The following is a 70,954-nucleotide window of genomic DNA, read 5'->3' on the forward strand; positions in this document are numbered from 1 at the left end:
GACATAGACTTGGCAGGTTAAAAAATCCCGGCCTACTTGGACAAAATAAAAGTTACTACGGCAAAAATCCGATTACTTTCGACGAACTGTTTCACTTCTGGCAAAAACAAATTTACATCACAACACTTCCACTCATGACGCACATTGTAAGAATTCAAAAATATGATCGTGCTGTCTGACACTAGTAATGTTAATTTTACTTTTACCACTTCATTCAGGAAGGAAAGATCAGATTTTCGCGTTATTACTACTCATACGCCTTTTTTGTATCGTGTATAGGTTTTGTTAAACTTCACAGACAAGCACAAGTTTCTTGAACACAATGCATGAACGATCTCGGTTTCATGGTGGACACGGGTTATTACTAGAACATCTAGCACAGAAACGAAGAAAAGAAAAATCCCGTGAGTCTAACTAAGAGCATCGTCTGTCGAATTAGTTTATTCCTTGAATTTTTTCCCTTGTTTTCATCATCACGATATCATTACATCACACTATTTTTATTCAAATTTGTGACGTTTCCGCAACTCGGTCAATTGCAACAAACAAACAAAACGTTATGATATGTGGGATGAATTTTGGGATTTGGCAACGATCTAGAATAAAAATACTTGTTCCACGGGCTTGCCTGGTCCGTATTTTAAAAGCACACTGCGCAAAGCTAATATATTTGAATTACGTGGCTGTGACGACTCGAGAAGTCGAAACCCAGGAATAAGAATTGATCGGGAGATTACAGAAATGTCGGTCACTTCACTTACCGATAACGGCCAGTAAGATCAGTACTCGCTCAGATAGCATTTTGCCAACGTCCTAACTGTGTGTGAATGACTGTTCGCTAAAGTTTTAACGATAGCTAGCGAATGCTCCCTCCAAAAAAAACTTCCGCTTATGAACGTAATTACAGGCCCTTTTAATGGGAGGCCTTATTACAAATACTTCAAATGGGTCTAAGTGCTATTATTATGGGCCATATTACGTAAGCACTGGCTCTTTTGTGTCTCCCACGCGCTATTTTACGCGCCAAAAAAGCCAAAATGGTAGATAAATCCTGATCAATTCTAACAGAATGTTTAATAAGACAGTTTGGATCTCCCTTCGCCGTTATTGGCTGAAACCTTTGTTTTATTACATTATTAGATTATAAGTTTAAAATAGCTCGTTTTGTGTTTAGCGAGAGTTAAACCTTATCATAAAGTATGGAGGTTATGCCTATGTGTTATACCTCTTTGCACGATGCCTGCTTGCGTGTTTCCTGTTTGCGTGATGCCAGTTTGCGTTATGAATTTTTGTGTTATGCCTCTTTGCGTTATGCCTGCTTTCGTGATGCTTGTTTGCGTTATGCCTATTTGCGTGATACCTCTTTGCGTTTTGCCCGTTTGCATTATGCCTATTTGCGGTTTGCCCGTTTGCGTTATGCCTATTTGCGGTTTGCCTGCTTGCGTTATGCCTATTTGCGGTTTGCCCGTTTGCGTTATGCCTATTTGCGGTTTGCCCGTTTGCGTTATGCCTATTTGCGTTTTGCCTGCTTGCGTTATGCCTATTTGCATTTTGCCTGTTTGCGTTATGCCTATTTGCAGGATCGGCTTGTTTCCATTCTACGTTGGATTGATACATCCATAAATGATTATATAGCTTAGTGATAAATCGTAACTTCTTTTGTGTTCCCACTAGAACGAAATTTTCGATTTCAAAAACTGCTACAAGTTAATGGCTTCTAAGAGCGTAAAAATGTGAAATCTAAACTTTGAAACATGCTATCTTCATTTTGAGAAGGAAATTTAAAAATTCGCTCTAGCCAGAACACAATAGAGTACACCAAGTTTATGTTCCTCGCGAATCAACTCTTGAAATTCTATATCGACGGAGAAAACTTGGACAAAATTGAAGGTTTTGAGGCTTCCGAAGACCTTCCGAGTCAATGTTTACAACAACATGTGATATATTCAAAGCTGTGAATCTATTTATGATAGTTTCCTATGTTCCAGCGCACGTGGCACAAAGCTGAAAACAATAACTAGTAATTACTTGTACAAAAGAGTTTAAAAAAAAACCATTCTCATGAATATTTCGTTTGTTGTCGGCTTCAGTCGTCCGGCAGCTCGTGCATACTCTTTAAATAGATACATACTAATGATTGCAAGGGTCCTGCGCGACCTTAAGGTCGCGGGGGATACCAACATCATGAATAAATTCATGAAGGGAAATTTTGCTTGACCTGCATTTTTTAAAACGCTTATTTCTCGGCTGTTATGGGTGCGATTAAGCTCAAAATTTACAGAGACATAACGAAATGATGAAAGATTGTGAATGTCATCTTTTATTTGGTAGATTGCATTTTACGGCGATGTTATAGCCTCGTTAGTGCCAAATTGGGAAAAAACATGATTTTGTGGCAGAGGTTGCGGAACGAGTAGAAGACAGCACACTGCGATTTTGACAAAAACTAATCAGTCAATACCTCTAGAGTGTCATAACAGAAGCGGATTTTTTAATTTAAAGTTTGCCAGCAAGTTATGGCGGTTTAAGTGCGCAAATTTGAAATTAATGTCTTCTACCTCTTTCTAAAAGCGCTCTTTTAAAATTCCGCTTCTGTTATGACACACTACAGTATTCATAGTTTACCTATCTGCAGTAGCAAGTCATGAAGTTCTGTATCCGCGCTGTATTCTCTGCCACAAAATTGTCGGAAAAGTCCAAACTTTGAGATTTCCGAAGGTGTCCCGACCTAAATACGATCATTTTGCCAAGGAGAGATGTAATTATGGTAATTATATTCCACGCTTTTATGGTGAGAGCAATGCGTTTTCAAAAGGACACGATTGTTTATGCCGAATATTTTTGTGATTACTCTGAGTACACTAGTTGCAGAAATAGTAAAATTTAAATAAAAATAAGTTCAAAGACTTCCTACAATCTATATGAACGTATATCGCTAAGTGTTGTGTTTTTTTTTTTAAATATCAAAGAAACAGGGATTTTTTACAAATCACGCGCACGCGCCCATATTTTTCTCCAGTCATAAATATCTCGTAAAGTTGTCGATGTGAGTCGTTGTACTTCGTGCATACGCTTTAAATAAATGCATAATGATGAGCCTAAGGTGTCCCCCGCGACCTTAAGGTCGCGGGGGATAACAACAGCATGAATAAATTCATGAAGGGAAATTTTGCTTGACCTGCATCTTTTAAAACGCTTATTTCTCGGCTGTTATGGGTGCGATTAAGCTCACATTTTACAGAGACATAAAGAAATGTTGAAAGATTATGAATATCATCTTTTATTTGGTAGATTGCATTTAACGGCGATGTTATAGCCTCATTACTGCCAAATTGGGAAAAACTTGATTTTGTGGCAGAGTTTGTGGAACGAGTAGGAGACAGCACACTGTGATCTTGTCAAAACCTAATCAGTCAATACCTCTAGAGTGTCATAACAGAAGCGGATTTTTTAATTTAAAGTTTGCCACCAAATTATGGCGGTTTAAGTGCGCAAATGTGAATTTAATACCTTCTACCTTTTTCTAAAAGCGCTCTTTTAAAATTCCGCTTCTGTTATGACACACTTCAGTATTCATAGTTTACCTATCTGCAGTGGCAAGTCATGAAGTTCTGTATCCGCGCTGTATTCTCTGCCACAAAATTGTCGGAAAAGTCCAAACTTTGAGATTTCCGAAGGTGTCCCGACCTAAATACGATCATTTTGCCAAGGAGAGATGTAATTATGGTAATTATATTCCACGCTTTTATGGTGAGAACAATGCGTTTTTAAAAAGGACACGATTGTTTATGTCGAATATTTTTGTGATTACTCTGAGTTGCAGAAATATTCAAATTTAAATGAAAATAAGCTCAAAGACTTCCTACAATTTATATGAACGTATATCGCTAAGTGTTGTTTTAAATTGGTTAAAATATCAAAGAAACAGGGATTTTTTTACAAATCACGCGCACGCGCCCATATTTTTGTCCAGTCATAAATATCTCGTAAAGTTGTCGATGTCAGTCGTTGTACTTCGTGCATACGCTTTAAATAAATGCATAATGATGAGCCGAAGGTGTCCCCCGCGACCTTAATGGCTATATTTCATTACTCTGTCCCTCTTGTTATCGTTTACAAACTAAAGGGCGGCCCTGAATAACCTCCCGGGGGGTACTCCCAAAAGTTTTGTTCGGGGGTGTGCCGCTGAGTCTCTGAGACCCTTGACCTGTTCCAGAGAAAATAAGGCGAATTTGCGACCCTATTCCGAAAAACATTGGAAATATAGGTACCCTGTTCTAGACATTATGCACAATGGAAAAAAATATAAATATAAAAACACTGGAGAATATCACAAAGTGCTCACTTGACTTCGTCTGTGGCTTGAAGATAAAGCGACGAGGGGAGCAGAGTTTCGTACCTATACTTGATCATGCTTTATAAGGATTCTGGAAAAAAAAAATTGACCCTGCTCCAGAGAGAAAGGCTGAATTCTATACCCTGTTCCGGAGCGGTTCAGAGTTATTCACCCCCCCCCCCCCCGGGTGAATAACTCTGAATAACCGCCGCAACCGAAACAATAATAATTTTAGGTGGCTCCGTAGTTTTTCCAGGCGGCAGACGCACGCGTCCATGAGAAACTTCGCGTCATAACTTTTTCGGCTCTTAAAACTTTTGGGAAACTTTCACCTATTATTTAGTAATGATATGATAAATTCGATTTAAATGAAGAAAACTAGTATTAATGTTACTGCCATTTAACTAGACCTCCCTTTTTGAACAAAATAGCATCCAGTAAAAAGTTTGTTGATATATTTTTGCAAAATAAACACGGCTACAAGTTTTGTTCCTTTACGTAGCTTTGTCTTTAAATGACTTTGTGGAAAGGCAAGCCAACAGAAACACGCTAAGCAAAACCTAAAGAATACGGTAATTTTATAATAATAATAAAAATCATTCTTCAAAGGCGCAGACTTTGAGAATGAAACTTGTATTAATATATCTGTAAAACTGGCTGGCTAATCCTTTTAACTCACTCGTTATTTCAAGTAGCCAGGCCCCCCTCTTTACTACTATTAATATATAATTTTGTACATAACATATCTCTATGCGACAAAAGGTGGAAGTAAAGCCAATAAAGTAGCAAAAACATCCCCTATTACAATCAACATAAACACCCCATCCTACTCTTCTGAACAATTCGTTTGTATTCTGCATATAGGTTACCTAATACCTATTATTCAAATATATGCAAAGTGAATATAAAATATTTATGGATAAGAGTCTGTCCGTTCGTGTTTTCTTTACAAATACACGCACTTGCTGCGGCCAGTGCGTTCGTGTATTTGTAAACAAAACACTCACAACAGTTTCTAGCCCATAAATATTTAATATTCACTTTGCACTTTCTATGATAAGATGTCTAGTCACAAAGCCACAAAAAATCACTAAGTTTCAAATATGGACATGGACACCCCACCCCACCCTTCCCCTCCCCTTTCCTTTCAGCAAGATTGACAAATACTTGTCAACTTTAAAATGTTGGTGTGTAACTAGTATAATGGAGTGCGTTTTCCTCGGTAAATAAAGCAAACTACTTCGTTCCTGTGACTAGGTTTCCTCAAAAATAGCCCAGATATTAATTACTTTATCGACCTTTATTGAGTTATTTTTTCAAAATAGCTCTTTAGTCGGCGCGATGGACCTGTAATCAGTCAGTGAAGTATGTTTGTTTGTCACACCAATCAGATTTCAGGTAATATCAGAACCAATCAAATTGCAGTTTATAAAGGCGAAGTAATCGGACGAAATTATGTGTCGCAGCGTGTCGCAGTTCGTTTTCGTTGAAAGATTTCAGCTCGAAGATTAATTGGTGAGTTGTGAATTATCATGGATTTGAGACGTATTCGTAGTTTGCGAATCAAATTGTGAGCTTCGAATTCGATACAAAGTTTCCAACTTCGGCCCGAATTTATTAAATCCTTCTGTAGTTATGTTATCAAAAAGGGCTTTGCTACGCTAAACTGTTGGAAACAAATGTCATAAAAATAAAAAAACTTTTATGTTCAGCGAGCCGTAAACATGTTGTCTCGAACAAATTAGTCTTCCCTGTCGCGTCGGCTTCGATTAAAATCAATTTTACATATGGGTAAACCATCCAGTTTCATACGGTTTACAAACGCAGAAGACTTGAAATTGAAGACAGTGAATATTATGCGTCACAGAAATCGTTAAATATAATGTTTTCATACAAAAAAGATAAAATTTTACCAAATTTCTACATGCATGAAATTTATTTATCGGCTAAACTCTTGCGTGATCGCTGATGCGAAACGTTGTCTTGCACTTCAAGCTACTTTCCTTGACAAGTTCTGAAATCTTCGAGTTCAGAAATCGCCATGACTTTCGAGCAACATGTCTTGTTTCTCCTCAACTACCAAACTTGGAAAGTTCAGTCGGGCCGAAGTCGGGAAATTTGTATCGATGTTTGCAATTTGATTCGCAAACTCGAACCGTAATTGGCAACTTCATAACAAAGTTTCCAATTTCCCAACAAACTTCGCAAAGCGGGCGGCCAAAGTTATTACTTCGTTTATTATAGTACTTTTCGTTCAATGTCTTTTTGGAGACGTGGCTTTTTCGAGAAAAACAAGGGTATCGTGTTACGTTCGTTTAAAAAAAACAAAGGTATCATGTTACAAAAGAGAGAAAAACAACGGTATCATGTTACAGTGTTTGGAAAAAAGCCAAAAGTATTCCGTAACAAACAAAAGTAACCCGTTACGGTTGCTACAAAGCTAGCAACAAAATAACCGCTTTAAACAGAATAAGAACGTGCCATTTTGTGACGTTTTGACAATTGAATTAGTTTCGTTTTTTAATTAAATGATGAAAATTTCCGTATTAAATAAAACAGTTCTGATGTATCAAAATGCATGTAAAAATTCTTTTGTTTGCAAGCAAACTTTGTGCAAAAAAGTGACTCCGTGGGGCGCCATACACAAATAGCTCAACCCATGGCATAAACCATCCCAACAGGACAATCACCCAGTTTCACCCCAAGCCACCCCATAAATTGAAAAAATAACTCCTGCACGCTTAGCGTGCCTATGTTCAGATTAGATACTATTTATGACATTTATCGGCGATAGTTGGGGCAACGTTTGGCTGAAAATGTGCGATTACAAAACTTTTTTTTGTTTAGAAATGCTCAAGGAAATGAGTTTGAATAACCCATTTCTGGTTTTCCAAGGTGAGATTTCGTTGTAAACAGAATCTCGATAGTTTTATATACAGTTATGAATTGCAATTGCTATAATGTACATCGGAAAGCCGAGAATAGAGACTCTCCTTAGCACAGACCTACTGTACTTGATATATCTTCCTTCAAAAAGGACTTTGAATCGATGTTTTTGTTTCAAGAGCAATTATTATTTTTTATTTTATTTTGGAGTCGTCCATTTTTCATTCCTGAGGGCTTTTGGACTTTTTTTCTTGTACCTTTTATCAACAGGCATCAGTGAAACTTAAATTTTAGCCCCTGCGATTATTTTCCAGTCCCTGTGTCCATCCTCGGTAATTAATTCCTTGCAAGTATGTTAAGTGACTGCTTGGCTTAGTACAGCCCGTTCCTAGTACGTTCCCGTTCCTAGTTTTCCACGTTCAAGAAATTTTCTCTCCCCATGAAAAAAACAGTGCAGAGATCCAGTTTTATCTGGGGTGCACGAAACGCACTTTGAGCTAAAATCAGTTGATTATTTTTCCATAGTGCTATCTAATTAGGACAAGATTTTGCTGAAAGATTTTTCTACCATGGCTTCGAAATTCAGTAAATTGACACTGTGTATGAACAGTACCAAGCTTCGATGCCTGGGTGTATTTTTAGATGAGCACCCGACTACGTTTCTCTTAAGGAGGCTCGATGTAGTTTTTTTAGCCGAAGGGTGGTTGTTTTGAAAATTAAAATTATCTAGGAAGCCAATGTTCGATTTTTGCCAAAATACACCATAATGATCAAATATGACCAAATTTTAATTTTTTACTCGTCACTTTGTCACGAAGGTTACCATAGCAACCATTGACGTTTTCTTTTGTTCTCAAACAAGCTTGGTTTTCTCGAAATCTAGACTGACACTTGGTATTCATTTTTTGATATGTTCAAGTACAGTAGATTTACCACCTGTGCTCAAAATTTTAGGAAAATCTGTAAGAGCATTTTAGAGTAAATCAAGAATGAAGTTTTTGGTATTTCCTTATAATTTCTTACAATCGGCAGTCGATATATTTTAACAAATTAAAGCAAAAAGTCTTTCGCTTTTAGTTAATGGTCTTTGATGGTGTAAGTATTTATATTTCAGTGAGAGAAACTGTGCTCAAATAATACGAAACAATTTTAAGGCGCCTATTTTATATTAAAACGGTGTTTTTCTGAAAATTTCATTCTTGATTTACTTGAAAACGCTCTTACAGATTTTTCTAAAATTTCGTCAACAGTTAGTCAATCTACTAAACTTTAACATATCAAAATATAAACACCAAGTGTCAGTCTAGATTTCGAGAAAATCAAGCTTGTTTGAGAACAAAAGAAAACGTCAATCGTTGCTATGGTAACCGTTGTGACTAAGTGACGGGTAAAAAATTAAAATTTGGTCACATTTGATCAGTATGGTGTATTTTGGCAAAAATCGAACATTGGCTTCCTAGGTAATTTTAATTTTCAAAACAACCACCCTTAGTCTAAAAAAACTACATCGAGCCTCCTTAAGCTACACCTAAAGGTCGAACCTCTTTAATACAGACTCCAAAGGGACAGGGAACAATGTCCGTATGATGGAGGTGTCCTGATTACAGAGGTAGAGTTTATATGAAAATTTGTCACTGTCAGACCAGGTGAACTGTCCAGGGAGGTGATAGGGAGGTGTCCGTATTATAGAGGTGTTCGTGATACTATAGCTTTTGAATGACGTTTTATCTACTACATTTTTATACACTATTTTAAAAAGACTACAGTTTACATTACTTAGTAAACCAAACAATTTCAGTTTGTAAAAATCCTATGTATGGTTTTCGGTTTCAATAAAATAAATCTAAACTTTAGCTTAAAAACAAAAAATAATCCAGTTGTTATCGGTCGTTGGTATATACCAAACCAGTTTATAGTGCTTATCGCGCGCTCTGATTGGCTACTCAAAATCCGGATATCCTTTGCTATTCACCTTCGAGTAAAAAAAATGGCTTCCCTTTTCGATTAGGTGTCAAAAACAGAAATTTTGCATAAACTGGGTCACCTCTATGCGTTGTAGGACACCGGTAGAGCAGTGTTTATAAAAAGCTTTTCTAATAGTATCACTCATTGTCATAATTTCATCGGGCATTGTGGCGTATTCTGCGAGCAAAAATGGAGAATTCAGCGGGCTAAAATATATTTTAGCCCGCTGCCGTGGACCAATCAGAAACAAGAGAACAACGAAGCCAGCCAATCATTCGAAAATTATTCAACTGTTCGCGCCGTTTTCTTGCTGGCTGGCATCACTTCAAGCTCCTTTTAACTTGAGTCGATGTGCTTTCATCTGCAACTAAAAACTGTTCAGCTTTATAACGACAAAATGACTCAAAAAACTTAACTGGAAAGCTAATTCTTAGTCTTACAGAAACTGTTACAGAAACTCGAAGAAGAATCCAGGCGGCAAAGTGAATGGAAGTTTGTCTTCGTGGAGCGAAAGTCGCTCAGTTCAGGCATTAATACGCCAAACAACCATACAGTTAAGTTTAACATTTCTAAATGACGACTACTTCTTTGCTGTTGATAGAATTCTGTAATTTCCTTTTAAAGCGTTGGTTGGCTTTCTGTCGAGTTTTGTAAACTATTAAACCAGGTTTTTATTCATAAAAAATTCATAAACCTCAAAATATGATTCCTACCTCAATCCTAAATCCAAAAGTCTCTTACAAAAGTAACAAATCCTGGCATTTAATATTTTTTTCCTGCCAATGATTCAGTTCAGTATTCGGCTTGACTAATGATGGTCTAATCACGCCAGAAAGTATTCTGGTACCGATGACCAAAGTCGTAGTTTCTCAAATCTCTACCTTGCAAAACCAACAGCAGTACCATTAACTGCAGCAACATCAGAGAATTTGAAAATTTCTAACGGCACGTTTTACCACTGCAATTTAACCTTCAGGGCAATTATCCCAGGCAATGGAACGGTAAAACATGTGAATTATGACGAATATGAAACTCCCCGATTGGTGAGTAAAAAAAAAAAACAAACAAAATTGCGACCTTCACTTTGAAATCCACAAAAATTCATGCAACAGACGACTGAAACACTTTGTAATTTCTTTTGGCGATTGCCGGATGTTGTCATTTGACCTTTCCCGCGCTTTTCTCGGTCGCGCGTACGATGTATTCTCTAAAATAAAAACATAATTTTTGGGACGGCTATTTTACTTTTTCACTACACTAAAATGGGCTTATCCACCACTATTTACCTCCACTTCGTTGAATAAATACACCTTATTCGATGGTTTAACATATAATACGCGTGGATATTTTGTGAGTTGCGTAGTATTTTTCCGAGCCCTGTAGGGGAAAGAGAAAATACGAGCAACGAGCAAAATGTCCGCTCGTATTATATGTTAAACCATCAAATAAGGGATTTATTATTCCACTAATTTTTCCAAAAAATAATAATGTAATAACGCGGCATATTTTGCGCGTTCTTTTGCCCTAATATGGTAATTGTTAATTATGTCTGAAACTACAACTAGTTTATCTTCTACCGCAGGGTTTTACGATAAACAATTTGATAGCAATGGTCCCACGCCACATCTGCAGGTTTCGCCTTTATCCACACAGCCAATTACAGGGAAGTGGCTGCCACGCACAGCTGCTTCCTCCTGGTTAGGAGAAGAGAAATCAAAAATAAATGACTGTCCTTGTACCACCATTAACTTCAACAAGCGAACCACTGGAACGTTGCTTAAATCCCATCCTCGTTGCAAAATAATAATATAAGAGTTGTGGCTGGGGCTGTAGAAATCTGACAGTAATGCGTGTGAAGATGCCACTACCATTACTTGCCTGTGCGCATGCGAATAGGTCCTGGCCAAACTTCAAGGATTGGACCACTGCTTTCAAACAGTCTATATTTACATTTTACACTTACAAGACTGTTTTCTGGAAATTCAGCTAAAAAAGTCGGCCTTCGCGAAAATTTTTCAACTATAAATTGGCGAGGCCATCTGGGAGATGTTGCAGTTGTGCCGTTCAATCTGCCAGTGACATGTTGGTGACACCTTGTGAATAATTAGTAGAGGTTGGAGGTGGATCCGAAGCTGTGGCGAATGGCTCGGGATAATAAGGTGGAACAAGCTCTGTAGTAGGCGGCAATGACTGTGACGTTACAGGTGAAGCAGACAGCGTCTGTGTAGTTGGAGGGACCTCAATAATATGAGGGAGAGGATGCAAAGGAACGTCATTTACACGAGACGGCCCAGGTGGTCCTGTAGAACGCCTTATCGTGGTGCACTTTATGACAACAAAGATTATGGAAAACAGGACAACTGCAACAACAAGAGGCACCACAATGGCAGCAACGTTAACATGACGAGATGATCCTGTTGAGAAATAAAAGTGAGATTAATTGTCGCGTTCGTTTTACCCTTGAACAGCAAAAATCCCACTTTTGCCGTCTGCTGTTTGCACTCGAACGTAAATATGAGAAGTGACGCGTTTGGTGTGGACATGTACTGTATTTCCAATTTTTCCGCTGCATTAATTAGATGATTTCTTCTGTTGCGTCAAACCAAATTTTATGCACGAATTAATAGCACGAACCAACCCGTTTTTGGGATCGCTTTCTTTCATTCTCTTATATTGTATTCATGTCTACACCGATTTGACAAAAGGTGGACTCCGCGAACCGTGCTTGAAGGCCGACGTTAGTCGGCCTTCAAGCCAGTCCCGCAAGAAAAAATTGAGGGGGGGGCAACGTCTTGGAAGGTTGTGCCGGGTAGCTGAGTGGAAGGGCTAGCAGCCCAGGGTCAGGGGTTGAATTGCTGGCTTTCTAGGGGGGTGGGCATAGTGGAGTGTTTTTGTGCCATTTCCACCAGACCTTGCCAGACACAGCAAGGTCATGGTATTTTAATGAGTATTGTCTTGTGACTGTCAGGCAGCTGCAGCCCTGTGGCAGCTTGGCTGTCACCGGGCTGGACTAGGCACTCTGCTCGGCCCCCCTGGTCCTGGTCTAGCCAGGGGACTTCAGGGGGAGGGGGGGGGGCTGTTGGTGAATTTCAAGCTTCTTTTTCAGCCGGCCGGGCAGCTTTTGGTGAAACAAGTTAGATGTATATGCTGTGGTTTATATTTTACCCTTGGTACAATCTAGCATCTCACTTTGTTTTACATTCATTAAAATATATTGTTCTACACCCGAAGAAAGGAAAATACCGAATTATTTCAAGGATTAAATCGAACCATATAATATACATAAACTTTCTGTGCTGGACACTTTCATTGAAGAAGTATTTACTGCACTAAATGGTCCATACATTTTTTTAGCCTGAATCGAGGGATAGTCTGTAGTTTTGGATCTTTATAGTGGTCATTTTTCGCCGATTTTAAAGCGAGACTATCGCAGGCTGGGAAAATTCAAATCCGGTTTCTTGTATCCAAAAACGGATTTTGCGTTCACCAATCCGAAAATGGATATCCGATCAATGATCTGAAGAATCCACACGAAGGAACAAGAGAATAAAGTTCAATTTAGCTTATAACAATATAGTATGATATCTTAGTAAGTCAAATGTAAATAATTTGTGCGATTTTTTCGATTTATACTGTAAATAATCTATGGCGTTTTTTTTCGATTTATACTATTTTAATGCAAAATGTGTTTACGGGGTTGTCATGGCAAAAACTCCATTTTCGGATTCTTCGTTTCTTTGGGAGCAAAGTATCCGTGTAATCTGAGATCAATGATCCAATTTTGGATTTTCCATAAGGAACACGCACGCTTAATGTCAGCATGCGAGTGGGGGATGTCAGGATTACAACCCTCGTTCCCAGTGTCCTCTTCTTTTATTCACTGGATCTTTTAAAACTTTACAGTTTTGCAAAGAACTGGTTTATCTGCAGTAGTATCAGTAGTTTGTGCAGTGTAATTGATACATTGCTTGTGGCACAGACACCAAGTGCTCATTTCCTTGTGCTATTTGTGAAGGAGAATACTTCTTTGCAACTTGTACTATCGGCAAAGGATTGATCGTCAAACTGTGTTTGCTTTCTTGCTGTTAAACGGAGATTTCGGGTGAGAAGAGAGTGTTGAACCTTAACAGTTATTGGATTTAATTCGAAAAAAGTACGCATAAGCATAACATCCAAAAAATCTAACGATCACAATGAGCTTATTTAAAGGTCATCTAATGTACATTTTCCGAATAATCAAAAGTGAACAGCATTTGAAATCAAGGAAGCAGACAGCTCTACATTTAAAGCCGAGTAAACAAGACGGTGTTTGACCTTAGTACTACTAGTTCATACCCACGCCGAGTATCGAATGTCGTTTATGAAATGTGGCCCTTAACAGTAACGCAAGCAGCAACAACAACAGGGTATCTTAAAATAAATTTAAGGTTCCTGTAACATTAAATTAAAATCCCTGAGATTCTGGCGAGTCAGTCAAATGACACGCTTCACAAGTTGTCAGCTACTTTTATCTACGTTAACTTTTTTGGAAAAATATTAAAGAGGCGCATGTTAAACGTCATTGCTTCTGTATGCATTGCGTGCCGTTTATTTAAATCTTAAAGGGCACCAGATTTTCGACAACCCCATAAACCAACGTTTCCTTCGGAACATACGTTAGGACTTACCTTTCTTGGAACGGATTGTTGCCCGAAAGCTGTCCCTACTGAAATAATTATAATATTTCACGAACATGTGGTTCCCTGTAGATGGTATGGTGTTTCGGTAGTTGTCATTGCAGTAGGTGCCAAGAAACTCAGCAGTTGATGAGCTTCCATCCCAAACTTTTACATATCCACAGGAACAGCTCGAACAGCTAGGTATAGACATGTCATCAAAACTCAACTCCAGGATGTAACCGGTCGCGGTGTCGATTTGAAAAGTGCAGCTCATCCGTGGTGGATTTGTGTGATAGTAATCATCTTGGTTTGGGCTGGAAATAGATGCTGAACCAGAGCTTTCAACAAATATACCTTTAAGAAAAATAACAAATGTAAGTGGGTTTACCTCATACTGTAAGAATCACAAATTTTTTCTAAGGCAAAGTTTTTCACGTCCTGGCTAGTTATTTCTTTACATAGTAACATAGAAATCTCTAAAGAAATTTCGTGTGACTGTGTAGCGCATATAACTAGTGAATTGAAAACGATAATTAAAATGAAAAATGCGCTTGATGGTAGTATAATGTTTCCATACGTTTCGGGGCTACTGCCCCTTCTTCAGTGGAAAATGTGAAATGCCATCTAACGGAAATCAGCACTTATTTCTTTACATGTTCATTATGATGGGAGACTGTCGTTTAGTGTTCGCCGCAAGTTAAATAAAATAGGAGGTAAACATTTTTAATCAATTAAGTTTACATTTTTTGGTGTTTGGGATCAAAAGATGCGAAATTTAGTATTTTATGGAGCATTTCTCGCGATCAAATGACTCAAGCCGAGGTCAGCCGTTACAAATTACTGTAAATGTATGAGATCACATAGCAGACCGTGACGTCACGCGGCCTCGAACAGTCCGGATTGTCTGCTTGTGAAAAGACAAGCTTATCGATTAGTTAGTAATGCAACAAACATGGCTAAGTGTTTGAAAAAAAAAATGATAAAAATATGACCCACGACTGCACCTCCATTTTTTCAGTAAGATCATGGTAAGATAGTTACAGAGCTAAATGTAAATTATCCTTCGTTCATCATCAGGGAGATTCCCACCTTGGTGTAGCAAAAAAGGCAACTTACGTTTTTGAGAATATGCTTCACAGGCGTAAATTGATGCCGCAGATGGTGAATAGGGAGACCAGGTAGTTGGGTAGGCAGTAGTCCAGTAGGGGTATGGAGTTGTTGGAAAGCTATATCCGGTTTGATAAAATGCCATGAATCCCGAATAACTATCAACAAAATCGGAGTAGAACCGAACATCTATGGACCCAGACGCAGTGATGGAGTAAGGGATGTCAGAACCACAGTACTTCACGGTGCGATAATCATATTGAACCTCCACGTAGTCGCTACAGGATCCGTATGAATACTCTAAGTTAAATCTCGTGAAATTTAAATTGATCATCTTCCCCCAGGGTGCCGTAATATGCCAATAACACGATTTCCTGTTTGGGTAGTCCCAAGGAAAATTAGGACTGTAAATGACGCCAGCGGTGGCTCCAGAGACGATTGACGGACAACCTGAGACAATAATGAATGTACACAAGGTCCGTTACTGGAGATGACGTACACAACTGTACTACAGTACAGCTTTTGCTATTTTCATGGATTTTCTTTGAGTGTATTTCACGTTGGCAATGTGAGGCAAAATCTGATGATTTCCAAAACTGAGATGGTTTACCGCAATTTTAAACAGTTTTGCTTATTATCGTCCTCCTAAAAAAATAAATAGAATGACACAGCTTGACACTTCCTAGTTTCGAGGAAATTCACTCAGTTAAAAGGTGGGAGGAGGCCTAAAGAGAAACATAAATTAATCTTGAAAAGATTAGGCTTCCTAAGCCAATTGGTTCATAATTTGAAGTTTTAAATTGCGAAGGTGTAGGTGATATTAACGTCATAGTTAATAAGTTTCTGAACTGGTCAGAAACTGCGGTGAAACAATCATTGCAATTAGTAACAGTGACGACGAAATCAGGAAAGCAATACTGTAGAACACAGAAAAGCCCTTTAGACGAGCAAACTCGACAAAAAGTGAAAAGACAGTACAAACATACGGGAAAACAAAATTGATGAACTTGTTAAAATTTGAAACCCAATCCAACTTTGGACCCACTTAAAATCTTCATCGGATTAAGAAAAAGGTTCGTTTGACTCGAATGTTCTTATGCGCAAGTAATATATCTAATTTCAACGATTACTTTGGGTACCAAATGCAGATAATCCCTCTGAGAACCAAGAAAATACAATTAAACATAAGAGTAAAATGACAAAGAAACAATCCTATCACAGTTAAATGACCTAAATCATGGATGAAGCATAACATTATATAAATATGCTAAAAAAAACCCGAAAACAGCTGGCCTTGAACGAATGAGTGAAATGTTGAAAAGTGGGACTCATTATCGGACAACCGCTTTTAACAAAGTTATTCAATTTGATACTCAGTACATACTTCATGTAACAGAAATCAGCTGTAAGCTTAGATTAGACCTCAAGGTGCAAAGTCTTCTATAAAAGTAGTTAATTAATAAGGATAATTATTACTTAGGATTATAAACTATATTCTATATCATTTTTCTTGTTTATTACAACCTGTAGTTTTATTATTATTTTATTGTGAATTTTTAGGTAATACCATCTATATATGGGAACACCAAATCAATAAAATTTTTGTTGTTGTTAAATCTAAAGTGTACGATTTCCATCTCACCTGATGAGCTATTGAGTGCTCTATAGTGAGACACAAACCCTTGACCTGTCCCATCCCAATCAGAGGTGAATTGCATGTAGAGGGATCTGCCTGAAGAATAAACTGGTGCAGGAAGGCTACTTCCATAACTTTTTGATAAACTAGGAGCATAACTGCCGCTTCCGTCGAAAACTTCCACAGTATCACAGCCATAGCAATCTTCCAGGTCAAATGTAGTGAAGTAGATGAGAATTCTCTGCCCATAGCTATAGGGTGCTTCAATGAGCCATTTGCAATTCTTGTGGTTACCATAATTGTAAGGATATCCAGGACTGTAGATTGAGCCATTCTGAGTGTACTTTAGATCAATAGTTTGTGTTTGACCACCACATGCTGACTCTAAGCGGAAAAAGATCATTTTGAATAATAATTGATGTTGTTGTAGACGAATAAGTACAAAGGAAATTGCCTTTCAACCGGTTGAAAAGATAATGTGGTAGTTAATTTACTGGTATACATCACTACCATTATTTTATATACCTTATTTTATCTTGCCTTTATTTTATATGGAAATACTAATAATTTTAAATTTGTTGTAATTGAATCTACAGCGCACGATTTGTAACCCACCTGATGAGCTATTAAGAGCGCTATAGTGAGCCACAAACCCTTGACCCGAGACAGACCCATCAGAAGTAACTTGAATGTAGATAAATTTGCCTGAAGAATAAACCGGTGGAAGGAGACTACGTCTACAACGTTTTGACAAAAGAAAAGCGTAGCTGTTTTGTCCGTCAAAAATTTGTACGCTATCGTAGCTGCACTGGACATGATATTCGAAATCAAATGTAATAAAGTTGATGCGAATTCTCTCCCCATAGGGTGCTTCGATCAGCCACTGGCAATTTTCGTGGTTTGTTACCGCAATTGTTTGGATATCCAGACTGTAGATTGAGCCATTCTAAACGTAGCTTGGATCAATAGTTTGTACTTGACGATCCCATCCAGACCCTTTAAGGAGATATTTATTTTAACTGGTTGAAGCATTGTAGAAACGAATGATGTAGACAGGAAGGCGCACAGACATTCTTTAATTTTTGTAATTTCGTCCCAACTGTTATAAAGCCAAGAAAGGGCCCACCATCGTTGCGCAACTTTTGTTCACTTCACGCATGTTCATCGCGCCTACCACTCCTGAGCAGCTCTGCATCTCTACTGATTTTTATTTGGAAAATCTAGTTTAACAGTTATAACGTACCTGCAGTAATGACTTGAGGTTTAGTCCATATGAATACTGAAAATTATTCAAAATATATCAGTCAAAAATTGTCTCTGTTGTTTACTTTCAAGTTATTACCCAACACAAGAGGAAAAAACGCCAACTATCTGTAAACTACACTGTACACGTCATCTACATTAGCTATCGTTTGAGATATTTCCTTCAGCGACTGCATATAAAAATTAGAACCGAACAACTCCATTCGGTTGCGTTAATTTAACCATCAATAATTAATCATGCATATTCAATCAACCAAACACAACGAAGACACATATTACAACGCAGATCTGTTGCTAAGGGCAGATGATTGCAATAAATATATAAATTCAACACTAACAAATAGGTCAAAAATATTAAGGCTTAGTTGTATTGGCACAAAATAAACCTTACCGCACTGATCAGATTCAATGACGTGCTTTACTCCAGTCTACAGTAAATGTTCACCCCGCAACATTTCCACTCACGCATATCATAGAATGATTTGCAAATTATGATTGCTCGCTCAGTCTGAGACGTGGTGATTCTACCTTTTATCGCGCAATTCCCGGCAAAAAAGCACATTGCCGTGTTGCTACTCACACCCAATTTTTCATCGTGTATAGGTTTTGTTAAACAACACAGGCAAGCGCGAATTTCTTCAATGACTGAAAAACCATCGAATCTATAAATGGCGGACACGCATAACTTTGTAAACATCTCGTAACGAGTATGCCTGACGTATGCCGATCGATTTCCTTACGAGAGAAACAGCAGAAATTGAAACGTCTTGTTTCTTTTTTTCTTTGGTTTTTGGATCTTTCGCAGTTAGCTTATCGCATTATATATATTTTGAGTCAAACTTATCACCTTTAAAATCCGCCATCCAAAAACAAACACAGCGTCACGACACTTTCGACGTTTGAGCAACGATCTCGAGTTATGAAATGCTTCCTAGATGTGCACGGTTTGAATTTTGACTTGGCACTACACACATCTTATACTGCAGACATAGGTGAATCACTAAAACATTATGTCTGTGATGCTTCGATAAAACGAATGCGAGAAACGACCTGATCAAACGGACAAACGTTGTCCATCACCTTACTTACAGTAAGGTGATGGACAAGGTAAGGAGTACAGGTAATTTCAACCCGCGTCCAAGCAGATTTTTTTTCATATCCTGACCGTCTGTGCGATTTTGTTAAGGGAAACGATAGTATTAAATGCCTATATCGGACTGCTGTATCCTGTTGTTTGCCTTACAACTGCAAAACCGTTCAAGAAGAAACTTCCGAATGCTTATGTAAATCAGAAGCCCCTCAAATGTGGGGGCTTACTCAACATGATACATGAGGGTCTTTTAAAATGATAATTGCGTGACGGTTTGGTCCCAATCGGGTAGCAACCATGTATCGGGGGTGGAAGCGGAATCATTGGACTTGGGATATTTATGATTCCTGTCTTATTTTACCCGATGATTCATGATTCATTTATAAATTTTATTGGATATTCATGATTCATTTTTCATTCTTTTCATCCAGCTTTCAAATTAACAATTTACCTGTTTCTGTTGTTTATATTACAGGCTGGTTGCGCATTCCCTGCTAACACTGGAGTCTCCTTTTCCAAGTAGAGACTCTCCTCGCACGGAGTCATGCCGGAAGCCGATGTAAATTTTTTTCAGCCGTTAAATTGTTTCTAAACATTCACTGTGGGTAACATACTTGATTACTGGAACATTAGTAAGGGATGAAGATGTAAATCCAAGGGTATACATTCGTGGTTCCATTATTTTGCTCTAGGGGGGTGCGGGGGCATCCTCCCCCAGAAAATTTTGAAAATTAGATGCTCAGAAATGCGATTTCAGGCCATTTCTGAAATATATTTGTTAAGAATTTAGTAATATTACCCATCAGTTTGATTTTTGTTACAATCTATATTCACAAGCCTCAAATATCGATGGAAGCATTCATTTGTTATTCATGATTCTTTTAGCCATCTCCGTTATTTATGATTCCCAAGTTTTAAACACAAAGATTCATGATTCCTACCAATTTTACAGCTATGATTCATGATTCCGCTTCCACCCCCGAACCATGTATTTCTGAAATGTGCGAGCCAGTGGATTTTTTTCGCATTATCACCCCCTTTTTGTCAGTCCCTTTCATGTTTTACAACTTTCTAAAGATTTGCAATATATTCAAGCTGATTTTCCTACTCTTGCTAGCAGCATTGTAAATAGAGTTAAGTTTATCAAAACAAACTGACGGCGATGGTAATACATTTCGATATCGTGACGATAAAGTGTGACAGGTGTTGATGCTGGACACGCAGTGTTTCTCGCTTTCCACGCGATAAAGTAAACACTGCTCAGTGCCCTCAGGAAGGCCTTGGTATACCAGTGTTAAAACTTGAAGTAAAGAAATCTCCAGGATAGGAGAAATGAGAATAAAAATACCTCAAATTGGTTTGAATAACACTTTATTTGCGCAAGTAACGTCTCTTGAACAAATACAATCCTTTGTTTTGTAAATACAACTAAGCAATCACAATTCCCTCGCGGCTTCGCAGCTCGGAAACAAAGCACTCGCACTCGGTCGGGAATCCCGCCAGCTACGCAGGCTAACGGGGCTATAAAGTTGAATTTGCAAGGGCCACTGCGGCCCAAATAGAAGTACCGGATCCTCTCACTGCACAGGAACTTATCAACTACTAGTAATACGTGACTCGCGGGGCCTCGCGAAGCTCTGGGTTTGGGAGGGAGGGGGGTTTTATAAATAAGGAGTGATAACCGGTTTTAACCGGTGATTTGTTATTGTTGCCTAGTAACGGACGTAGCCGCGACACCCTCGTTCCCAGGGTCTACTCCGCTTTGAAAATGTCGGCTCTTTCTGGTTCGTAAAGAGGTATAAAGCGTTGGGAAGCGCAGGCTATTTTCAAATTCATCGACAAATTATTGGATATAAACGGTTTGGATCCTTTGAAAAGTAAATAACATGAATGCCAAAAAATGTAACGTTTAAAGAATGGGTCTAGGCACCGTATTGCAAACTCGCAAGTAAGTTATTACCCCTCCACACCACTCTCCTGTTCATACCAACCTACTGACAACGTTTAAGGTCAGCGAGAAACATGTCAGCCACTCAGTAACCTGCGAACAGGCTGCACGCAGGCTAGCCACTTAGCAAGGTATTATAGCTTGACTTCTTCGATGCAGTATGTTTTCTTTATTACTCATAATCGTTTTCTAGTCAGCCGAGTTTTCATTTTCAGTAATACGACAAAACTTTTAAGTTTGCAAAAGCATGTTTCAACAGAAACCTCTACCATCTTCTGTTAAATTATATATAAAGCGTTGAGAGTTAAATAATTAGACTGCAAAATGCTAATTACGATAACTGAACACAATTAGCGACAATGTTCAGAATTATGTAGATCTGTTTGAACTGAAATGTGAGAGGCCTTATCACTGGCTAAGTGCTCACGTAAGCGTGTGGAAAAATGTCTGGTTGTTTCGCGGACATAACATACATCACAGCCTGCACTTGCAAACTTATTAACTGCATTCGAACGGAGCCCGCCAGCGATAGGGTCTTTCACGCCAATCAAGTTACCGATATTACTGATCTTAATAAAGGAAAAAACAAGCATGATATCAAAATCATTGCAATAGCGCTTAATAAATTGTTGAATCTTTTTCGTATATATTTATATAGCTTTTATTAGTTAAACATTAACCAACACTCTATTATCTGAATTCAATTTAAGAGCCGTTATCTTTCTGAGATTAGTACTGGCCCTGAAGAAGACCAGCTCTGCTATTTGAAATATTGGTAATAATTTTGTCTACTCCATTTTTCCAGCTTTGCAATCAGTCTGTTTTTATTCTTTTTGCGCTAGAAGGTATTTCTAAAATTACTTCAAAAGTCGTGTGTTTGAATCCCACTCGGGGCATTTGATTTCTTTCCGACATTTGTTCTGTAAATATATAGAAAGGGATATCAGAGTCGACCTCTCTGATGATGAACATTTGACTGTTTGAAATATGCCGTATTTCGTACAATACCAAAGGTGTTTTAGGATGAGCAATCAAATGCGTTTTTTAAAGCTGTGCATTTGCATGACTTTTGTTTGCATTAATAGTATACTACGTAAATGATTCTAGCTTATGAATTCTTCCATATCTTATATGTTTTATACACTATTTTTAAAACACAACAGCGGTTCACATAACTTAGTAGACCAGCTAACATAAATGAAACCAAACAATTTTAGTTTGCAAAATCCTATGCATGGTGTGGGTTTCAAAGGCATGAAATAATAATAACCAATAATTTATCGTTTGTTATTCGTGAAACTCTAACTAGTTTACCTTCTACTTCGATATTTTACCAAAAAAAAGTTTATTTTGACATTTTACATTTACGTACTGACTTCTCGGAATTGTTTTTTAATAAAGTCGACTTTTGCGAGAGATGCTGAACTGCAACTGGACACGTCGCAAGTGACATATTGGCGACAACTTGAGAATAACCATTGGAAATTGAAGGTGGGACACATGCTGTTTCGAATAGCTCGGAATAGTTAGACTAGTTAGGTGGACCAAGCTCCAAATGAGGCACGATTTACGTTTTTAATTTTTGTGTAAGCCCTGCTGCAAGCTGGCTTACAGACTTACACGATTTAATCAGCGCCTCAGTGTAAACATAGCATGATGGAAAAAGGTAAATTGGTAGCTTTCTTGCAAAAGGATAGGTTTAAGATCCGTCTGTTGCCGTGGCAACCAATTTCTTCTGGCCCATTCCTCCCCGCCCCGCCCCAAATAGTGCTTCATTTGCAACAGTCTTATTCTAGCCCCCACAACAACTGTCCTTTACGTTCCGTTTCACTCAAACCGCCCCCTTTTCTGCCCCTTCCCCTTTTTCTTTCCTTATCACTCTAACCCCCATCCAGGCTTTTAGGTTAACAGGGTTACAGGCTTACAGGCTTACAGGGGTATACGCTTACAGGGTTACAGGCTTACAGGGTCACAAGGTCACATGCTTACAGGCTTACGGGGTTACAGTCTTACATTCTTACATAAGGCGATTAAATAAATGGCATCTAGCGGATTTTTGAGCATTTTAAACATCGCTAGCGCTGTTTTCAGTTCATTTAAGATCATTACAGCAGGGCTAACACAAAATTTAAAAACGTAAATCGTGCCTGAATTCCGGTTATAAGCCCTGGGCTTATACAACTTCGTAAGGGGTTTTGGGTGGGCTTATAAGCGGAATAAAAAAAAAAAAAACGTTTCAAAACGAGCCACGGGAGTGTTGATGGAAATACGTTTTTAAGTTAAAAACACATAATAAAGCAACATTTAGCTCTATTCAGTACTGTCATCTGGTAGAGGGGGGCTTTAATATATCCGGGGGGGCTTATAACCGGATGTATTTTTTTGTTTCCAGGATGATGGGCCTATAACCGGGGGGGGGGGCTTTAAGCGGGGGGGGGGGCTTATAACCGGAATTCTACGGTATGTTCACTAGCTGATTTTTTTTATTGCTTCCAAATATCAAGCGCCCATTTTGGAAATGTTCACAGTTGTGCCGTCCCATCTCCCAGTGACATGTTGGCGACACCTTGTTAATAGTCAACGGATGGTGGATATGGATCAGAAGCTGTGGCGAATGGCTCAGAGTAAGGAGGTGGAACAAGATCTGTATTTGGGACTGATGGTTGTGAGGTTTCAGGTAAAGCAAATCCAGGGTTAGTAGGCTGGGGCTGTCGAAGGAAACTCGTGTCAGCCTCTGTATTAGAAGAGGGTGACTGTGTGTTTGGAGGGACGGCTTGCAAGGGAACTTCATGAGCACGAGACGGTCCAGCTGGTCTTGTTGAACGCCTTATCGTGGTGCACTTTATGACAACAAAGATGATGGTAGAAAGGACGACTGCAACAACAAGAGGCACCACAATGGCAGCAACCTTAGTCCCTAGGAAATAAAATTAAATAACATGACTGTTTTTAAATTGCGAGCTTCTTTTTTTAAAACATCACTGACTTTTATTTATTTTCAATTGAATTATATCTGAGAGACATCGGAGATATATCTCGTCTTTTATATTTGAATTTTATAAACAAGTCTAGGTTTTTTTCCTTTGTTTTAGATTTCTGTAAAGAACAGGAGACAAACGATTGAGACCATGATTCTTAAATGGATCGGATGTGCAAGACACCAGGCAGGGCAGGGCACCAGGCAGTCATCAGCTATTGCTGATGTTTGATGAATAGTAAAGCTTTCATGCACATTTCGTTGTACCAAATCATAGTTGATAGAGGGAAATAGTTAGGAAGCAAACAACAAAAGCGCAAAAAGAGGGCAAGATTTAAGTTGGAAGGTCCAAATGGCAGGGCACTTCTTTTGCGCTCATACGCCATGCGTAAGTTAGGTAATCGCAATGTTTTCATTGCTTAGTTGCATGAACACACGTAACCACCTATTGTATTTTGTCAGGTTGGTTTTGTGCACTGTGAACCCCCTAAATAGCGAACAAAAATGGCTACATAACCATTTCCCTCTATTAAGTATGCCCAAATAAACATACACAGTGGCAAAAGAGGTTAGTACCTTTCTTGGAACTGATTGTTGCTTTAAAGGTGTCACTTCTTCTAGAGGCGTAAAATTCAACGAACATGTGGTTTCCTGAAGTTGACACTGCATCATGATAGTTTTTATTGCAGTAGGTGCCAAGAAGCTGAGCAGTTGATGAGCTTCCATCCCAAACTTTTACATATCCACAGGAACACCTCGAACAACTGGATATAGACATCTTTTCAAAACTCAGTTCCAGAATGGAACCCTTCGTCGTGCCAATTTTAAATCTACAGGTCGTCCATGGTAAACTGGTGGGATAGTAGCCATCGATGTTTGAACTGCTTGCAATAGATACTGCACTTGAGCTCTCAACAGAAAGAAGCACTAAAGAGAAAATAACATGCATGTATATTTAAAGGCGAGAGTTAGAGTTACTCGAGCTAAAATAACAAGCAAATGGTCACGTCATATCCATTCTTTTTTAACATTTTTTTTAAAAAATACTCCTACTTTTCACTGCCAGATGACCTTGGAACATCCAAAAGCTTTCAGATTTGCGAATTAAATGTAACAAATAATTACTGAATCCAATAATCATTGCAATTAAGACAATTAATTAAGTTATACTGACTGAAGTTTTTGGATGGTGTAGTCCATAAAAAAGGAGTCTCGTCAAAATTCTAAAATATCTGTGTAAACGAGACAATTGCTATATCAGACGACCCTCGTGACATAGTTGGACGGTGAACTTTTCTGTCAATATCTGCACTCAAGTTTAACTGTCTGCAATGCTGGTGCTTTATTGATGTGCTCTCAGCCAATGAGCATGCTGACATTTGTGCATGTACACATTATGAGACGCACTACAATGATGAAATTTAACAACCGTGGGGGTGGTGGTGGCAGTGTTTTTGGTGGTGAAACAATAGCATTGTGGTGGTTCAAGGAACTTATATAAAATTTTACTTTTTGTCAGTTCACATGAGCTGGTTCTGTCCTCTTTGGCACAGAATTTTCCACGAAAGACATTTTCCCATTAATAGTATGGCGAATTATGCAGACGTGGCGAATTACGCTTACCCCCAGAGATGATTAAGTTTCGTGTTATTCACAGTGACAGCCCGCTTACACGAAAGTGATTCTACCATCTAACCTGGAACACGACCCCTTTTTTGATATCAACAGATGGATCATGCGGGCAGAGACAAGCGAGTCGTCAACCTATTTACAAAAGGATCCCATCATCGTAACCTAAGCGTCACTTAAATTGTAGAGAAACAAGAACATTGAGAAGCTTGAGAAGCTTAAAATCGGGCGCTTTGCCTTGAAAGGCAGGGTTCAGTACAGCAGAAACCACGAAGCAGTTACTTAAGTAGCACTCAGTCCGACTGTGTTTGTGTAAGTCACAGGGCTTGCATGAGCTGTATTAGTGTGCATAATATAATATCTAGAACGTTGTCGGGATTGCATTATTACTTAATGACATGATGGTTTCAATTTATAAATGTATCTCACACAATACAAATAAACGATTGAAGTAGACGACTAGACAATGTAAAGTTTGACTTAGCAAAGTGCAGTGTATTGGTAATACTGTAAGGTGCGGTTTCACCTGACGGTCGTGTGCTTTTCGGTATTTTCCAGGCATTGCACTTTGATGGGACAGTACTACAACTGTTTACCGGGGAACTACTATTGTCAAGAAAATGATGACAACTTGTTGATGAATGATTGAACATTTGTTTCATACCATTACTGTAATAGCAATTGATGAAGGCTTTTAGTACTGAACCAAAGTATAAGGACTGGGAAATACTGAAACCCATTATCAGCCACCTTAAACGGAAATATCTTGTTGGTGTTTCAAGGAATACAAGGAAACTTCACTCATCCCATGTATCTATGTATTGCGGTATTTTGTAATTTTTTGAGTGATTTTTGGGGATGTTTGGCAGGTGATAGTCTTTTTAAAAGAATTAGTAAAATTTAGACAACTAAGAAATATTGAAAATTTAATGTGAATTTAACATTGGAATTTGAAGTTAGAAATTGGCAGACGGACACCAAACAGTCCCGTGACATCCTGGAGTGTTTTTGCATGGGGGTCAACTGTGTGATAATGTTTCCATTTTTTTCTTCAATCCCCACTGATAAAGAACTGTTGTTGGTGTTATGTTGGTGTTATCACATGTCAAGCCTTTAACAAGGTATGAAAGAACACAAGGATTTAAATTATTCTGGTGCTCAATTTTTGCGTAACTAAAATTAATGTTACTCAAATTCCTGATGGATTCTGTCTTAAACTGTTACGAGCTTAGTATTTCCAAATTATTGCATGTCAATGTAAGGCAAGACAAGACATGCCTTGGTTCTTATGTAATTCTCTTAAAAACACATAAGATATTGACTATAATTTTGTCTGTGCTATGGCAATTCACAGTGGGGTGGTCTTGATGTTTCTTTAACTTGTAGACTGGACTGGACTAGTAAAACGCGGACTTGTAAAACGCCTCTAGACACTTCGAATTCCTTGGCCACAATCATCTTACGGCTCTCTTCAATACATAATGTCTCAAAAAAACAGTAACCTCAGAAAGAAGTCAGAAGCAAATAAGGTCGAAAGACCGAATTTGAACATATAACGGCAAATGTTCTAATGTCACGAACGTAGGAGTCGTGTAGGCCCGTCACCTTTATTTACCACATACTGCCCCCAAATTAAAACAGTACCCTCAGAAAGAAGTCAGAAGCAAATAAGGTCGAAAGACCGAACTTAAACATTTAACGGCAAATATTCCAATGTCACGAACGTAGGAGTCGTGTAGGCCCGTCACCTTTATTTACGATTGACTGTTGATTTCTGGACGGGCCCCGTTCTACCTCGTGCGAGCAATACAAACGACTGCACTAAACAGACGTCAAGTAGTGGAAAGAAAGAAACATATGCACACAACTCAGAGCATCAATCCCGTTGTTTTAGTAGGGGTTTGCAGAACGAACATGTGCTATACTGCAAAAACATCTCCACGCTAAAACAGACCATAGAGTGCTCAAAAAAGCTAGAAATATGCCGTCGAAGAAACACACAAGAGCTTCAAACACAAATTGTTTCGCTTGCTAAACCGTTTAGTTTCCGTTTAGTGTCCGCGTTCTACAAGTCCGTGCTTAACAAGCCCTCGTTTTACAAGTCCGCGTTTTACAAGTCCGCGTTTTACTAGTTCTCGTTTTACAAGTCCGCGTTTTACTAGTCCGCGTTTTACTAGTCCGCCTTTTACAAGTCCGCGTTTTACTAGTCCGCGTTATACTAGTCCGCGTTTTACAAGTCCGCGTTTTACTAGTCCGCGTTTTACTAGTCCAGTCCAGTCCTCGAAATACAGTATGCCAAAACTCCCCGCCCTCTAAAGATAAGTCCTTGACGGTTCTTGTCGTTTTTCGGTGCCTATTCATCTTCGGCATCTTTCTCATCCACCTCTCGTTCTGTCCTGTGTCTGTCATCACACGAAAGAAAAGCTGATTCTCAAAAAATCTGCCACAAAAGGAAATTGACAAAAACAATATGAAAACCATATATCGAAAGTTTCTTATTCTAAAATTTTATCATACGTCTTAATTCAGAGCTACAAAGAAGTTCCTCCTTTTGAGTTATTGATACTGTTCTTACAGTACCTCTTTCCACTAGCGAAATTTTACAAAATTCCTTCGCGGCGAAAAGGTAGCGCGAATCCAGAACAGACTCCAATCGAGAGTGGGTTAATTCTAGATTACTATTAATTAACTATTACAACATTCATTTTTAAAATAGTTTCCCAAGCCGACTAAGCTAACTAAACGTCGAGTGTATCTTTCAGTAAACAAAACATGCCGTTATGACGCCGGAAATCCAGCTCACGCATACTATACCCCGTGACTCACGCAAACCTCCGACTTACGTGCTACTACAGTCATTCCTTTCTAAACATTTTTTTTGACCACCACCGTACCTTTCTACCCAAAAAACTCATGAAACCGCCCGGTTTTAACCTGTTTTAACCTTTCAAAAATTAGAGCGTTCGAAACTAAATAAGATCCGTAATCACAAACAACATACAGCCGTTTACAAGCACTCTTTAAAACTCCTGAAACCCTTCAAAATCAGGCAAAATAAATCTTTGAAATAACCTTTATCAATGTTTCTTATTTTTTATTCAGTTCTATAAAATGCCTTTCATACACTACTGTCAAACAAAAATTTCAATTTCCTCAAAGTTTCAAGACAAAAGAATAACAAATATTTCGTGCACAATGTAATTTGATTAAGCCAATATTATCACGTCTAAAAATACTTCAAGCAATTCAGTGAAAACCCGTTTTTTTTTCGTATCAACGAAAACCACTTTCGAATAATCAATACATGAAAATAACAATAAGATCAAAAGGAAGAAAGGAACCTTTCTAATTATTTGAAGACTTTCAAAGCCGTGATATTATGCATCCAATCCGCGATAAAATTTAATTACAACAAAATCCAAGTTCTCATTTTGAATTCCATTTTTTTCAGTTGATACCTTTATCCAACTTGTGAAAAATTCCATTCAAGTTCCTATTAATACTGTACATTCCCAATGTTTTGCTCAGGTCTTCAGAAGCGTCTTACTAACCAAATCTAAAATAATTCCAAAACATGCTGTACAAACATTCTACTCTTTGTGACAAACGACTTGACGACCAATTGTTCGAAATGAAAATCGACACAGTTCTTCCTAAATAAAAAAAAAGTTTTACGGCGGAGTCAGGCTCAAAAAATATACCGCAAGATCACACCCCCATTCATAGTCAGAAACCAGCAAACCATCTAGTTTGCTAAAAAAAAACACTGCGTGACATCAATGACGTTACCTTTTTCATTTACAAAAATAACTTTAACTTGTCAAAGTAAGTGCAATTTCACAATGGTGAATATATCGGCCCAGTTCTCGGCCGGGTCCAGTTCTCGGCCACTTTGTGTTTAACGCGTCTTTTCACACTCCAGTTGAATCAAAAAGAAAAGGTATTTCCTTCAAACGATAGACTGATTCATGTGCTTTAAGTATCTTGAGTCTGATCGTTCAATTCGATATAGAAAGCTCACACGTCGAGTTTACGCGGAGGTAGTTGTTTGTTTACGGCTCCAAATTCATGGATGTAGTTAAATTCGTATTTTATCCAAAAGCCCCCACCATACGAGCTAATTTTTGGCATGTGAAACGTAGAATAATTCAGCTTTCTGCTTTAGTTAACTTTTCGTTGAACCGTTGTATTTTTTGGTCTTAATTTACTTCGAAATTTTTTCTTGCGACGTTTGCGTATTTGCCAGTTCTCGGCCACCCTGCTCGCTATCACAGCTTAGCGCTTGGTTTTTAATATAATTTCATCTGCTGCTGCCAGAATGAAAGAAATAAATGTTTTAAAAATAAAGTTCAATCTTATCTCTAAGTTTTGAGCTGACTCTTGTCTTGTCTATTATTTCTACAACACCTAAATATTTCAAGACCTTTTCACTGCAAAATAAACCATCTAAATGCACGGGTCACACAATGCGGTTTTGCCAGAACCTGCACATAGGCAACTAGGCGCGTTAAAATCCTTCTTTTCTAAAGTAAAACAAAGCATCATAAAAATAATTTGGGATCGATATAGTATAAATAGGTTTACAGAGTGATTTTATGACTGTGAAAATTAATTGAGCATTTTTTTACAGATAATTACGCACAAGCTTTTTAGTGGCTGAGAACTGGGCCAAGGTGGCCGAGAACTGGGCCCACAAATGGAGCTTTTATTTTTATTATTGCTCGGGCAAATTAATTTTTGACCGGTCGATAGCTTTACACCAAAAAGCTGAATAATGTAGCTAGCTCTGGGAGAAATTTCAAGTTCCTGCGGTTCTTCTGAGGTAAGAAATACAAGTTTACGTCAAAAGTGGCCGAGAACTGGGCCAAGGTGGCCGAGAACTGGGCCCACAAATGGAGCTTTTATTTTTATTATTGCTCGGGCAAATTAATTTTTGACCGGTCGATAACTTTACACCAAAAAGCTGAATAATGTAGCTAGCTCTGGGAGAAATTTTAAGTTCCTGCGGTTCTTCTGAGGTAAGAAATACAAGTTTACGTCAAAAGTGGCCGAGAACTGGGCCAAGGTGGCCGAGAACTGGGCCCACAAATGGAGCTTTTATTTTTATTATTGCTCGGGCAAATTAATTTTTGATCGGTCGATAGCTTTACACCAAAAAGCTGAATAATGTAGCTAGCTCTGGGAGAAATTTCAAGTTCCTGCGGTTCTTCTGAGGTAAGAAATACAAGTTTACGTCAAAAGTGGCCGAGAACTGGGCCAAGGTGGCCGAGAACTGGGCCCACAAATGGAGCTTTTATTTTTATTATTGCTCGGGCAAATTAATTTTTGACCAATCGATAGCTTTACACCAAAAAGCTGAATAATGTAGCTAGCTCTGGGAGAAATTTCAAGTTCCTGCGGTTCTTCTGAGGTAAGAAATACAAGTTTACGTCAAAAGTGGCCGAGAACTGGGCCCCATACTGTACTTTGCACCGTAAGCTTTTTTCTCTGTCCTTCCGCCGAAGCAAAAAAACAAAACCTGATTACACATTAACCCAAAAGTCGACCAAGTGTGCCTGCAACGATTTTCTGTCAAAACTAAAATGAAAACCATTGCGGTATGCGTCACCCGTAGCGGTTTTGTAGCAACCCCGAGCTATCCCCGTCTTTTTGGCCGCGCCAGGAGACTACGCTCTAGGACGACCAAAGGGTAAACCTTAAATCGGCCACGCCCGATTAATTATTCCATCAAGGAAAAGGCTGTCGAGGTATACGTTTAAAAAGTCACTACTTGGTGCTCTTCATTTCTTAAAATCAAAACTCAAAACTTGCTGAAGTCTTTATGTTTATATTTGAGGTCACTCAAGCGCATTTGCTGGCACCGTATGAGATCAATGAACAGTTATAGTGAAACTCAATTTCAATTAAATTTCTGTTGCATTTTCGAGACTTCTGACACTGGTCTTAAAACTTTAACCCTGCTAGATATTGAAAGATCGCCTCCAAATGAGGTAACAAGATTATCCCTTAAAGTTGTTCGCTGTCTTTTGTTCAGTTTTGCTTTGTTGGATTTGTTTTAATAGTTTTCCAATAGTCCAATTCCAGAAAAAAACGGGAAGTTGCATGCAAGCGAGGCTTAATAGCCCTCGTCGGCTAGAAAAATAAAAAGTTTTATAAGCGTGTAGAGCATTTCGAGTCGGAAAAAAGCATTTCATTTTCAACGTAGCCACAAATCTCGATCGCTGTTAGTTAAAATAATATAAAAAGACGAAATTTAATGTCAAGCAGGCGACAGGGGAAATTCTAACAGTTTAACGGATAGATTTTACTGCCGACTTTATTATTCCTACACCAGCATAGGCCGCTGAATTCGCTGAAATTCATTCGTTCTCTCAGGTAGTTTACAGTCAATCTTGGATTTTGGTAATAAATAAAATGCAACTGCTTTATAATTCAGAAGAACTTTTAAGAAACGGATATCGCTCACGGAAGCCCTTTGGTTTTCGATTTGAATGAAATTAAATTAAAAATTTCTGGTATGGATAGAGGAACTGGTAAACATGTCTTGCAAACATCATCAAGTCAGTCTAATTCAGTTATTGATAAAATACGACAGACTTTTTTTTCTGTAGAATTTGTGATTGGCATACTGTTTCAGGTGTAAATTGAATTGTACATGTATTTAAGTAGCAAGAGAAGATTAATTTAGGTCAATATCGATAAAATCAAGCCGACTTTCATATCAAAATAATTACAATATGAAGAAGCAGAGCAATTGTTTCAACAGAGAAGCTCGCATAAACATGTCTGGCAAACATTTTCAATTTTCTACATTCTGTTACTGTTAAAATATAAATGGAGGTATCTTGCCGTCTCTGCAATTTGTGTGATCAAAAGACAGGATGAATTTAAAAATTGATTTTTCACAAATGAACGCAGATCTAAATATGTACACAACGTCGTCATAGTCGGTCGATCCTTTTTTATCACAAGCAGACTCAGTTGTTATTACCGGTAAAATTATACCGACCGGGAAACAAAAATCTTCTCCTGCTGGTCATCAAATTCGATCTAGTTCACAAATGAAGCAATTCATGTCCGTTAAAAATTTTAGTGAAAAAAAAATCTGACATATTTAAAGCTGACTGAATGCTTTTCGATTATAGAGGAATTTTTATGTTTGAGAAATGTTACAACAAACTGCGGTACATGTTTATACGAGCTTTTCTGTCAAAACAAACAACATAATTTCGATAATAAATAAAAATATTTGCGAGACATGTTTACGCGGGGGTCTCTTCGATTCTCTGTCGATACGTGAAATTTTTCATTCTGATTAAAAACCAAAGCGACTCTATCACCATAGTTTACTGTTAGTTCGTCAAAAGTACTAGTGAATCATCACATAGTTCGTTTTATTGATCCAAAAAATACCCAAAGTTGAGTTACCAGAGAACGGCTAAATTCAGGTCATGTTGACGGAGAATATAAAATATATTCGAGTCGACAAAATCTTACCGCTAAGCTGTTAGATTTTCTTCTTTAGCCTGCTAGACCTTGGATGCTTTCCTTTTATACTTATGAACTTATGATGATCGTGATTCGTGGCCAATTTGTTAAGGGAACTCGTAATGCCCACGCGCTAATAAAAACTCTTTCTTTTTAGCGGTTTTCTGGAATCAGCGTATTCGATTAAATTTGGTAATATATTTAATTTGCAACTTGTACTCAATTGTTTCTGGCAAGTTTTGAACCGTTTTGTGGCGTTGAATAAAATGTAACCTCGTTTCTATTGGTAAAAACAACCGAGTATTTGATCGCCCCTATGGCCACCTTTACAACATGTCTTGGCTCCCGATTGTTATCCTATACACATTATTCTAAATTTTCCAATTCCACAGCTTTCCATACTTATATTTTGAGTATGTACTAGCAAAAGTGGTATGGAAAGAACACAACTTACCTGTTTGAGAAATATTTCGTTTACAGGCATAAATTGACTGCGTAGACGGTGAGTAGATAGGCGGGGAGGTAGTCATGTGGTACGGGTACGTGGTCACGTATGGGTATGTTGTTGGAAAGCTGTAACCCGTTTGGTAAAATGCCAGAAATCCTGAGTAAGCGGCGCTGAAGTCGGAGAAAAACTGAACACGTATAGTTCCGTACGTAGTAAGAGAGGATGGAATTTGAGATCCACAGTACTTTCCTACCAGGTTGCCGTATTCTCGCACCTCCACGTAGTCGTTACACAATCGATACGAAGGCTCCAAACTAAATGTTATGAACTTTAAATTTGTCATTTTAGACGAGGAAGCTGTAATATTCCAGTCACACGATTTGCTGTTTGGGTAGTTCCAAGGAAAATTAGGACTGTAAATGACTCCAGCGGTGGCTCCAGGGACGATTGACGGACAACCTGAAACAATAATGTATGGTAACAGGGCTAGTACCCGGAAGTGGCTCTCACAGTTGAGCCAGATTTAGTTCCGTTTTTTATTTATTTTTAATTTAGCCAGCAAAAACGATTTAACTGAACAAAAAAAAATGTATGAACATTGACATTTCCTTGACGAAAACGACATACCCGCATGATTGCAGTCATGCATTAAATAAATTAAAATAAAGTACCCCTCCACCTACAAAGAAAAGATGCATCACAAACACAATAAATATTGGCAAGGAAACGTTTTCGTCTTCCATTTTTTTCACGTTGACCCGTGAAAATCATAAACCATAAACAATGCGACCCAAATGTTTACTGGGAAATCTAAAGAAAATCATCCCCATCTGTGACAGAATAAACATTATGATATGACAAGTTATATCATATGTAACATATGATATGACAAGTTACATAAATCACGCTCTTAAGGCCCCAACGAAAGAAAATATCTTGATTATCAATAAATGGAGTATTTCTCAGCTTACCAATGCTGTCTATCCAGAATGCCATTCGGTCTTATCGTTCATGGTTTATACTTTTCACAGGATCAACTTTTCTTCAATAAGGTGTAATTCAAAGCCAGGTTTAACAATTTGTATTAGACAGCCAAGTTTTCGTATTTAATATTTTACATAGTTTACAAAAATCTACCTGATGATCTGTTGAGAGCTTTGTAGTGAGCCACAAACCCTTTACGCGAGACAGACCCATCAGAGATGAATTGCATGTAAATGTATTTGCCTGAAGAATAAACCGGTGGAGGGAGACTACTTCCACAACTTTTTGACAAAAGAGAAGCGTAACTATTTTGTCCGTCAAAAATGTTTACGCTATCGTAGCGGCACTGGGCATTATATTCCAGATCAAATGTAGTAAAGTAGACGAGGACTTTCTGCCTGTAGGGTGCTTTAATTAGCCAATGGCAGTTTTTGTCGTTATCGTAATTGTTCGGATATCCAGGACTGTAGATTGAGCCATTCCGAGTGTAGCGTAGATCAATAGTTTGTTTCTGACCACCACATCCCAGATTTGGGGTTGGGGTTAAAGTTGGAGGTGGAGTAGGATAGCTGTATTCCATATGGTAAAATGCCATGAATCCTGAGTGAGCAGCACTAGGATCGGAGTAAAAGCGAGCACGCATGGATCCAGACAATTTGACTGAGGAAGGGATTTGAGTTCCACAGTACTTTCCTATGAGGGAATGCTCCCTTCGCACTTCGAAGTAGTCGGAACAGTTTCCGTATGAAGAACCCAAATTGAAAACAGTGAATGTAAAATTAATCATCTGCCACCACCTTGCTGTAATGAGCCAATCACAAGATATGTTGCTTGGGTAATTCCAAGGAAAATTAGGACTGTAAATGACGCCAGCAGAGGCCTCAGGCACTATTGGCGGACAACCTGAAATAACAATAGAATGCGAGACTAAGCTCGTGTGGTGCGTGTCAAAATCAGATATAAAGTTGAAAACTCTTTGCAGTATTAAATTTTTGAGTTAAGACAGGCGTTTGGTACAAAGGAAAGCTCTTTATAAAGCTCGTCCTTTTAACACACTGAACTAAAGACGGGCTAATCTAGTTAACTGACACGGCAAAGAGTTTTCTCTACTTTATACTTTAAATAGCAAGATATCTACAGATCTCTACAGGGTCCACAAAGTAGTCGGCGACGTCATTGTGAAATACGGTAAAATTATGCCTGCAATCTATCACCACCTGGGTTGTTTAATATTGGATAACGCTTGTCGTGTTCTGCTGTGGTTAATAGCTTAATGGACCCCGTACCTCTCTTAATTTAGTTTTCCACTCAAGCTTCAAATAAGATTTGTTTGAAGTTCACGTTTGGAGTTTTTATTTGCCTTTAAATTTTTTGTGTATACAGTAGCAAAGTTTCTTTACTTACTATCATTTGATTCATTTCCATCTTCGTTGTGCAATCTGCACAACGGAGATGAAAAATAAAACCACTCGTAGCTACACGTACTGTACTTAACAACTTCCTCCAGCTATGATGCTAAAAACGTCATCAATATCTTCGTTGTTTCTCAGTTTCACGTATTCAAGATATTGATTTCTACTTCAGTGAGTGTTCTCTTCTCTCTACTCAAACCAATCTATGTTAGGAAATGGGTGTTAGGTTTCCAGAAGCTCGAGTCTCTTGCATGGTTGAAGAGCATATTTGTTATCCATTGAGGAGTGACCTGTTTTATAACCGGTTGCTATCCTTGACCATCTTTTCTTACATGACATTGTACATTGAACTTTGAGTTAAAAGAAGGAGTTTAAGTAGGTTAAAACTCTACGAATCTATTTCATCAAATTGAGCAATATGGTTTGTCTTGAATGTTTTCACAGAACGGTGTGATTTGTAAAATACCGTCCCTTTTATTTATGTCTATATTCAAAACCAGGTTTAAATCGAAATTGAACTTAGAACTATACGCATTGGACAACCATGCAAAATTCTAGATATTATATTTTACGTAGTTTACAAAACTGACCTGATGATCTATTGAGTGCTCTATAGTGAGCCACAAACCCTTTACCCGAGAAATACCCATCAGAGGTGAATTGCATGTAAATGTATCTGCCTGAAGAATAAACCGGTGGAGGGAGATTTCTTCCACAACGTTTTGACAATTGAAAAGCCGATTTGTTGATTCCGTCAAAAATGCGTACGCTATCGTAGCTGCACTGGGCATGATATTCCACATCAAATGTTGTAAAGTAGAGGAGAACTCTATCCCCATAGGGTGCTTTGATGAGCCATTTGCAATTCTCGCGGGAACTGTAATTGTAAGGATATCCAGGACTGTAGATTAAGTCATTTCGACTGAAGCTCAGATCAATAGTTTGTGTTTGACCATTACATGCTGACCCTAACAAGCAAATAATCATATAATTATTTTTTTATGTTCTGTGTGGACGCAGTAAAAACAGACTGGTTGAATAAATATGTATCAGCCACGCCTTTGTTTTTGTTTACATACGAGAGTTTCAATATTTAATTTTACGCGGAACGTGTCTAAACGAAAGAGATCACTATCAAACTGCTAGAGGTAATTAAACAGACTTCCAGTGATACAATTGACAGCAATGCTTTAAGATTTTGCTTCACCATACAATTTTCATAATTTCGATGACATCGAAAGTGGCGGAAGCTGACCAGGGCCCCTTAAGTTAAATTACGAAGTTTTTTTTCAAGTTCCCTCATAAAATTTATTTTAGCAAAGAATACTAAGAAAAAGCGATTGAACTGGATAGAGACTCTGTCAACTGTGGGAACTCGATTCCGTATCACTTAGAGATAGCAGCACTCTTAAAATAACACACTAGAGAAAGCAGCACTCATAAGAAATATTCCATTTTCTTGAACTTTTGTTTAACCTTTACTTTTTTCTGGACTGTTGTTCTTCTTCCGTTGCAACTATTAAAAAGCTATTTTTCTGCAGTGGTTTAAATGTAATAATACTACTCACATTTATTTTGATGCAATGGAGAATTTGCGAAGTTTATTCAGATATTTAAGAGATTTATTTACACCATTGTTTTCAATCAAGTAAATAGTGATTATTCCTCTCAACAAAGTACAGCAAATGCCGACCATTCTTATTACTTGAAGGCGGTGAGATTAAGGTCGCGCAGGACCCTTGAGATCATTATATATGTATTTATTTAAAGAGTATGCACGAACTGCGACGAGTGAAGCCGACAACAAACGAAATATTCATGACAATGTTTTTCTTAAAGTTCTTTGTACAAGTAATTACACGGTATTGTTCTCAGCTTTGCGTACCGTGCGCTGAAACAAAGCAAATTATCATAATTAGATTCACAGCTGCGAATATAGCACACGTCGGTTGTAAACATTGACTCGGAAGGTCTTCGGAAGCGGAAAATCCTGCAATTTTGTGTCCAAGTTTTCTCCGCCGATATAGAATTTCAGGAGTTGATTCGCGAGGAACATGAACTTGGTGCACTCTTTTGTGTTATGACAAGAGCGAATTTTGAAATTTCGTTCTCAAAATGAAGAAAGCACGTTTCAAAGTTTAGTTTTCACATTTTTACTCTCTTAGAAGCAGATAACTTCTAGCAGTTTTTGAAATCGAAAATTTCGTTCTTGTCATAACACAAAAGAGGTTATGATTCATCACTAGGTTATATAATCATTTAATTCGGTGCGCTGTTGTAGCCAAAAACTTGGACACAAAATCGCATTATCTGCAGTTAAACTTTTAAGAGCCTGTAACATTACAGTAAACGGTCATCTCACAGTAAAAGGACAATCACTATGTAATTCCATCATCCCTTAATATCCTTGATAAATTTCAGAGGAATCGATGTTCAAAATGTAGCGAATTAAAGCTTTACAAGATAGCACCCCGTCAAGAAATTTGGTTAATGAATTTATTAATGAGCAAGGGTCCTGCGCGACCTTAATGTAAAATTCTACCTCGTCTTTTGCCAATCTAAAGGTATCCTTAAGTATGTATGATTGCAGGTATCCTAACCTGAAACTATCTTTTGTAAAAGTTAGTATGCTCTTGAAATCTAATACTTATACAAATTAGCTCATAATTTCGGTAGGTCTGTTTTCCTTAGTAGAGGGGGGTGGTGTGCATGTAATTATGTACTTACCTCCAGCAATAACTCGCATTTCAGTCAAAAGGAACACTGCAAATCATTCAAAATGTCAGTCAAAAATTGTGACTTACTTACTTTAAAGGGAACCTCCACTCTCACGACAAGGTGGCGTTTAATGGTTAAAAATAATGCTTTTATTCCACATTTCACAGGACAAGGGAGAAATCGAGAGCCCCCTCCCCCCCCAAACACTGTTGAAATGTTGTCGCTCGGTTGGATGGAAAATAATTGACATTGCATTGGGTCCGGGAGGGTGCGGTTAAGACAATGCCAATTTTTCGTTGAAACAGTTTATGGTCCCAAGACTTTTTACTGGAATTGTTGGTTTACTTAAATGTCCTCGCATTACCATTTACTTATTTTCACGCTTTATAACAATATTCCGCCGCCCAAGTGAGTCTTTATGTAGAAATATAGCATGATAAATTTTGCAAAATTTATCATGCTATATGACAATATTGGTGAGTGTTTTTCTATACTTTATGAGCACATAATTTATCACACTGCACTTTTATCATGTCTTTGTAAACCGGCGATGGATGTTGACCTCGCGGCAAATATCTTTCCTTTCTTTATAGTTTTTGATTTTGTCCATCAGTTCCACTGTATCACTCTCACTGTCCGAACTGTCCTCTGTAGCTAAGTTCTACAAAATCTCGCGTGTGCAGTCGTAGATGTGCCTATCGGGTATTTAGACTGTGGACTGTATCTTATGCTTTGTAATGTTTAGCTTGTTTTGCTTGCTGATATTTACGTTGACGATCATATGAGTTATGTCGTTACAGTTCTGAGATCAATGCAAAGGTACATTTTGAAAAATAGAAAATAATGCGACATTTAATACACTCCAATTCTATCTTCCTCTAAAAATCGCGAAATTTAATACTCGCGAAATATGACTCTTGATTTTTTGCGAAATTTAATACCTGGGAAGTTTAGTGAGAATAAGGTAAAAGGCGCATTATCCAACGTTTTCTTTTCCCAAATGCTTACTTTCCAGCCAGTTGAATAGTAAATACCGATAACGACCAAGAGAGAATGAGGAGGTAGCTGAAAAAAGCCCTGATGACTTGTATTCCCTTAAAACAAAAATAAATTATTGATACTACAAGTATCTGATTAGATTCGATAAACTGTTTACTCCTGCCAATATGTCACGCACATAATTTCGTTCAATTCTAAGCCGCTGTTCGGGAAAATTAGCCCGAACTACTTCCCCAGGAAGGAAGGAAGAACGCACTCGAGAAAGCGGCTGAAATCGCAGGTTAGACGGCTCGATTTGGGAAGCCAGCAGGCGACAGGCGGTTTAGCAGGACAGAGCGCGGAGCGCGATACTCGTGCCCGAGGCGCGCGGGCAAACGCGAAGCCTCGGATTTCGCGCTCGTGAATCGCGCTCCGCTCTCCGCTCTCTTTTAGTATTCTTATTAATTTTAGGGCCATTTAGTAATTTTAATTTTTATAAATATTGTAATGCGCAAGTGAAAATCCTTGATTGATACTTGCGCAATATAAGTTCATTAATTATTATTATTATTATTGCCCCGCTAAACCGCTGTTCTGCAGCCAACGGAAATCAAGCTTGGCGCATTTTAAGAATTACAAATTATGATCGTGCTGTTTCACACTTGTGATGTTTGTTTAACTTCTATCGCCGAGATTCCGGCGAGAAAGAGCATAATTTCGCTTTATTGTTAACACGGCTCGGACAAACGCGAGTTTCTTAAACTCAAAACATGAACATGATTTTAAAAACTTCGTGAACAAGTAAACGATTTCTAACAGTTATCACATCAAACTATTTTCAGCCAATTTTCAACTTCTACAAATTGCTCATTCGCAAACAAACAAAGAACTGCAAAACGCTCAATTAAACGTTACTTACCCAATACTGTTAATATCACTTGTCGTCTAAAGTGCATTTTCAGGCGAGCGGTGTTTGGCGATCTGTAATGCTTTTGAGTTAAACGATACAAATGGCGATGTTCCAATAGCGTTATTGATTTACATCAGCCCGATCTAGTAAACAGGACCAAACGACGTGAATTCCTGCATACCTGGTGACGTGAACGTTCGCGTCTGACATTTACAAATCTTAATCGGAGGGTATCGGGTAGCGTGTGTGGGGGGGGGGACTGGGGGTAGTTTTTAAGCTCCCTGTGCTCTGTTCCACAATACTGAGCATTCCCATGAAGAAGAACACCGAAGGAAACAATTTGTGCAGTTCGCCGATAAACAAAACATGATCATAAATTAGAATCGTCAGGGTTGTTTCAGCAGCTCGAAGCAGGTTTCAGAAAACAAGTACAACTATTGGTCACGGAAAAATACGTCCTTACCTGTCGAATCTATAATTCCAACATACATGTTTGCGCCATTTAATTTGGCCCATTGCGTTCACCACGACACGCCAATATTGCTACTATTGCATGGACAAGGCTAATGTGGTTGCTCTCTTCGTAATGATAAATAACTCTATTTTTAATTTTCCAACTGTTTATGAACTAACTGTTTAATATGTTAAAATTTTCCAAAATTTAATTGTAAAAAATGTAAAAAATTAACATACTCAATTTCTTTGTTGACTTATAAAGAGCAAGTATAAAATAAATACAAATTGCAATGCTTTTGGGGTGTTGAGTAAGTGTATAGAATTTTTAAATAATTTTAATACTTGCTATTATTTGACCATTTTCGCCTCAATAACCTTACGGTCTTATGAAGCTTTTACTGTATTGCAAGTCTGTATTCAACAGACTTCTAGTCTTAAAATTAGAAAACATTTTAAGAAAGATATTCCAGTTCCAAACTATTACTATCTAAATGCAGCGTCTAAGGCTTTCAATAATCTTCATGAACCTTTTCCTGATAAAGCACCAAAATCTTATTTATCATCATGGTATAAAAGTAAAACACAGTTTTCAATTTAGACACAATTTGATAGAAAGCGGAACTCTGAAAATATTTACCGCAAGAAGCCAAAAGAACGCTTCTGTCCTGAAGCACGTTAACATATAACTCGTTTAAACTCTGTTCTGAATCCAAGCTACATCCATAATTAAGTGCTCTGTGGGACTTTAAAAGGCAAGGAAACAAAGTTTCTTGCTCCATTTCCTCCACCGCGTTCATAAACAGTTGCAAAGTTTCGTTCAAGTTCCAGGACGAATGGTCCTCGCAAAGAAGCGCCCTTTCAATTTCTTGTGCCGTGAATTCTTGGAAAGAAACCGGTTTATTTGACAAAGCTATTTCTTGGGAAGCATACCCAAGGTACTTCGCAAGTCTTATACTTGGTCTTAATTGTAAGCAGAGCTCTTCTATTTTGTTTCTCATTTGTATATTTTCTTCTAAGCCTTCCTCAATATTACTACAGCCTTGTGTGACCTGAATCTTTAGCGATTTGACCGTGTGGCAGAATGTCCTTAAGTCCATTCCTTCGGCTAAATATAATTCCTTGGCACTTAGGTTCAGCTCTAGGCTATTCACAGTTAAATCCATCAGGATGCTTGGAAACAAAACTGTTTCTCCCATAAATTCTGCTGATCTGATGAAGTCCTCAAGCGCGGATACAAAACATAACTCTTGAGCGTCGTGACCGCATCGACTATCTTTCAAATGATTTTCTTCTTCCATGAAGTAGCTTCTTATTTGGTGCGTACCGTGGGCTAAATAAAATGAAATTGGGCTTATTTTTTGTCGATGTAGCTTTTTCCGTTTCAACCTTGATTCTTTCACGATCGTTAAAACTGCACGTATTTTGATGCGTGACGTCACCGATCGATTAAATATTGGCATCGTGTTTCTGCGTTGCAGCCGGACGTGTCACAATATCTTATTACGACTTGTCACAATTTGTTCAGCGCTGCATGTACGTGCTGAAAAGATTGTTTTACACGGTAGCTCCCAATTCCAAAGACAAAAGTACCTCGGTAGACTACCGATCGCAGTGGATATCCTAATAACATATATGACCTTGATTTAGTCAATAAGCGGTAAACAATGTCTCACTTATGCTAAACGTACAGGTCTTGACAGACTTAGTTTTGTCACACGAGCTCTTTTAATGATTTGAAATTTGTAAAACGGCGACATTCTACTTGACGACATCTCTTTATTTTGTAGCTTCCCCAGTATCGTTTCCCTGTTTCTGCCTGCCTCCAGGACGCAAAATTTGACTTTAATAAGAGTTGCTTCTTTGAACTTTCGAGAACGTTAACTTCTGCACGAAACTGTGACTTCGGAAATGGTAATTTCAAATAAACAACTTTAGACAGCTTAGAGGGCCTAATACTTACCTCAACCAATCATGATGCTTGATCGCCGTTCCAATATTGTTTAAGTAGTGGACCGTGAAAACGCATCATGACAATAAAACCAGAACATTTAAAAACGTAAATACATTTTTCCAATATTTAATTATCTCAAAAGGGTTTCTTTTTTGACAAATAATAACCCCGTAGATTGAATGGAAATCGTCACTTCCAGTATTTTTAAGCGATCACGTGACATCGCTTTATGCCGTCGCACGATCGGCAGGATCCTTAATTCTTTTATTCTGTTAAGCGCAATCGAACAGAATTCAAGTTTGACTTTACAAGAAATCGGTGCGTAGAACACAAGAGCAAAATACTTCCGTGCAGTTAGAATGGAACACTACAATGTATAAACGAAAGAGACTAATTCAAAACGTGACAAGTCAAAGCAACTAGTGTACTAAAGTCAAAAACACTTTAGTTATCTATTTTAATAGATAAATTAAATTTATTTGTTTACACATGTCGGAACAGCCCCCGAAACGCCCCTCAAAACACGAACTATGCCACGCCATTGAAGTGCTACAGACGTTTAGTTTTTTGGTTAAGGTTGATACCGATTCTTTGAAAAAAAAAAAAACTTTTAAGAATAATCAACACTAATGGATTATTATAGAAGCGTCAGGGCGTATTGAAAGTACATCGCATGAACCCTTTAGCAGTAGCCCGACGTTGTTCTCTTTGAAACCCGCAAATTTCGCAGTAACCGGACTTCTCCTGCTGCTTTGCTTTGTTTCCTGTCACATTTCGTTAGGTTATGATTCATACAGTAATTTAGAAATGTATCGTTTAATTTTCACTCGACTTCTCAATACTTGTAATAGAACTTGATTATAATGTGCAATGTATGAATAGAAAGTTAACAGTTAACAACAACTTTACTTCAGGTGATTTTTTTTTAACTCGAACCTTTTTCAATTTCCCTTGGAGGTTAGAGCTATCGCGAGTCTACTGTACTATACATTTTGTGCCAAAAGGTATTTCTTTAGTTGCTTCATAATTAAGTTAATTGGCACATTGTACGAAAAGTTAACCTGTTTTAGATTAGTACTCGACTCGACTAGGTTTGTATTAATAAGAAGTAGATTATACTAGCTCAGCTCAACGGGAGGTTGCTTTAATCTTCTACCCCTTTGTAAGGCACAAATTTATGGGAGTTGTGACTAGGAGTGAGGAAAGTCCCGTAATGCATATAGAAGACGGGACTTCTCTGGCGATGCGTGGCACTTGGAAGTTTATGTTAGCACTGATAATGTATAACAAATTTTAAAAAGTGTAACTTTGATCAAAGTTACATTTGATCAAATTGAGCCGTTCGATCACCCAGTGACATGTTGGTGATCAGGGGCGGATCCAGAATTTCTCAAAGGGGGGTGGCTGTTTACCAATATTTTTGTTTACTTTATTGTTCAAGCCCCAGTTTGTATTTTATGGTAGGGGGGGGGGGGGTTTCGGGCTTTTAGGCAGTTTTTTGAAAGTGGAGTGCAAATCATTTTGGGTCTGCGACCCATATTTAGTGAAGCCAAAGGCTCCTTCCCCCTAGGGGGGTCTGGGGGCATGCCCCCCTCAGAAAATTTTAAAAAGTTGAAGCCTCTTAGACGTGATTTCCGCGATTCTGAGCAGCTTTATACAGCTGTCAATTAAGTTATTAAAACACTGTTTTTCCTTTATAATTTGGCAAAAATTCTTTCTTCAACTTACCTTGAGTTATATTTCGGAGAAAACGTCTACTTCTTACAGGAAAGAACAGATATGCGTTTTTTTGCTCACCCACATGCGTGAAAATTTTTAGCCCTTGGCAAAGTGGCCCGGGAACAACTTTGGCGACTTTGTTTGCTTTTGAAATCGCTTTGATGCGAAAAAACGGTACGAAAACTCGCTAAAAAAAGATGTAAATAGAGAAGAAAATCATTCCAGCAAGGCTAAAACAACTCTTGAAAGTTAAAAGGAATCTAATTTTTTCGACGTTTTTGCTTGTCTACAAGCTAAAAACGTAGAATAGGGGTTATGTGGTCAAAATTTGGAACCACTTTTTTAATTTATCAAGGGACTGTTTTAATTTCTCAAGGGATTACTTTCCGCTGTGGGTGATCACTTGCGATCTCGTGAAAAAAACGTGACTTGTCACATTTACAAACGTTATATAGCAATTTTAAAAGTGACATGTCAGCTTTCTTATTTCAATGCACGTGTGTCTGAAGGGTGATCTATAAAAAGCGTCGCACAAACAATGGATTGCGTAACTAAAACACGAATAAATAATCACTAGCACTTACTGTAAATCGTTTAAAAATTACAAACGTCAAAAATAAACCATACCAAAAAACTCGCTCTTTTCAAAGATATTATTGAAGTTAAAACAAATGCAAGAGATGGGGGCTTCTTTTAGCTTAGGAGCGGTTAAAAATTAGGCCAAATTTGGTCGCTACATGCAAGCGCAACTCTATTTCGTCATCAGCCTAGGTCGTTAGGGACGTGACCTCGCGTTGACAGGGAATGACAGCAATGTTGCATGAATCGGCTTTACAACATGCGATCGTATCTACGCAGTTCGAGTGGAATTTCAGTCAAAGACAGAAAAATTCTTTCGTATTTCATCTTCAAGTATATATGTATATATGGCTTTTGTTTAATCCTGGGTCTTGATATCCGACCCTCGCAGGGCCTAGACAAAACGCAGCTTGAGTGTAACGATTTGTTTACGCCCCAATTATATGCGCAATGTTTTCTCCGACAGTAGTCGGAAATATCCGTATTTTTTTTTCGTGCTTTTTCGTGGAGCAATCGTAACGATACGGCCTTGAACACATTGAACAGCGGTCTACCCGGCAATAACAATTCAAATATGGCGTCGCAAAAACAAAGCTTCGAACGCATATTTTGCTGTTTCATTTGCTAATTTCGCTGCCGTAATCGACTGCCTCGAAAGGTCCTTGCAATTTTAAAGTATAGAATTGTCAGATCTCGATGAAATTTGCACTGTTTATTTGTGTAATGTTAAGGAATATGTGTATAAATACCCGGCGCGGACGAGCCATTTTTGACAAAATTATATGGCTGCATTTTCTCCGCGAAGATAGGAAATTGTTAAACTAAACTACAAAGAAACTGTAATGATAAGTTCGAAGAACAATGCACAGGATAAACCTTCCACTCATACTTCATGCAAAAACGTCGATATCTCGAAGAGACTTTGATTTAAAATTATACACACATGTTTTGTTACATTAAGCCAGAAGTTCATAAAACAGGCCTTTTGAAAATCTCCTATTTTGGAAAAATGACCTTTCTTAACTTTGAACGGCCGCCTGACTATGAAAGGTGGATGGACATTGTCCTTATTTTCTATTTTAATATGTTTATTTTTATTTTTCTGGTGGATCAAGGGGGGTGGCTAGCCACCCAATCCACCCCCCTGGATCCGCCCCTGGTGATACCTTGTAAATAATCAGTGGAAGTTGAAGGTGGAGCACATTTTGTAGCAAATGCCTCGGGATAATTAGGTGGACCAACTTCTGTATTAAGGGCGATGCATTTGACGTATGAGATGTAGTAGATGTGTGCAGATGGAGGAAACGTGATCTTAGTTAGAAGCATCTCCGGTATAAGGGAGGAGTTGCGAGGAATTTTCATTTACTCGGGATGGTATAGCTGGTTCTCTCAAACGCCTTATCGTGGTGCACTTTATGACAACAACGATGATCGAAAAAAGGATAACTGCAACAAAAATAGGCACAGCAATTGCAGTATCGGTTACAGGTGACCCTCGCCCTGTAAAGAAACAGAAGTGTCACGTTGATTTTGCCCAGAAACAGCAAAAAATCAAAAAACATTTGTGACTAAGCGACCAGTAAAAATTAAACTTTGGTTATATTTGATCATTATGGTGTATTTTGGCAAAATCGAAGATTGGCTTCTTTGATAATTTTCATTTTCAAAACATCAACCCTAGCCCGTCATAAGAAGATAAGCTTAGGGTATCTTTTTAGTCATCAAGGTTTCACCATGTCTCTAACAACGTTTATCCAATTTTTTCTTAAAGAGTGAGTCATTACTTCTGCAATAATTAAGCAGAGATAACCCCGTATTGTTTCAATGCGGACTCCTTGCCTCAATTGATGAAATCTAATTTAAACTCTACATATTACACTATATTTTAAATTTAATAAAAGCAAAAAAGTAAATAAACCAATAAGAGACACAAACAGTGTCATACTTAAATGCGGATCTTAATACCCTTCAATATTCGCACAGCCGACAAACCGACATTGCCTAGCTATTGTTTATTGTATCTAATTTCACTAAAATAATTAAGTATACAATTTGTACCTACAAGAAATGCTTTATTTTGAATGATGCATACCACTCCCTAACGACATCAAGGTAAGGCCATATAGCAGTGGTCCGCCAGTGACTTACCATGCCGAAACACTTTTATGAAACGATTTTGTTTTGCGTGAAACGCGAGGGGTGGTCTGTAGTTTTGCATGTATTTTATAAAGTTAAATAAATCTTTTAGTGGTTTATTTTTTGTTTGCCGACTTTTTAAAACTTGAAGGCCACCCCATTATTGTTAAGCAATAAACAACCAACTTTCTCTTGAGAAAACGCATTGAGGGAGCTAGGAAGTACCTTTTTGGGAACGGACTGTTGCCTGAAATCTGTTCCAGCTGTGTTGACTATAATACTGTACGAGCATGTGGCTCCCTGTAGATGAAACAGTTCCATCACTGTCTCCATAATAGCCTTTACCGCAGAAGGTGCCAAGTAGCTGAGCAGTTGATGAGTTTCCAATTCTGACTTTTACATATCCACAGGAACAGCTCGAACAGCTAGACATGTACAGGTCATCAAAACTTAACTCCAGGATATAACCTTCCGTCGTGTCGATTTGAAACGTGCAGTCTGTCGTACGATACATATTATGATCATCACTTTTTGGACTGGAAATCGATGCTGAACTAGAACTTCCAATATATATACCTTAAAGAGAAATAGAATAAATATGTTGATTATTTACCACAGTGAAAATAAAAATTCCAGGAGTAAGTTAGAATTGTTGGCCTCGTATCTTACACTATAAGAGGGAATAACTGCGCCGTAGAAATCCAGTTAAATGGAGACAATTACGAATGAATTTTGATTGAAATTGCTGTGTATCGGAGTCACATGAATTCTACCGTACAGCAAAAAAATTGTGTACGGGAAGCGAAAGTTTCATAAGAAAGTTGACTGAAAATTTATTGTGCTTACTATATACAGGGAATAATCGGTAGTGCCTTTCCTGAAACTGCACAAAAGCCAAAAAAGCCATAGTTAACTCAACTCCGCAAAACGCAGGAAAAGGTTGCAAACGCTTAATGCAAAATACTAAATGAAGAAGAAAAGCAGAAAATACTTAAAGGGGAGAACTGTCGCAACGTCACACAGTACAGTGCTCGGCACAAAATTATGATTAGTTAACTCGCTTGCTTTTCTCTCGTGTTTTATTCGACTAAACTGGTAAAACCGCACCACAAATTTTCGCGCTTTCTCAAACTTTCACTTCGTTTACATTAAAATCAATTGTCTAGTCGATCTTAATTTTAAACAAAATATAAAACAATTGTTCTATTGACCCTTGTTGGATACGAGTGGTCATAGGCAAGTGGTACGTTATAAGCCAATAAAATGAATCTAGTTGAAAAGCTTGCAACGTGGCTCAGTAAAACATCTATTTGTGTAGAAAGAAAACCAACTTACGTTTTTGAGAATATGGCCCGCAGACGTATTTTGATGCCGCGGGTTGTGGATAGGTTGTAGTAGGTAGTATTGCCACAGCTCGTGTAGGTCGTATTGCCACAGATCGTGTAGGTCGTATTGCCACAGATCGTGTAGGTGGTATTGCCACAGATCGTGAATGTCGTATTGCCACAGATCGTGTAGGTCGTATTGCCACAGATCGTGTAGGTCATATTGCCACAGATCGTGTAGGTCGTATTGCCACAGATCGTGTAGGTAGTATTGCCACAGATCGTGTAGGTAGTATTGCCACAGATCGTGTAGGTCATATTGCCACAGCTCGTGCAGGTCATATTGCCACAGCTCGTGTAGGTCGTATTGCCACAGATCGTGTAGGTCGTATTGCCACAGATCGTGTAGGTAGTATTGCCACAGAACGTGTAGGTCGTATTGCCATAGATCGTGTAGGTCGTATTGCCACACCTCGTGTAGGTCGTATTGCCACAGATCGTGTAGGTAGTATTGCCACAGATCGTGTAGGTAGTATTGCCACAGATCGTGTAGGTCGTATTGCCACAGATCGTGTAGGTCATATTGCCACAGATCGTGTAGGTCGTATTGCCACAGATCGTGTAGGTAGTATTGCCACAGATCGTGTAGGTAGTATTGCCACAGATCGTGTAGGTCATATTGTCACAGCTCGTGCAGGTCATATTGCCACAGCTCGTGTAGGTCGTATTGCCACAGATCGTGTAGGTCGTATTGCCACAGATCGTGTAGGTAGTATTGCCACAGAACGTGTAGGTCGTATTGCCATAGATCGTGTAGGTCGTATTGCCACAGCTCGTGTAGGTCGTATTGCCACAGATCGTGTAGGTAGTATTGCCACAGATCGTGTAGGTAGTATTGCCACAGATCGTGTAGGTCGTATTGCCATAGATCGTGTAGGTCGTATTGCCACAGCTCGTGTAGGTAGTATTGCCACAGATCGTGTAGGTAGTATTGCCACAGATCGTGTAGGTCGTATTGCCACAGATCGTGTAGGTCGTATTGCCACAGCTCGTGTAGGTCGTATTGCCACAGATCGTGTAGGTCGTATTGCCACAGATCGTGTAGGTCATATTGCCACAGCTCGTGAAGTTCGTATTGCCACAGCTCGTGTAGGTCGTATTGCCACAGATCATGTAGGTCGTATTGCCACAGATCGTGTAGGTAGTATTGCCACAGATGGTGTAGGTAGTATTGCCACAGATTGTGTAGGTAGTATTGCCACAGCTCGTGTAGGTCGTATTGCCACAGATCGTGGGAAGGTAGACCACGTAGGTCGTATTACCGCAGATCGTTTAGGTCGCATGGTCTCAGATCGTAGGTAGGTAGACCAGATATGTGGGTGGGAAATAGGCCAGGAGGGGTATGGAGTTGATGGAAAGCTATATTCGCTTTGATAAAATGCCATAAATCCTGAATAACTGTCACCAAAATCGGAGTAGAACCGAATACGAATGGACCCAGATGTAGTGATAGAGGAAGGGAAGTCAGACCCACAGTACTTCACGGAGCGAAAACCATATCGCACTTCTACGTAGTCTACACAGGATCCGTAAAAAGTAGACCCTAAGTTGAATCTCGTGAAATTTAAATTGACCGTCTTCTGCCAGGGTGCCGTAATAATCCAATCACATGTTGTGCCGTTTGGGTAGTTCCAAGGACAATTAGGACTGTAAATGACGCCAGCAGAGGCTCCAGGCGCGATAAGTGGGCAACCTGAAACAATAGTGTACGTTAACAAGTACCGTTACTAGAAATGACGTCCACAACTGTATTACTTCAGCTTTTGCTATTAAGGTGTCTTTTCTTTATGTGTTCATTATGTTAGCAAACCCAGGCGGTTTATTTCGAAAACGAATTTCTAGAACAGCGCTCAATATCCGTCAAATTCCGATGTTTAAAAGAAGAAACGAATGCAATAGAGAACTTATTTGAAGGTTAGGTGAAATTTATGGATTTTAAATTTAGATGCGGAGAACATAGCAGGGATTGGATTAATTAATTGTAGTCAAACTGTTGTAATCATAAAAGATTGTCTGTGTAAAACTTATGGTCTTATGTGAATATTTATCGTTTTATACTTTTTTTATCATGACAACTTCATATCAATTAAAGTGGCAAAAGGCCATTTCATCCTTATTAAGGAACAATTATTCCTGTTGGTTCAGGCATTGGCCTGATTATGGTTTGAAATTAAACCAAAATATTGCCTTCCAGTTAATCTAACTTGCTCTGGTGAACATTGTCGCTATTAGGATTAAATTTTATCTTTGAAATGTCAGATTATCTGGATTATCCAAATGATCTAACTTACGGATTGTCTGGATTATACTTACTTTACATAGTTTACAAAACCTACCTGATGATCTGTTGAGTGCTCTGTAGCGAGCCACAAAACCTTTACGCGAGACAGGCCCATCAGAGGTGAATTGCATGTAGATGTATCTGTCTGATGAATAAACCGGTGGAGGGAGACTATGTCCACAACTTTTTGACAAAAGAGAACCGTCACTGCTTTGTCCGTCAAAAATGGTTACACTATCGTAACTGCACTGGGAATTATCTTCCAGTTCAAATGCAGTAAAGTAGAGGAGAACTCTATCCCCATTAGATGCTTTGATGAGCCATTGGCAATTTTTGCGGTTACCGTAATTGTTAAAATATCCAGGACTGAAGATTGAACCACTTTGACTGTAGCTCAGGTCAATAGTATGTGTTTGACCATCACATGCTGATTCTACAAAGAAAATAATCATAAATCATCTGTAAAAACAGAATGGTTGAGTTGATATGAATCTTTTTTATCTGTTCTAAAGATAAGTTAATTAGAATACATAGTTGCTCTACACGTTTGGTTATAAAACGCATTATTATTTAAAGAATCAGGGAGAAAAGATCGAAGCGGACAGTTACTCTTTTAACTATGGGGGCCCCATTCCGTGGCACAGTAAGAATGCTTCAATCATCAAAAGGACAGAATTTTCATGAAGTTTCTCTGAATTCTCCCCGACCTTGAATCTTTCCTAGACTTTTTTTCCGTGGCAACATTTGAAAACTCCTTACCTGGTTTTACTGTACCAATATAGATCTCAGTTTTTTAAAAGCACTGAAGATTTTGCAAAGTCTATTCAAATTAAGTTATTAAAAATATATAATTGCACCATTTTTAAAAAGGAAATATTCATTATTCTTTTAAACAAATAACACCAAAAACGACCACCCTTAAGACTTTCAACCGATGAGATTTTAAAATGTTGATCGTGCTGCCTGTCACTTGTGGTGTTTCGTTAAAATTTATCACCCATATCTCGGCAAGAGAGCAGATTTTCGACAAACAGTAACGGGTTTCCTAAACTCAAAACACAAACATTGCGACAAAAGATCTGAATACGGTAACTCTTACAACATTAACTTATAGCAGTGTTCATACCTAACATATTTTGAACTAGTCAACGATTTACCAACAGAAAAATTAAGCCTTTGACTTGGGGTTTTGTTTTGTTTTCGTTCAAACGTTACTTACCCAATACGCTTAATATCACTAGTCGTCTAAACTGCATTTTTTGTAATAAAGTACCTAAATCTTATTTATCATTATGGTGTAAAAGGAAAACACAGTTTTCAATAAAGACACAATTTGGTAAAAAGCATGACGTCCTCTCTTTAATTCGTAGCTTCCACAATATTATTTTCCTGTTGTTGCTTGCCTCAATGACGGAAGATATGCTTGTAAAAATAGTTGCCTAGTGAACGTTTTAGAACGTTAACTACGGCACGAAAAGGATATCGTAATTTCGAAAAAAACCTTAGACAGCTGAGAGAGCCATTAACTAAATTAGCCAATCATTATGCTTCAGGGATCGCTAGTACAATGTTTTCTTAGTATTGGACCCTGCAAACGTTGGCCTGCAATTGTTTTTACCGTGTCTAAAGAAAGTATATGTTATGTTATGTTATGTTAAACGCTCTCGGGGGTGGGGGGTTGGGAGAGGAGAGCAAGCAAAGATTCTGATGACAAAACGAGAGAGTGCTTGAAACTTCCAATAAATATTTTCCAATATTTAATTTCTTAACCCTATTTAGACCGGGCTTTTTTTGGACCTTATGTGACCGGGGGGGGGGGGAAGGGGGCTTCAAAAGCCCCCTATATAAGGTAGAATATTTAAGCAATCGCAATAAGACTTATAGGATGTATAGTATGTCCAAACATCTATCTTTTGGTATACGACGTCACATCATGCGACAAAACATGTGACAAAACAGCCGCCATCTTGGATCCTCCATCTTGGATTTTAAAATTTTTCCAAAACGGCAGAAAACCACCCAAAGTTACTGTAGAGTACTCAAAATCAATAAAAATGTGCTTAAAACCGTAAAAAGGTGAAAATTTTTGCATTTAAGTTAATTATCATTAATAGAAACACGAAAATTACAGATTTGGGAAAATATGCCTGTCAAAATGCCGTTGTCATGGTGACGTCAAGTTTCTGACACAATAACCTATCCTACTAAATTATTCCCAGATAATTTTTAGTTAAACTTGCAACGTTTGGCAGCGTTTGGTTGAATCTTGAAAAAGTTATAAGCGTTCAAAGTCAGCGCGGGCCTCACACAAGTCCCCCCTCCCTTCCGGTCTGAATAGGGTTAAGGATGTTTTATGATTTTCGAACATTAATCCGCAAGATTGAATGGAATCTGTCTCTTTTTTTCTCTCTCTCTCTTACCCTTTTTGTTGCCTGATTTATTAATCGGGCGTGGCCGATTTATAGTTTACCCTTTGGTCGTCCTAGAGCGTAGTCTCCTGGCGCGGCCAAAAAGACGGGGATAGCTTGGGGTTGCTACAAAACCGCTACGGGTGACGCATACCGCAATGGTTTTCATTTTAGTTTTGACAGGAAATCGTTGCAGGCACACTTGGTCGACTTTTGGGTTAATGTGTAATCAGGTTGTGTTTTTTTGCTTCGGCGGAAGGACAGAGAAAAAAGCTTACGGGGCAAAGTACAGTATGGGGCCCAGTTCTCGGCCACTTTTGACGTAAACTTGTATTTCTTACCTCAGAAGAACCGCAGGAACTTGAAATTTCTCCCAGAGCAAGCTACATTATTCAGCTTTTTGGTGTAAAGCTACCGACCGGTCAAAAATTAATTTGCCCGAGCAATAATAAAAATAAAAGCTCCATTTGTGGGCCCAGTTCTCGGCCACCTTGGCCCAGTTCTCGGCCACTAAAAAGCTTGTGCGTAATTATCTGTAAAAAAAAAATGCTAAATTAATTTTCACAGTCATAAAATCACTCTGTAAACCTATTTATGTTATATCGTTATGATGCTTTGTTTTACTTTAGAAAAGAAGGATTTTAACGCGCCTAGTTGCCTATGTGCAGGTTCTAGCAACGCATTGTGTGACCCGTGCATTTAGATGGTTTATTTTGCAGTGAAAAGGTCTTGAAAGATTTAGGTGTTGTAGAAATAATAGACAAGACAAGAGTCAGCTCAAAACTTAGAGATAAGATTGAACTTTATTTTTAAAACATTTATTTCTTTCATTCTGGCAGCAGCAGATGAAATTATATTAAAAACCAAGCGCTAAGCTGTGATAGCGAGCAGGGTGGCCGAGAACTGGCAAATACGCAAACGTCGCAAGAAAAACTTTCGAAGTAAATTAAGACCAAAAAATACAACGGTTCAACGAAAAGTTAACTAAAGCAGAAAGCTGAATTATTCTACGTTTCACATGCCAAAAATTAGCTCGTATGGTGGGGGCTTTTGGATAAAATACGAATTTAACTACATCCATGAATTTTAAGGAGCCGTAAACAAACAAATTTTTCGGGAATGCAAATTCACCTACCTCCGCGTAAACTCGACGTGTGAGCTTTCTATATCGAATTGAACGATCAAACTCAAGATACATAAAGCACATGAATCAGTCTATCGTTTGAAGGAAATACCTTTTTCTTTTAATTCAACTGGAGTGTGAAAAAAACGCGTTAAACACAAAGTGGCCGAGAACTGGACCCGGCCGAGAACTGGGCCCCATACTGTACTGATATTCACCATTGTGAAATTGCACTTACTTTGACAAGTTAAAGTTATTTTTGTAAATGAAAAAGGTAACGTCATTGATGTCACGCAGTGTTTTTTTTAGCAAACTAGATGGTTTGCTGGTTTCTGACTATGAATGGGGGTGTGATCTTGCGGTATATTTTTTGAGCCTGACTCCGCCGTAAAACTTTTTTTTTATTTAGCAAGAACTGTGTCGATTTTCATTTCTGAACAATTGGTCGTCAAGTCGTTTGTCACAAAGAGTAGAATGTTTGTACAGCATGTTTTGGAATTATTTTAGATTTGGTTAATAAGACGCTTCTGAAGACCTGAGCAAAACATTGGGAATGTACAGTATTAATAGGAACTTGAATGGAATTTTTCACAAGTTGGATAAAGGTATCAACTGAAAAAAATGGACTTCAAAATGAGAACTTGGATTTTGTTGTAATTAAATTTTATCGCGGATTGGATGCATAATATCACGGCTTTGAAAGTCTTCAAATAATTAGAAAGGTTCCTTTCTTCCTTTTGATCTTATTGTTATTTTCATGTATTGATTATTCGAAAGTGGTTTTCGTTGATACGAAAAAAAAACGGGTTTTCACTGAATTGCTTGAAGTATTTTTAGAAGTGATAATATTGGCTTAATCAAATTACATTGTGCACGAAATATTTGTTATTCTTTTGTCTTGAAACTTTGAGGAAATTGAAATTTTTGTTTGACAGTAGTGTATGAAAGGCATTTTATAGAACTGAATAAAAAATAAGAAACATTGATAAAGGTTATTTCAAAGATTTATTTTGCCTGATTTTGAAGGGTTTCAGGAGTTTTAAGGAGTGCTGGTAAACGGCTGTATGTTGTTTGTGATTACGGATCTTATTTAGTTTCGAACGCTCTAATTTTTGAAAGGTTAAAACAGGTTAAAACCGGGCGGTTTCATGAGTTTTTTGGGTAGAAAGGTACGGTGGTGGTCAAAAAAAAAAATGTTTAGAAATTAATGACTGTAGTAGCACGTAAGTGGGAGGTTTGCGTGAGTCACGGGGTATAGTATGCGTGAGCTGGATTTCCGGCGTCATAACGGCATGTTTTGTTAATCGGGCGTGGCCGATTTATAGTTTACCCTTTGGTCGTCCTAGACGATAGTCTCCTGTCGGCTAAAAGTTACGGGGATAGCCTGGACCAATCGGTTTCATTTCAGTTTTGACAGTAAATCGTTGTAGGAATACTGGGTCGACTTTTGGGCTAATCTGCAATCTGGTTCTCTTCTTTGCTTCGGCGGGAGGACAGAGGAAAAAACTTAAGGGGTAAAGTACTAATAATCACCATTGTGAAACTGTAGTTGCTTTGACAAGTTGAATCTATTTTTGTAAATAAAAGGGGTAACGTCATTGATGTCACGCAATGTTTTTGTGGGAAACTTTTGAAACTAGACGCTTTGCAGGTTTCTACAAATAGCAGTGTGATCTGGCGGTACATTTTTTTTTTTGAGGCGGACTCCACTTTAAAACTATTTTTCATATATTTAGCAAGAAGTATGTCGATTTTCATTTCCGCACAGTTGGGCGTCAAAGTCGCCTGTCACAAAGATTAGAATGTTTGCACAACTTGGTTTGGATATATTTCCGATTTGACTAGTGACGTTAGTAAGACACTTCTCAAGACATCAGCAAAACATTGGCAGTGTACAGTATTGGTGTGAACTTGAATGAATTTTTTACGAGATCAGTAAAGCTATCGAATAAAAAGATGACTTGAAAATGAAAACTTCGAATAATTATAATTAAATACCAATTGAATTTTAGATGAGAAATTCCGGAAGTGTTGTGTTTAAAATAGGAATTTTTGTACAACTTAAAGTTCCGAAAAAAAGACCACATGTGTGGTAAAAATCACAGACAAACATGATCAGGAAAACAAAACAGGCCAATTGGTTTTATTCACGAAAATACAACTTTCTTGAGAATGAGTTTGTAAACAAGACAATGAAATCGAATTACATTTCACACGAAATTTGCATACATTTGAACTTGCAAAAAAGAAGTATCTCTGCCGAGACATAATAGCGTCAGACCTTACATTAATAATTATTGTATTCTGATCTGATTGTTATTTTTTATGCATAACTATTTGAAAGTGGTTCTCATCGATGAAAACAAAACGGTTTTTCATTCACTACTTGAAGTATTTATAGACGTGAAAACATTCGCTTAATCAAATTACATTCTGCACGAAATATTTTGTATCCATTTGTCCCGAAACTTTGAGGAAATTGAAATTTTTGTGGACAGTACTGCATAAAAGCAGTTTATAGAATTGAATAAAAAGATAAGAACCATATTGATAAAGGAAATTTTAAAACTTTATTTTGGTTCATTTTGACGAAATTCAGGATTTTCAAAGACTGCCAGTAAACGGCTGTATGGTGGCGGGCAGAAGTAGGTTCGTTCTGAATTTTTCAATACGGTATACAAGTTACAGGTCAATAAACAGACCCTATGTACAGTAAAAAACGTTTTGGGAACAAACCATTGTGAACTCATTTTCTATGTTATCCTTAGTACGACATGGGGCTTGTTATCAAGTTTGTTAGTACGTTAATACTGCAAGGTGTATAACCTCAGAGAATTATTATCAGTGTGTTTTGTTTTATTAGCGGTTTATACTCGAAGGTCTTGGAATGGGAGATCAAAATTAAGGCAAATTTCTGATATTATCTGATTGCTTGGCACAGATTAGTACGATACTTAATTGGTTAGGAAAATTAAACAAACATTAAATTGAATGAGAGTAGAAAGGGAGGGACAGGTGGGGGTGAAAGGCTAAGGAGATGGAAAGGGAGGGAGAATAAAAATCCATGCTTGGTTATATCACGCAACCTTTGACTTCTGTTGTTTTCTCACAAGAACAAAAATTAAGATGGGGTTCTACCTGAATTTGAATGGAACTTTAAGAGATTTAAAGAAGGGATTGAATAAAAAGAATGGAAACACCTTCAAACAGTTGACCCCCTCGCAAGAGCACTCCGGGTTGTCAGGAGACTGTTTGGTGTCCGTCCACCAATTTTTAACTTCAAATTCAAATTTTAAAATCACATTAAATCTTCAATATTTCTTATTTGTCTAAATTTTACTAATCCTTTGAGAAAAACTATCGCCTCCCAGACATCCCCCAAAATCGTCCAAAAATTAACAAAATACTGCAAAACATATATATATGGGATAAGTAAAGCTTTTTTGGATTCCTTGAAACGCGGCTGAAATGGTTTTCAGTGTTTTCCAGCCCTTATACTTTGGGTCAGTACTACTATTCTTCACCAGTTTCTATTACAGTAATGGTATGAAACAAATACCTAATCATTGGTCAATAAGTTGTGATCATTTTCTTGACAATAGTACCTGATTAGGAGTTGTATACTGTTCCATTAAAGTGTAAGGACTGGAAAATACTGAAATGCGTCAGCCACCTAAAGCGTTGGAAAACTTGGTCTTCAGGTAAAACCCCGCCTTTTTTAAAAGGCTGTCAAAATGACGTTGCCATGGTGATTTCAAGTTACTGGCACAATAACTAATCCTACCAAATTATTGCGAGATTAATTTTCGATAAACGCGCAAAGTTTGGCAGCGTTTGGTTGAATCTTGAAAACGTTATAAGCGTCAAAAGTCAGCGAGGGCCTCAAAAGCCCCCCCCCGGCCTGAATAGGTTTAAGTGACTGTTTTTGCAGTGATTTTTACTGTACTGTACCCTGCCTTTCAAGTCAAAACAGATAGCTAATTATTAAGCGCCCGATTTTAAGCTTCTCAAGCTTCTCAAGCTTCTTGTTATCATTGATGACAGCGCTTATCGCCTTATATCGCACAAGGATTTTGTTTGCAGAACCGAACTTGTGGTCGGGATTCCTTATGCGATATAAGGCGAGATGGCTGTTTTCAATTTGTTTGAGAACTGGACTTTCAGCGTCATGCTCAACGAGTTTGACAAAGCAGAAAGGTCTCTGAAGAGTCCCTTGGCCGGGAAGAAACGCTGCGTGGGATCCAAATCAACCTTAATCAAAAGAGTCAAATCTAAAAATAAATTTACTTCATTTCACAAGTCTAAGCGAGTGGCGACAGGCGAGGGGCGAGTGAGGTGCATGATTTAATTCAGTGCTCGAAGTAACGAGGCACTTCATCTGTACTATTTGTTATTCTTTTATTTATGAGATACAAATGAGCATGATCAGCGGATTATAATTCATCTATCACTTTGTTCACAACGGACCATTTTATTATCGCGAATTGAAATATAACTGTTGCGAAACTTTTACGGAGAGTAGGGCTCAGCGTCTACATCAAGATTATTGGTTAAGCCAGTATTGCTATTATTTAAGGAAATATATCTCAAGGCCGATTTACACGATACGATTTTGTTGCATGCGAAAAGCTTACGACACACCTACGACATTCGTAAGCGAGTTGTAGGTTTGATTTACACGACACAATCATCGTGTCGTAGGCCTGTCGTAAGCATGTCGCAAGCATGTCGCATGCGACAAAATCGTAGCGTTTAAATCGGCCTTTAAAGAAACATCCAAACAAGCCGTGCGTGACAACTGACAGCGTCAATTCAAGAAAAATTAAATCTCTGAAGACCTCTAAACATAGCATATCTCTATTTCTATCGTTATACAGTCCAACCTCTCCTTGCAGATAACGCTGAACACTCCGGTGATCAGACGATGGTAGTTTGTGTGTGTTATGCACTCTGGTTTTAGTTTCAAAAGCAGCAACAATACTTTATTCACCTTGGGCGTTTGTCTTATACTGCCTTGAATATTTTTTCGTTTGAAAGCAGTGATTCATTTACAGAACATGTAGCTGAGATGCACAATGTAATACTTTTCTAAAAGACAGTGTGTCTCAATGCTGCAAATTAATTTAGATGTAGTTAAACGGACGAGTGTGAACACTTCAGGCTGTTACTGAAGTCATCGAAACGATGTCATAGTGGAGGCCTTGTTAATACGGACAATTTGCGCTTTGCCTTCAGTAGCCTATTTTCACAATGCAGCCAACCTTTGGGGTTAAATATCTGGAAGAATATCGCGTATACTGCAAAAAGCGCCATTGTGTGATTATGAAATAATAAATAAGTAAATATTCATCATCATCATCATCATCATCATCATCATCATTTATTTGCCACTTCAGAATTAAACATACAAATTAAAATAACTTAAAAAGATAGGGCGAGGAGACCTCCAAGAAACCACAAGGCTTATGGGGGAGGCCACCTCGGGTTAGCAATAAGTTTGTAATTTCGCTGTAAATGTGCAGCTAGGCCAATTTCAGACTCATTTTATTAGAAATTTAATCATTTTTTTCTTAAACGAAGAGAAGCTACTCGAACCAGTGATCGATTCTGGTAGAGAATTCCAAATTTAAGGACCTTGGAAAAGTATTGTAAACTGCTTTAGATTTGTACGACAGTGATGTGGTCGATAACAGTTGGCTATTCTTGTATCATAACTGTGTATTTGACTACTAGTAGAAAACAAATTGAGAAACATCGGGGGCAATAATTGGTTATGATAGTAAAACATAAATTTCGCTATTTGCAATGCATTGACTTGGAAGATATCTAAGATGCCCAGTTTAGCAAATAAGGGGGCAGAATGTTCTCGATAGTCTGAGTTGGTAACAGCTCGCACAGCACGGTTTTGTAAATAAAAAATTCTATTTAAATTATTTATATATGTAGAAGACCAGGCTGAATTACAGTAAGTGATATAAGGGTAAATTAAGGTGTAGTACAGAGCAAGCTCAGTATTAGATGATAAATAATATCTTGACCTAAATATGACACCAACTGACTTAAGCAAGTCTATCTTTAAGATAGTTTGGCTTTATAAAAAGCAACGCTGGTGTTTTTTAAATATGATGTCAGTACTTAAAATCTTCTATTAAAAAAGTCCAATCTGTTTAACTAAGCTTGAAAGAAGATGACCACTACTCTGGTATCAGCGTCAAACTGCTTCGACAATTTTTAAAGTTTTCCGGTGTTAATCATTTCTCTTATTTTGGAAACAACTGTCGGCTTTGTGAGTCTCCAGGAGCTGCAGGAACCGAGGATTGTAAAAAAAGATGTCCAAAGTTTTGTGTTTTCTTAAAAAGCTGCTGGGGTCACGTTTATGTGTCACGACTCTGCAATGTAGCCAATGACCAGTAAGGAGGGGGTTCGTCAGCTACCACAGATGAGTAAGGAGGAGGGGGCTCACAAGGAAGCTGGTTCCCTTGTGAAACGCCTGTTACCGGGCTCTCCAATAGCTGGGCACATCTTTGTTGGTTTTCTTGAGCATGTTTTTTCTTTTTACGGTAAAAAATGAGGAGAATGAAACCAATCAGAATGACTCCAAGAAGGCTGGAAATAAAGGCGATCGCCCCAGTAAGTTGGTTTCTACCTAAAAATTAAGAAAATAAAGAAGTTAACGAATAACTAACTAAATATAAATATTGTTGTTTTGAAAGCAGTTAACACCATCTCAACAATATATAAAGAAAACGTTCGTTAAAAAGCATTTTCTTTTTACAATTGTCAGCTGTTGTTGTTGTCGTTGTTATTTGTCAATCATTACGAACGGACGTCACCGAAGTATTACATGTATGTACCTGATCTACTAGGGAATGAAAACAGAGAATTTTGATTGTGTTTATTCTAAGTACAATTTTCCTGCGATCATCAAAATAAATATTGGTGGACGTTGTGTGGATCCTACCCCCGCAGCGCAGAAACCTAACTACACGACCTACCAATTGTATATTGGATCTGGTTTTACTGGTATAAGAAGTATAGTAGGGACCGGTAAGGGTACACTAACTTGCATGATGTCAAGTCTCATTAAAATAAAGTGCAGTGGATTTAATTAAATTGTGGGTGACGTCAAGTTTTATTCATATTCTAAGCCATCAAGGCTTCGGCCAAAACACTCGCCAGTGAAAACGCTCCGTGCATATTCACTTAAGAAATATTCACTACATTAAACGGCCCTTACATTATTTTAAAACTGGATCTAGGGGTAGACTGTAATTTTTTTGCCTGTATTTTTAAAGTTCTGTTTCCTGATTTTTAAAAACTGGATGGTCATCCCATTTTCGTGTAACCCATAAACAACCGACAGTTCCCTGTGGGAACTAGGACGTACCTTTCTTGGAACGGACTCTTGCCTGAAAGCTGTCCCAACTGTAATGGCCATAATACTGAACGTACATGTGGTTCCCTGTAGATGATATGGTGCCATGATAGTTCTCATTGCAGAAGGTGCCAAGAAGCTGAGCAGTTGATGAGCTTCCATCTCTGACATTTATATATCCACAGGAACAGCTCGAACAGCTAGATATAGACATGTGTTCAAAACTTAACTCCAGGATATAACCTTCTGTTGTGTCAATTTGAAAAGTGCAGCTCGTCGCGGGGACATCACGTTTTGGGCTGGAAATCGATGCTGAACTAGAGCTTTTAACAAATATACCTTCAAGAGAAATAACATTAATATTGTTCATTAACCAAAGTCAAGGTACAAATGTCAGTAGTTAGTAAGAATTGCTGAACTTTTGCCCCATAATGTAACCGGGGAGACTTGTGCAGTAGACTTGCTGTTTATAAGAGAGAAATAAATGATGAGAAGATCCTCCCAGTAATGAACACAACTTAAAGAAAGAGCGCTGCAACGGTATCGCAGAGGTCAGGGTTCGAGTCCCGGCAAGCCTTATTTTTTCAGGCTTTCTTTTCGCAACTGCTTAAGTTGTGTTTATTACTGCGAGGATCTTCTCATTATTTATTCTTCATCCGCAGTTGAAAGATATGATTTCACATATATTTATAATTTAAGAGAGAATTATTTCGAATGAATTGACTGTGCATCGGAGCAAAAGGTTTTCCACCTCCAAGTTATTTCATTGCACGACCATTTAAGAAAAGGGGGCTGGTATTTGGTATTCGCCTAAAATGAAAAAATCTCGATGATTTGGTAAGTGCAGAATGCAATATGGAACAATTGAAAGTATGATGTTTTATATATGTTCGTGTTTATTTGCTTTATTTTACTTTCGGAAAAACTGTTCACAGGCTACTTGTATTCTTTCCCAGGTGTTCCTTACGCTAATCTTTGCAAACGTAACACGACACTTTTGTTCGTTTGTAACAAAATACTTTTGTCTTCCTTGAAAATGCGATAACATGAAACTTTTGTTTTTTGTTTGTTTTACGGCGGCATCGATGACATTTGTTTAATTTAATCAAGTTACGGTTTAGACTGCACGAAAGAGGATTCTCAAAATTTAAAGAAACAAATCTAATCAAAAAACATATTTTTCGACAGGTTTTTTAAAACGCAGTACAGCTAGGATATTTGTTTCCTAGTTATCAGGTGTTCACGCTGAAAATCCCGGTGCAAGTTTTTGCATACCTAATTACGAAAGCGCTGTGAAAGTCTCAAAATCTAATTTAATTAATTTGTGGTTTTTACTTGGCGCCAAGAAGTCTGCAGGAAGCCTACCGCAAACACGTAATACAAGCGATGTTCATGATAGTTCCAGAAAACAACGTAAACTAATCTGCGCATGCGTTTGGTGTAAATTACGTTGAGTAGTACCACAAGGAGAGCAAAGGGTTTTCTGAAACAAATATATACCTTTGAGATCGTTATATGAAAGTAACGTAGATGTGCTCCAGGTTTTACCTAGGGGTACGGTCAGGTGCTCCCCACCCCCACCCCCTCCACATGGTATAATTAATTAATTGATATTAATTAATTAATTGACTATTAAAGTTACACCATAGCGCTTTAGGGGTTTAGGGGTTTAGGGGTTTAGCGGACGACAGCCCCAACAAACCATCACAATAGTGCATTCTGCACTAAAAAGGAGGTACGTTTTATTTGCATGCATCTTTCGAACAACTTTAAAAAAGTTGCATTAGATACATTAAAACTTATTTGTTTCAAATGGTGACATTTTGAAGGGATCGTTACAGAACGCTGACAAAGGTAGTCCCACCTAAGAACGAGAAAAGCTAAATGTCCCACTTCTTTTACTGATTCTTTAAAGAGTGGCCGAACTGAAATTCGGTCCCAATGCGTGGCTTCATAACAAGTCAGAAGAGAAGCGCAGTTCACGGTGTCCAATACAATTAAAGCCCTGAATTTGTTCAGGCTTTTTTAACCCTAAGCTCACAGTGAGGATCATGTCTTTGCTTGTTTCTTTCCACCGTGCAAATAATTTCATTTATCCATTACTTAAAAAACTCATTTATAATCCATAAAGAAAATACAAAAGAAATTACTGTTTAATGAGTGTCTTTATATCTGATAAAGACACGGCTAAACTTTACGTCCAATTTTCTAGGCCAAAATAACCCCAAATCTAAATGTTAGTGCAAGAATGAGTTGATCTACGTCAGAAGATTTTTAAGCCGTTCAATAAATTCGCAGTTCGTGTTTTATCAAGTCTAAAACACTCGGCTGCTCCTCGTGTTTTAAACTTGATAAAACACTGCTGCTCATTTATTAAACATTACATAACATGCTAATAAATGATAAGCTAATCAAAAAGACATTAACGCAACAAATGTGGTTAAATAATTGAAAAAAAATTACAATAAAGAACATTAAACTCGACTGCGCTTCCATTGTTTTTAACGAGAAGGTTACAGAGCTAGTTGTAAATTTATCTTTTTTATGCATCGGTGTAAAAAAGAAACACTTACGGTTTTGACTGTATGGTTTGCAGTCGTATATTGATGCCGCGGATAACGATGGAGTTGAAAAGCTTTTTATGGTTTGGTAAAGTGCCATAAATCCAGAGGAAGTGACAATTAAATCGGAGTAAAATCGAACACGTATGGACCCAGACGCAGTGATAGAGGAAGGGATGTTAGACCCACAGTACTTTACGGTGCGGAAATCATATTGCACTTCCACGTAGTCGCTACAGGATCCGTTGGAAGAAGACTCTAAATTAAATATCGTGAAATTTAAATTGATTATCCTCCCCCAGGGTGCCGTAACGAGCCAATCACAGGATATGTTCTTTGGGTAGTTCCAAGGAAAATTAGGACTGTAAATGACGCCAGCGGAGGCTCCAGGCACGATTCGTGGGCAACCTGAAACAATAATATACTTTAACAATGTCTGTTACTGGAGGTGACGTCACAACTGCACTTCACTACACGTTTAGCTATACCGCCTTTTTTCTTTGTGTGTTTCACAATAGCAAACCAAAACAATGATCAAAAACGCAACAAATGCTTCCACACGACGACGAAACGATTCATATTTTCTCTAGCCTCTCCACGATGCGGAGTGTGCCTGGGGTTCTATTTTTCTTTTTTTTTTTTTAAAGGAAGAACTCATTAAACATTTGAATGTGGACAAAATAGCAGCGATCGGATTAGTTGTAGTTAAACCATGGTAATCATAAAGGGTTGTCTGAGGAAAACGTATGGTCTTTCGTGAATTAAGTTCACATTCGCATTATTGTTCTTTCTTTTTTCTATATAAAATCACTCTGTTAAACAAAGAGGTGCTAATTTTTCATGCATATTCGATCAACTGAGTGGGTAACGGTGGGTGACATAACCGCAAGTGAAATGGCGGACTGATGCAGCAAGCGGAAATGGCGAGACGAAGCTATCAGTAGAGGAAAGAGTTCATGTGTGTATTTCTTCCGTATCTATACCCAAACAAGGATAATTCTGTCCCTATGTAACTACTTATGTTCAAAACAGGTTAAACTATACGTAGTAGACAGTCCGGTTTTCGTTTTTTTATATTTTACATAGTTTTAAAAAAAAACTACCTGATGATCTGTTAAGTGCTTTGTAGTGAGCCACAAATCCTTCACCCGAGACAGACCCATCAGAGGTGAACTGCATGTAGATGTATTTGCCGGAAGAATAAACCGGTGGAGGGAGACTACTTCCACAACTTTTTGTCAAAAGGGAAGCGTGACTGTTTTCTCCGTCAAACATTTGTACGCTATCCTTGCTGCACTGGGCATCATCTTCCAGATCAAATGCAGTAAAGTAGATGAGTACTCTCTCTCCATAAGTTGCTTCTATTTGCCACCGGCAACTTTCATAGTTACTGTAATTCTTAGGATATCCGGGACTGTAGATTGAGCCATTCTGAGTGTAGCTTAGATCAATAGTTTGTGTTTGAACATCACATCTAGACCCTGTGAAAAAAGATAAGTTTAAGCTCTGTGTGAACGAATGAATTCGAAGAAGACATAAAAAAGGCCTTTCAATCGGTTGCATATATATATATATATATCTAGGGAGGGCACGCACTGGTTAATTTTGCCCCATCTCCTTTTCGCAAAAAGGGCCCATTTTCATTTTGCCCCACTTCACGCTTTAAAGTGATTCCATCAAAAAACAACTTATAATCATTTTTGTCTGCGCGGAAATTGCGTTTATTAAGTTAACTTTATCAAAACATTAAATAAAAAGAGTGGGTTAATGTTTAGTTAATGTGAGACGTTACGAGTGAAATATTCGAACCCCGAAAATTAAAAGAAGGTACCCCTCAATAAAGGGAAATTACCGTGCGTATTATATATATATATATATTTAGCCCGACCTTAAAGCGGAACTCCCCAGTTATTTATTTTTTATTTAATGCTGAAATTTCGCGATGACACATTGAAAATATTTTTGACCACGCAGAACAACAGCAGCAAATGATGAAAACAAAAGGGTATTTATTTTACACAGAAGATATACATGACTTTATGCAACCTCGTTAAAACGAGGTTGGGCTTTATGTGTACGTAGCTTGTGACTTAGTTATCTCCTAAATAATATACTACTTATTAACCGAGAGTGAGGTCATTGCAGGGAAATCTCAGACCGAGGCCTTGATGCGATAGCGAGGTCAATACATCAAGGCCAAGGTCTGAGATTTTGCCTGTAATGACCGAACGTACGAGGTTCATAAGTTATTTATTATATGGCCTTTTTAGCGCTGAAAAAATGAAAATATTTTTCAATATCCGCTTGCGCGCGCAAGAGGTCATTCGAGGTCATGTTCACTGAACCGAAACGAACCCGGCCATGCGATCGAAACCAGAAGAAACGGTTTCTTTGACAATAAGGCAATTCTTGTCTTCATTACGCCAATGTCTAGGGAAAATTTAACCACTTTAATTTTCACAAAACAAACTGACCTGTGTTTACAAGTGTTTGACCCTTAAAAAGTTATAAAAAGCTAAGGCAAAGATCGGCCTAGTTTGTGATTGACTCATGTGGGGAGAACTTGCAGTGATTTCAGTGAAATTTGCGATGAAAATGTTAATTAATCTTCGTCGTCGCTCTCAATAACATAACGACGCTTTTTCCTTGTTGGATAAACTTTACTGGGCCATTGAAGATGTGGAAATGGCATCCAGAGATACTGCTGATATTCGCTCCAGGAAAAACACCATTTGAAGCTGCTGGAACGCTTGCATTATTCACTGCGAGCGAATTCGTCGTGTGTTTGAGACTCAGCTGGCTGTGTGATTGCTGGGAATTTGACATTAACTGGCCACCACTACTGGCTGGAGAAGCCGTTATCTGCTGGGCATTTTGGGACTGTCTTGAACCACGCAAGATATTCGAAATTATTCGCTGATGGTGCTCATTTGCTGACTTGTATGATTGAAGGCTTTAAAGATTTTTGTGGCCGCTTAGTTGAGCCACAAAAGTCTCTGGAGTATTTGCATCTAGCAATCGGCCAATGCTTGTCTCCTGACACTGTGGTTTGTGACTTTTGATCCTTGTACCTGGAGACTGGCTTTATCTGCGGCTGTTTTCAAGAATTTGCCTATTTCATTCTTTCCAAGGGGCGCCTTCATGTACCACACTTCAGGATTTACTCGGCGGTCGCCGTGTCGTACAGCAAGGAAGAATGGAGCGTCTTGCTCGTTCATTTCGTCAGGTCGGTGGCTTCTGAACAGCTTGTAAAATTGGACAGGACACCTCTCTGTGTTAGTGGCGTATGCTTTCGGCGTGAAAGGACGCCTGTGGCCATTTTCTTCACCTTTGCGTGTCTTGGTGCCCCGCTCTTTCAGCCAAACAAGCATTTCGCGGCCATCTTGAATTGGATCCGTCTGCAAGAAAACGTCTCCCCAGCACAATTTACGGCTCTCGTCACGGGCTCTAAACCCGAAAAGCAGGGAGAGAATCCATCACATGGTTCTAATACTCTGAAAAAGCTTGATTTCTTCTTCTTTAGTAAGCGAGCGAGTCGCGTTGGGACGGTTGCCTTTGCCTTGCACATCGAGGTTTTTACGCTTGGCTTCCAGCACTTTTGGTAAAAAAAGGCAAACTCGTCGTCCTTCAGAATGTTCATCTTGGACCCAGAATCCGACAGAAACCTCTTGATACTTCTCTGCAGTCCCATCAAAGTACTTGGCTCGTATTTATCGCCGCTGACTTTTCTTACATCTTTAAAGAACTTTCCCAGGAGGTGGTTAAATCTGAACATTTCTCTTGTTTATCGAGCCAAGAAAGCGGTAAAAACACTTCACATCACTTGTCGTTTTTTTCACAGTGTTTTCACTTTTCTGTTCTTGAATAAACTTTTGTAATTCTTCTTGACTGTTGCTGGAACTTCGTCTCCATGAGTGGCAACGTTGGCCATATTGTTTTGCTCAGTTTTGGCCTGTTCATCCTGCTCTGGGTAATAAAATTCGCTCTCGCTGTGGCTCTCTTAGTCCCTCATACTTAGGCCAGTATTTTCCTCTTTAGTTATTGACAAGATAGTTAACTTTAGTCGGTATTTTTTGTTGTCGCCCTCACGCTCGTAACCTTCACAGCCTCACAACTCAAAAGAGCCGTCGAGCCGAGAAAAATTTTCATAATGCCCGGTCATTACAAGAAAATCTTGCCCGCTCAGCAGCCAATCAGAGCGCGCGTACTATTGTAGCCATAATAAGGTTGGAAAATTTCCTGTCTTCCGGGATATTACTTCATGGTTTCTTAGATAGAATCGAGCCAACCTCATGCAAAAATATCTCAATTTTCCCCAACCTCCACGCCTTGTCTAATTGTCTTCTATACTAAGCATGTGGCGAGTTCTTCCCCACCTTTGCTGGGATAATTCCTTGCATGTTTCTCTAATGTAATCTTTTAGTAACCGTTTTGAAATAAAACGGCCACACCTTTGGCCAAAACGGCCCCAAATGGGTATGTTGTGCTTTTTATATAGCGAACAGAGCTCAGCCAAAGTAACCCGTTAGTTTGCTTCTCTGCAAAGTAAGCACAGATCCACCCTCCTTCGTTCAACGACGACACCATGCATACGAGGCGTGAAAGGAGGAAAGTTTTAAGGCCATAGAGGGCTAGTAGGCTTTCCACAGATCTGGCTTCGTAGCCATGAGAAATTGCACTATTCATGTTTTGAACGAGGCGAGGCGAAGTTATTATTAGCAGTTTATTGAGGACATATGGAAATGGTCAATCTAAATTCTTTAAAACAAGTAAACGCCTTTTGAATATGCAGCCAGACGAGACTCTCTCGTTCTACATAGACGCTCTCGCACTTGGAAATGAAATGGGTGAGTTGTTTAGTTGTTTGTTCTTAACGTAACTTCAATTAGATCAAAGCTGACTGCAGAAGACCAACCTGGTATTGAGGACAGTGAAACAACTGATGTGTGTAATCCTGTCATTACACTCCCTGAATTCTCGCCGTTGTCTGTTTGCAAACTAGCATTGGCGAATAAGAAACCGTACACGCTCCACCCCATTCGATCGTCTATTGTTCAGTGTGCCTGGACGAGTTTCTCCCGTTGATTACTAGAATGATAAACATGTCCTTAGAAACTAAAAACTAATGGCTAATGAATGGAAGTGTGCCTTTGTACAACCCTCTTCTCAAGAAATTAACACGGTCTTCAACTCATCAATAAGACGTTATGCGCCTGGTAAGTAATCTGCAGTCAATATGTAAGCTCACGAAAAAGGCAGCGGCTACCCAGATTCAACGGCACCTTGTGAATAATGACTTGTTGCCTTATTTTCAAAGTGCCTACCCGACAAAATCATAGCACTGAAACTGCGTTGATCAACTGAAGAACGATTAACTCATGAAAATGGATAATGGTCACGTAGCACTTCTCGTCTTATAAGACCAGAGCGCCGCCTTCGACATGCAACCCTGCTTCGAAAGTTGTAGTCACTGTTAGGCTGACGTGGTATTGGGCTTTCCTGGTTTCAATCCTATCTGAAGGGCAAAGCGCAGCGAGTTAAGATTAATGGCACACTTTTTACAGATTTTCTTTAGAATGCGGTGTTCCACAGGGCTCATGCACAGGCCCGCTTTTATTTGCTATCTATATCAGCAAGTTGTTTGAGATTCTACGTTGGCATCTCGCTTCTGCTCATGCCTATGCCAGTAAAACTAAGCTATATATGTTATTCAGACAGATCTGACAGCTGTGGCTGCGCTGGAGAACTGCATCCGCAATGTGCGCGTAGGATGAGAATAGGCATACTCTGGACTGGTAAAATGATAAAAAGACGAAATTTCTATTTATTGACAGTCGTTGCAAGCTGGCTGAGGTGTCCATCAACAAAATCAAGGTTGGTAAAGCTGATGATGCACCTTTGTGGTTCGTGAAGAACCTGGGAGCTTGGTACGAATCCACATGGATATGTCTACTCATATATCCAAGACCTGCGGCAGCCCATTCTACTATCTCTAAAACATACGTCATATCAGGTAATACCTCTCAAAAGAGCATACTGAACAGCTGATTTATGCCTACATCACAAGTCTTTTGGACTACTGGAATGACCTGCTTTACGGCGTTTCAGAATATCAGATAATGAAACTGCAACGCTTGATGGACGCTAGTACTAAGCTCATTTACTGCGCGCCTAAAATTTGCCATATCACCCCAATTCTTAAGGGTTGCACTCGCTGCCATTGCGGCGTGCCTTGAATTTAAGATTATACTTATTACTTTTGAAGTTATCAAGGGATTAGCCCCTATAGTTATACAGACATCGAGGTATGATTTACGCCGTAATAATAACGGTTTTTTATTTGCTAGAATTACATTAAGAAGCAAGAAGACAATGGGCAACGATGATCAGCAATGTCGAAATGTCGAAAATTTACCATCTTTATTATTTACTACAAACTTGATGAATTCGACATTGCTGATCCTAGCAGTATGCAGGACGCGTGTCACTTATCAACCTAGTAAAATGGCCCAGCTCACAACGAGTCTCTCGTAGCTCAGTTGGTTAG

General features: G+C 38.4%; 7 protein-coding genes across 7 annotated transcripts in view; all 7 read right to left on the reverse strand.

Moving 5' to 3' along the window:
• Positions 1-1,149, reverse strand: part of LOC144653153 (dorsal-ventral patterning protein tolloid-like) — a 13,269-nt gene extending 12,120 nt beyond the window's left edge. The window contains exon 1 of the mRNA XM_078513081.1: positions 762-1,149. Coding sequence (XP_078369207.1) covers positions 762-801 — 40 coding nt within the window. The 5' untranslated portion in view covers positions 802-1,149. The remainder of the gene's footprint in view (positions 1-761) is intronic.
• A 6,344-nt stretch (positions 1,150-7,493) lies between these two features.
• On the reverse strand, positions 7,494-19,487 carry LOC144655042 (dorsal-ventral patterning protein tolloid-like). The gene is made up of 8 exons (XM_078515262.1): positions 19,415-19,487; positions 18,964-19,019; positions 17,832-17,868; positions 16,595-16,972; positions 14,962-15,402; positions 13,855-14,199; positions 8,749-11,601; positions 7,494-7,896 (listed from the first exon to the last, which is right to left on the reverse strand). Exons 1-7 carry the CDS (start codon positions 19,485-19,487, stop codon positions 11,252-11,254), a joined length of 1,680 nt encoding a protein of 559 aa, XP_078371388.1. The 3' UTR covers positions 7,494-7,896; positions 8,749-11,251.
• A 3,841-nt stretch (positions 19,488-23,328) lies between these two features.
• Positions 23,329-34,427, reverse strand: LOC144655043 (tolloid-like protein 1). Its single transcript, XM_078515263.1, has 4 exons — positions 34,403-34,427; positions 33,438-33,890; positions 24,443-24,793; positions 23,329-23,806 (listed from the first exon to the last, which is right to left on the reverse strand). The coding sequence occupies exons 1-4, from the start codon at positions 34,425-34,427 to the stop codon at positions 23,460-23,462; spliced, it is 1,176 nt and encodes a 391-aa protein (XP_078371389.1). The 3' UTR covers positions 23,329-23,459.
• A 127-nt stretch (positions 34,428-34,554) lies between these two features.
• On the reverse strand, positions 34,555-40,530 carry LOC144655044 (tolloid-like protein 2). The gene is made up of 4 exons (XM_078515264.1): positions 40,443-40,530; positions 38,555-38,590; positions 36,418-36,795; positions 34,555-35,318 (listed from the first exon to the last, which is right to left on the reverse strand). The coding sequence occupies exons 1-4, from the start codon at positions 40,477-40,479 to the stop codon at positions 34,555-34,557; spliced, it is 1,215 nt and encodes a 404-aa protein (XP_078371390.1). The 5' UTR covers positions 40,480-40,530.
• Positions 40,531-40,756: 226 nt separating this feature from the next.
• Positions 40,757-42,603, reverse strand: LOC144654613 (uncharacterized). The gene has a single exon (XM_078514806.1). It carries the CDS (start codon positions 42,347-42,349, stop codon positions 41,399-41,401), a length of 951 nt encoding a protein of 316 aa, XP_078370932.1. The 5' UTR covers positions 42,350-42,603; the 3' UTR covers positions 40,757-41,398.
• Positions 42,604-49,768: 7,165 nt separating this feature from the next.
• LOC144655045 (CUB domain-containing protein 2-like) lies at positions 49,769-52,196 on the reverse strand. The gene is made up of 3 exons (XM_078515266.1): positions 52,160-52,196; positions 50,996-51,373; positions 49,769-50,352 (listed from the first exon to the last, which is right to left on the reverse strand). Exons 1-3 carry the CDS (start codon positions 52,194-52,196, stop codon positions 49,769-49,771), a joined length of 999 nt encoding a protein of 332 aa, XP_078371392.1.
• A 7,631-nt stretch (positions 52,197-59,827) lies between these two features.
• Positions 59,828-67,778, reverse strand: LOC144655047 (tolloid-like protein 2). Its single transcript, XM_078515267.1, has 6 exons — positions 67,479-67,778; positions 66,882-66,903; positions 65,511-65,888; positions 64,420-64,815; positions 61,859-62,185; positions 59,828-61,117 (listed from the first exon to the last, which is right to left on the reverse strand). Exons 1-6 carry the CDS (start codon positions 67,776-67,778, stop codon positions 60,846-60,848), a joined length of 1,695 nt encoding a protein of 564 aa, XP_078371393.1. The 3' UTR covers positions 59,828-60,845.
• Between the last annotated feature and the right edge of the window lie 3,176 nt (positions 67,779-70,954).

The sequence above is a fragment of the Oculina patagonica genome, chromosome 5 (genome assembly GCF_052425735.1).
Source record: "Oculina patagonica isolate OP01 chromosome 5, crgOcupat, whole genome shotgun sequence".
NCBI lineage: Eukaryota > Metazoa > Cnidaria > Anthozoa > Scleractinia > Oculinidae > Oculina > Oculina patagonica.

Coding starts and splice junctions, on each gene's coding strand:
- LOC144655042 (XM_078515262.1), bottom strand. CDS start 19,487: ATGACTCCGTGCGAGGAGAGTCTCTACTTGGAAAAGGAGACTCCAGTG. Junction 17,869..18,963: donor GGTTGAAATTACCTGTACTC/CTTACCTTGTCC, acceptor GAATAATTTTCA/GTATTCATATGGACTAAACC. Junction 11,602..13,854: donor AACAATCCGTTCCAAGAAAG/GTAAGTCCTAAC, acceptor ATTTCTCAACAG/GATCATCTCGTCATGTTAAC.
- LOC144655043 (XM_078515263.1), bottom strand. CDS start 34,427: ATGGCATTCTGGATAGACAGCATTG. Junction 24,794..33,437: donor ACGAAATATTTCTCAAACAG/GTAAGTTGTGTT, acceptor TTTTCTCTTTAG/TGCTTCTTTCTGTTGAGAGC. Junction 23,807..24,442: donor AACAATCAGTTCCAAGAAAG/GTACTAACCTCT, acceptor TTTATTTCCTAG/GGACTAAGGTTGCTGCCATT.
- LOC144655044 (XM_078515264.1), bottom strand. CDS start 40,479: ATGCACTTTAGACGACAAGTGATATTAACAGTATTGG. Junction 38,591..40,442: donor AGTGATATTAACAGTATTGG/GTAAGTAACGTT, acceptor AATGATTTGCAG/TGTTCCTTTTGACTGAAATG. Junction 35,319..36,417: donor AGCACTCAATAGATCATCAG/GTCAGTTTTGTA, acceptor TTGTTATTTCAG/GTTGTCCGCCAATAGTGCCT.
- LOC144654613 (XM_078514806.1), bottom strand. CDS start 42,349: ATGCCAATATTTAATCGATCGGTGACGTCACGCATCAAAATACGTGCA.
- LOC144655045 (XM_078515266.1), bottom strand. CDS start 52,196: ATGCAGTTTAGACGACTAGTGATATTAAGCGTATTGG. Junction 51,374..52,159: donor AGTGATATTAAGCGTATTGG/GTAAGTAACGTT, acceptor TTTTCTTTGTAG/AATCAGCATGTGATGGTCAA. Junction 50,353..50,995: donor AGCACTCAACAGATCATCAG/GTAGGTTTTGTA, acceptor CTATTGTTTCAG/GTTGCCCACTTATCGCGCCT.
- LOC144655047 (XM_078515267.1), bottom strand. CDS start 67,778: ATGCTTGTTTGGCTGAAAGAGCGGGGCACCAAGACACGCAAAGGTGAA. Junction 62,186..64,419: donor CAAACCATACAGTCAAAACC/GTAAGTGTTTCT, acceptor TTTCTCTTGAAG/GTATATTTGTTAAAAGCTCT. Junction 61,118..61,858: donor AAGAGTCCGTTCCAAGAAAG/GTACGTCCTAGT, acceptor CTTAATTTTTAG/GTAGAAACCAACTTACTGGG.